Source organism: Chenopodium album, chromosome 27 (assembly GCF_948465745.1).
Source record: "Chenopodium album chromosome 27, dcCheAlbu1.1, whole genome shotgun sequence".
Classification (NCBI taxonomy): Eukaryota; Viridiplantae; Streptophyta; class Magnoliopsida; order Caryophyllales; family Amaranthaceae; genus Chenopodium; species Chenopodium album.
This window is the reverse complement of record NC_137860.1, coordinates 2,703,220-2,754,226: the sequence shown is the minus strand read 5'-3', so window position 1 is coordinate 2,754,226 and position 51,007 is coordinate 2,703,220. Positions and strand designations below refer to the sequence as shown.

The 51,007-nt window shown below is 35.0% G+C and overlaps 3 protein-coding genes across 3 annotated transcripts; 2 read left to right on the top strand and 1 right to left on the bottom strand.

Annotated features, from left to right (window-relative positions):
• Positions 1-15,293: 15,293 nt before the first annotated feature.
• On the bottom strand, positions 15,294-16,304 carry LOC145619006 (histone-lysine N-methyltransferase, H3 lysine-9 specific SUVH5-like). The gene has a single exon (XM_081673609.1). It carries the CDS (start codon positions 16,302-16,304, stop codon positions 15,294-15,296), a length of 1,011 nt encoding a protein of 336 aa, XP_081529735.1.
• A 5,347-nt stretch (positions 16,305-21,651) lies between these two features.
• LOC145619005 (uncharacterized) lies at positions 21,652-22,464 on the top strand. The gene has a single exon (XM_081673608.1). The coding sequence runs from the start codon at positions 21,652-21,654 to the stop codon at positions 22,462-22,464; it is 813 nt and encodes a 270-aa protein (XP_081529734.1).
• Positions 22,465-46,066: 23,602 nt separating this feature from the next.
• LOC145619003 (uncharacterized) lies at positions 46,067-50,380 on the top strand. Its single transcript, XM_081673607.1, has 6 exons — positions 46,067-46,248; positions 46,349-47,442; positions 47,578-47,690; positions 48,291-49,203; positions 49,523-50,252; positions 50,377-50,380. The coding sequence occupies exons 1-6, from the start codon at positions 46,067-46,069 to the stop codon at positions 50,378-50,380; spliced, it is 3,036 nt and encodes a 1,011-aa protein (XP_081529733.1).
• Positions 50,381-51,007: the final 627 nt, after the last annotated feature.

Genomic DNA, 51,007 nt, shown 5'->3' with positions numbered 1-51,007 from the left:
ATGACTAATCATGAGTGATTTCACGCTTTGCAATGCATTACTTTGGTTATTACTTTCTCCGTTTTGTTTTAGATGCAACACACACTTTTTCACGGTATTTAAGAAATGTGGGGATCGCATGATATAATACACTTTAAAATGGGATGAGTGGTTGTTAGGAGTGTAATTTAGTGGGTCATGTGCTTTTAATAAGGGAAATAGTATAGTTTTTCCCTAAAGTAACTTTCCTTTTATAGTGTGTTGCAAGTATTGTGACATTTCCTTTTTAGGGAAGTGTTGCAAGTAAAAGAAAACGGAGGAAGTATTATATTTATTTGTACTTTTGTAAAAATTATATGAAAAGTTGATATTCAAAATGTGGATTTCGAGATGAATCTAACTAGATTCCACATGAGATATGATTATGTTTTTCATTTGGGATAAATCATAAAAGATGGTCAAAGAAGATTATGTGAATAGTGTAAAAATCGAAATGGCGCAATAAGTGAAAAATGGAGGAATTAGGACATGTTTTCTTCAGCTTATTTTCAGTTCAGTTCAGTTCAACTCCAATAAGTTCAGTAAAGTTAAGTTCAGTTCAGTTCTTATCTTAAGTATCTTTTCTCATAAAATATTCATTTTAGTTCAGCTCTAATAATTTCAGTTCAGTTCAGTTCAGTTTAGTTTAGTTTAGTTCAGTTCAGCTCAGTTTTCCTTAATTAGTTGAAAAAAATGAATAGGCACTCTTCTTTTGCATGTAACAAACTAGCTAGTGGGACCTAATCCATTAATCTGTTATGCTTGTTTTATATTGACCATTCAATATCTTGTTGTGCGATTTCACAAGTTTCTTCATCTTCTTGTTGGGATTAAGCTTGATGCATAAGATTAATTTAATTCATGAAAGTTTTGCAATTGTTTTGCATGTGACAAGCTAACTAGTGGGACCTATTCTATCAGTATGTTACGCCAACTGCTTACGTAAGTTTACATTGACCATTTAATAAGTTTCCTCATTTTTCTTGTTGAGATTAAGCTTGATGCATTAGATCAATTTCATATAATGCTATATATAACGCTTAAGGATTCAAATAAGCATTAAATATTCTTTCTTATTTGATTTTAGTTTAGTATTTTATGATAAAATTATGCGTTAATTAGTGTAATAAATGAATATATTTCATTAATACTTTTCTATCTAAACTTCTTATACTGTTATACATAGTCGTTAACATTTTTCTTAAGGAAACATTGATTCTAATAATCCCACCTTTTGTCGGTTGACTATTCAAAATTCCACCTTTGGATTATTATTTAATAATCCCACCTTTGTAGGGGATCTTCTTCTATTGATCCCTTGTTACCAGTAACCTGTACATTAGGTAATTTTTTTTATTTAAAAAAAAAAATCAGTAACACGGGTCATAAAATAATTGGTGAAAAAGAAAAACATTTTTTTAAAAAAATTTGATCCAAATGATTACAAAAAAAAAGAATGTCCAACCAAACCCCAACGACTACCTTAACCACCAAACTCCGGCAGCCCATCCTCCTCATCCCCATCGCTGGAACCCCCACCCCCACCGCTGAAACCCGCATCCCCACCGCCGAAACCCCTATTCCCACCCCCACACAGCAAACCCAACCCTTAATTACAATGGATTAAGAAAATTTTGAAAAAGTAAAAATCTTCAAGATCGAGCAGAAGGGATGGCTTACAGACTTAGGTAGGAGTTCCGGCGGTTAGTCTCGGAGGTTTTTGGCGGTATGAGAGGACGTTTTCGCCGGCTTTTGGCATTTTTCAAGGTGGTGGTTATAGTGGTTTCGGGGGTTGGGATTTAATTTGAATTGGGGTGATTTCAAAGGTGCCTTATAGCCGACTGGGTGGTTATGGTATTGAAGGGTTTTGGCCGTTCGCTTTCTGGGGATTAGGGTGGCGACCGGCTGGTTTTTGGTGGAGCTAGGGTGAGAGTTGGGGTTTCACGGTGGGTGGGGTGGCTGGTGGGTATTTTTCTTTTCTTTTTTTAGTTTTAAATTTTTCTTTTTTAATTTTCAACCAATTACAAAATGACACGTGGCATATCACTTCTCAAATCTAGTTACCAACAGGTTAGGGACCAATAGAAGACGATCCTCTATAAAGGTGGGGTAATTAAATAATAATCCAAAGGTGGGATTATTAATAGTCAACCGGCAAAAGATGAGATTATTAGAATCAATTTTTCCTTTTCTTAATTTCAATTCATGAGTATATCCCTTCTCTTGCATGTGAGAGACTAACTAGTGGGACCTATTCAATAAGTAAGTTACACATGTTTAGATTGACCATTCAATATGATGTTCGATTTCATAAGTCGTTTCTTCAATTTTCTTGATGAGATTTTGCTCAATGCATAACATTAATTTCAGTTAATAAAAGTTTTGCACTTCATTTTACATGTGATATAGTAACTAGATGGACCTAGTCTATCAGTATGTCATCCACGCTTTTTGAAATTTTTTTGATGTTACGGGGTCCGGTGGCAAAAATTTTTGAGACCTTAGGGGATACATCTTAGGGTCATATAATGACGTTTGGAGCCATATATGACCATAACATGTTGTAAAAAATGGTTGTGGTAGGCTTCAGTTTACGAAATCGGTGCAAGTTTGGAATGGGTAAATTGACCGTTTTAAGGCATATTGAATGGTTCCACCCATTTAATTGGACTCCCGGAGGGTATTAGGTATTATGGTAAACATCTCGGCAATTTTTATTTCCGGGCGAAAAAATGTCAAAAAATTCCAAAATGGAAGGCTATTATCCACGCTTTTTGAGGAATTTTTGATGTTACAGGGTCTAGTGGCGAAGAGTTTTGAGACCTTAGGGGATATCTTAGGGTCATATAATGACGTTTGGAGCCATATCTGACCATTACAAGTTGTAAAAAATGGTCGTGGTAGGCTTCAGTTTACGAAATCGGTGCAAGTTTGGAACTGGTAAATTGAACATTTTAAGGCATATTGGATGGTTTCACGCATTGAATTGCACTCCCGGAGCGTATTAGGTACTATGGTAAACATCTCGACAATTTTTATTTACGGGCGAAAAAATGTTAAAAAATTCCAAAATTGAAGGCTATTATCAATGCTTTTTGAGGAATTTTTGATGTTACTGGGTACGGTGGCGAAAAGTCTTGAGACCTTAGGGGATACATCTTAGGGTCATATAATGATGTTTAGAGCCATATATGACCATTACATGTTGTAAAAAATGGTCGTGGTAGGCTTAAGTTTACGTAATCGTGCAAGTTTGGAACGGATAAATAAATTGACCGTTTTAAGGCATATTGGATTGTTCCACCCATTGAATTGGACTCCCGGAGGGTATTAGGTACAATGGTAAACATCTCGGCAATTTTTATTTCCGGGCGAAATAATGAAAAAAATTCCAAAATTGAAGTCTATTATCCACGCTTTTTGAGGAATTTTGATGTTACGGGGTCCGGTGGCGAAAAGTCTTGAGACCTTAGGAGATACATATTAGGGTTATATAATGAAGTTTGGAACCATATATGACCATTACATGCTGTAAAAAATGGTCGTGGTAGGCTTTAGTTTACGAATTCGGTGCAAGTTTGTAACGGGTAAATTGACCGTTTTAAGGCATATTAGATGGTTCTACCCATTGAATTGGACTCCGGGAGGGTATTAGGTACTATGGTAAACATCTCGGCAATTTAAATTTCCGAGCGAAAAAATGTCAAAAAATTCCATAATTGAAGACTATTATCCACGTTTTTTGAGGAATTTTTGATGTTACGGGGTCCGGTGGCGAAAAGACTTGAGACCTTAGGTGATACACCTTAGGTTCATATTATGACATTTGGAGCCATATATGACCATTACATGTTGTTAAAATTGGTCGTGGTAGGCTTCAGTTTACGAATTCAGTGCAAGTTTGGAACGGGTAAATTGACCGTTTTAAGGCGTACTGGATGGTTCCACGCATTGAATTGGACTCCCGGAGGATATTAGGTACTATGGTAAACATCTCGGCAATTTTGATTTACGAGCGAAATAATGATAAAAAATTCCAAAATTGAAGGCTATTATCCACTCTTTTTGAGGAATTTTTGATGTTACGGGGTCCGGTGCCGAGAAGTCTTGAGACCTTAGGGGATACATATTAGGGTCATATAATGACGTTTGGAGCCATATATGACCATTGCATGTTGTATAATATGGTCGTGGTAGGCTTCAGTTTACGAAATCGATGCCAGTTAGGAACGGGTAAATCGACCGTTTTAAGGCATATTGGATTGTTCCACCCATTGAATTAGACTCCCGGAGGGTATTAGGTACTATGGTAAACATCTCGGCAATTTTTATTTCCGGGCGAAAAAATGTCAAAAATTTCCAAAATTGAAGGCTATCCACGCTTTTTGAGGAATTTTTGATGTTACAGGGTCCGGTGGCGAAAAGTCTTGAGACCTTAGGGGATACATTTTAGGGTCATATAATGATGTTTAGAGGCATATATGACCATTACATGTTGTAAAAAATGGTCGTGGTAGGCTTTAGTTTACGAAATCGGTGCAAGTTTGGAACGGGCAAATTGTCCGTTTTAAGGCATATTGGATTGTTCCACCCATTGAATTGAACTCGTGGAGGGTATTAGGTATTATGGTAAACATCTCGGCAATTTTTATTTCAGGGCGAAAAAATGTCAAAAAATTCGAAAATGAAAGCTATTGTCCAAGTTTTTTGAGGAATTTTTGATGTTACGGGGCCCGGTGGCGAAAAATCTTGAGATCTTAGGGGATACATCTTAGGGTTATATAATGACGTTTGCAGCCATATACGAACATTACATGTTGTAAAAAATGGTCGTGGTAGGCTTCAGTTTACGAAATCGATGCCAGTTTGGAACGGGTAAATTGACCATTTTAAGGCATATTGGATTGTTCCACCCATTGAATTAGACTCCCCGAGGGTATTAGATACTATAATAAACATCTCGACAATTTTATTTCCGGATGAAAAAATGTCAAAAAATTCCAAAATTGAAGGTTATTATCCACGCTTTTTTAGGAATTTTTGATGTTACGGGGTCCGGTGGCGAAAAGTCTTAAGACCTTAGGGGATACATATTAGGGTCATATAATGACGTTTGGAGCCATATATGACCATTACATATTGTTAAAAAATGTCGTGGTAGGCTTCAGTTTACGAAATCAGTGCAAGTTTGGAACGGGCAAATTGTCCGTTTTAAGGCATATTGGATGGTTCCACCCATTGAATTGGACTCCCGGAGGTTATTAGGTACTATGATAAACATCTCGGCAATTTTTATTACCGGGCAAAAAATTGTTAAAAAAAGTCAAAAAATTGAAGGCTATTATCCACGCTTTTGGAAGAATTTTTGATGTTACGGGGTCCGGTGGCGAAAAGTCTTGAGACCTTAGGGGATAAATCTTAGGGTCATATAATGAAGTTTAGAACCATATATGACCATTACATGTTGTAAAAATTGGTCGTGGTAGGTGTTTAGGGTAATTTTACCCCGCCAACTAGAGGGTGACACGTGTCAGCCCAAGGATGGTCCAAATTGGACCTACCCCTGCTTGACAACGTGTCATCCCAGATATTTGGGGGAAATGACGGCCTTCAGGCCCAAACCCCGAGAAAGCCTCAATGCGGCGCAGCCCACCACTGATTAGGGTTCTGTGACCTAATCAGGGACACAATTCCCAAGGACCCTATAAATAGGGAGATTCCCCTCTTTTGGAGGACACGTTTTTCCATTTATTACAAACTGTCCCTTTGATAGAGACAACTGAGCTAGAAATCCTAGCAGATCCCCACCTAAATTTCCGCACCTTTTTCTCTCCTTTCAAGTTACTAACTTGATCGTCGGAGGCGGAGCACCTACCAACTGGTATCTCCGTTTGTCTTGCAAGTACAGGCCGCACCGGACCAGTCTTCGAGCTGTAACTCTCCCGAGGGACAAAAATACCCAAAACAGTAGGCTTCAGTTTACGAAATCGATGCAAGTTTGGAACGGGTAAATTGACCGTTTTAAGGCATATTTGATTGTTCCACCCATTGAATTGGAGAGAGTATGCATAGTTAAGATGTCGGGATGACCTTATGATTCCACATTAAAATTTCTTTTTCGGGTTCCTTCGAGGAATCACGAGGAGCTAACTAAGGGATGATTTGAAGCTAGTGGAGTGAACGTGGACCGTCTTGGATGGGGCTAGGGCGGAGAGTGAAATTATTAGTTCTCTATACTTAGCTTAGGTTTGTCTTTTTTAACCATTAGCATCTCATAACGTGTTTTCCCTCATAGAATTGAGAAAGGTAAGCATTCTTTGGTGCATGTCTCATCGTTTGATTCCAAATGGAGCATTTTCTAGCTTAGTTGGTTTTCTAAGGCCTTGTCATGTTATGTTTGTCGTGGTTGTTTTTGTGTTTATTGTGTTTGTTTTTCCTTTACGTTTTGCCTAGGTTATAATGTAGAGTTGTGGGTTAAACTCTTAGGACACCCTCACGAGAGCACACTCGTCCTCTAGGGCGATCTAGGGATTTAAAGGGCTTGTCAATAGTTGCTAAAATTGTCCGTAATTCCTACGAAAGTGAGTTAGTGTATATTCCTTTCTTGTTTTTCTCCTTGCTTGAGGACAAGCAAGAGGCAAGTGTGGGGGGTTTTGATGAGTGGCATTTATGCCACTCTTTTATCCTTTTTCTCTAAGGATTTTCCCCTCATTTAGCACTTGTTTGAACCTTTTCCTAAGCATTTTGTCCTAGTTTTTGCTATGTTGGTTCCTTCTTGTGTTTCCCTCTCTTTTCTTTTCTTTTCGCCTTTCTCTATCGCTTTCCTTCTCTATTTCGCTTATGTTTGTGTATGAGTTCTTTGTTTAGGTTGAATGGAGATGCTTGCGTGATATCGCTCGAGGCTTAGTTCGCCCTTTGGAGCGCATTGGAATAGGCGATGAGAGGAGCATTGGACTTTGAAGAAATCCGGAGTACACAAGGGGAGCGCGCGGCCGCTCACCCCCTAGGAGCGGCCGCACCATTTCTCTTCCTGCAGCCCTGTTTCATAGGTTAATGGAGCGCCCGCTCTGTACCCTAGAGCGGGCGCTCCCCACCCGCTCCTACCTAGGGAGTGCCCGCTCCACTTAGGTCGGTGTCTTTTGTTAATACCCTCTAGAGCGCCCGCTCCCCCCCCCCCCCCGATGGAGCGGCCGCTCTCGTGGGTATTTCCGTGCACTCTTAAGCCTTCATTTAGGGTAATGTGAGGGGCATATAAATACCCCTAGGTTTGTAATGAGATTATGATGTACAATTTAACCCTAATCTTATAGAGAGAAAGTGTAATATTACTCAAGTTATCTCCATTGTATGCAACTTTGTTCAAGTTTCTCTTCCATCAATCAAGCAACTTTCCAAGTTTTCATCTTCCATTTATTTCCTCTTTAGTAATCTGTAATCCTTTCTCTTAGTTTTATTTATTTGCCTTCTAGTTGCTTATTTTCATTTATCTTGTGAATTAATCAGCCATGTTAATTTTATTAATCGCGTTATAAGTGATTAAAATAAAGAAATAATTATTTAAAGTGATATGCGAATTTGAAGTAGTCAAGATTAATTAATTAATATAGCAAGATGCTTGTAGAATGATCCCTAAAAAGTATTACGAATGAGAAGAGTATAAGGAAACATTTTGCGTGAGACTGGACTTACCATGAGTCTAATATATTTGACAATAATATTCTAATTTGTGAGATTAATTTAATTTTCTGATATATGACATTAACAATCTAGTATCTAAGGGCCTGTTCTCTTACGTTGAAATCCAGTGCAGTTCAGCTCAGTTCTATTCAGTTCAGTTCTGTTCAGCTTCTAATTTTCTTCTCTTTATAAAATATTAAGTTCAGTTCAGTTCAGTTCAGTTCAGCTCCTAATTTTCTTCTTTTATAAAATATTCATTTCAGTTCAGTTCAGTTCAGTTCAGCTCAGTTCAGTCAATGAGAACAGGCCCTAACATGTGAAAAATTTAATAACTGACAGTTGTAATCTAGTTATAACTCAGTAATCTAATATCTAATAATAGTAATCTAATATATGATGATGATAATAATAATAATAATAATAATAATAATAATAATAATAATAATAATAATAATATATCAAACAATAGTAATCTATTATATATATATATATATATATATATATATATATATATATATATATATATATATATATATATATGACATAAATAAGCTAATATCTGATATAAATAATCTAATATCTAATCTCAATAATCTAATATCTGCATTATTTCGTCTTCTTCTTCTGGTGTTCTTTGTTGCACTTACAAAAAACCCATTTTTTGTGTCATATTTAAATCCCTCACAAGTCATAATTTAGTAAATCTATTCTAACATAAATTAAATCACATTCATAATTAATCACAAGAAGAAGAAAATGAAATAATAATAAAAAAAAACAAAGAAAATTATACATGCTTGCTCAGCTCTTTTAGATTCTAAATCAAGACCTTTGAGTCGATGTCGTCCATGTTGTTGAAGAACATCCACAACAATAAAAACCACACTAATGATAAAGCTTATTTTCCTTCTCCACCGTAGAAGCGTCGCCGGAGGCTTTGAATCACTTGAATTTGTAGTTGGATTGGAGAGAAATGACGGCGTGACTGGGGAGTATTGTGTGAAATTGCAGGAAGTGTATTTGTGACGGCGGACTCACGATGAGTCTGTTCTACACAATTTTTTTCCAGAATATAATGTTTTAATGCTTAGTCTAGTCTCCTTATTGTAGTCTGATTTTTAGTGGAATTTCCAAGATTTTTGGTATTTAGTTGTGAGATTCGAAAATTATTTTTGGCTTTTTGATGATTTATTTTTGAATTATTACTGATTTTAAATAAAAAAAAAAAGAGAAAATCTGAATTAGAAGTTCAAAAATATTTTTTGAATTATTTCTAATTTTTAATAAAGAAAAAAGAGAAAATTTAAATTAGAAGTTCTAAACTATTCGGATATTTCAAAGAAAAAAATTATGATTTTTCGAATTTATATATTAATATTCGAATATTAAATTATTTATTTAATTGTGAATTTCGAATCTTTTTTTCTTTAATTATGTGGTTAAATTGCTGAAATTGAGTAGGTTATTAGAAAGAATTGTTTGACTCATGTGTAGATATTCATCCATAACATAAAGATTCAGACTATACACTAAGATTCTTATTGTAATGATGTATTTCTGTAATGTTGATAAGCCAAGCCTTCCAGATGCATTCCTACGTTACTGGTTGTTCATAATACGACGGTATAAAGGTCCGTGCAATCGAAATTTCCGATGGAATTGTTTATCCTTAAAACCACTAAATTGCATTAACCACGAAGTGATTATTTATTTTAAAATTTTGCATGCCCTTTCTCACTGTCTTTAACACCCTTAGGCTTCAGAACACAATCGATTTCATTTTAATGTGTGGCTTGTGGTAAAGTTGGTTAGGGAAGCATTATATTTAGTATGTGGTTTGTGACACAATCATCAATTAGGTTGTGAATTTCCTAACATTGATCAAAATTATAAGATCTTGAAGTTGAGCTTGATGAGATTTTGGAATTAAAAAAATATTTCATATGATTGATACTTACTCCCTCTGTCCCAGTTTACTTGCAACATTTTGATGGACACACTTGTCGATGCTTATGTTTGACCGTCGATATCTTTTATTATATATTTATAAAAGCTATAAAAAGTTTAAATTAAGAAACTATTTATTATAATAGAGCCAACAATATCTTACATGATTACATTGGCTTATATATAATAGCTAAAAAAGATGGTCAAAGTGAGATGTGTGAATAGTGCAAAAAGTCAAAATGTTGCAAGTAATTTGGGACGGAGGGAGTATATGGTTATTAAATTAAGTTTGGAATTAAAGATTTAAATTCCCTCCATTTAAATTTCAGTCCCTCGTTTTGACTTTTACACTATTCACGTCTATGTTGGTACAGTGTTACCTGTTAGAATCGTCTCAATGATCCAAATTGGCTATTATGTTGGCAAAGTTTCGGCAATTTTACAAATATAGAGGGTGTACGTATATCCATGAAATCCAACCCTATGTTTACTTAATAATAATATTGTGAAATGACCACTCGATGATACTCAAACAAACAACTGAAAAGAGACATGACTATTTACAAAGATATGACATTTCAATTCATAATAAAACAAACGACTCGACTCTTCAATGCATAGTAAAACATATGACTTGACTTTTCAATGCATAATAAATATGTGACTTGACTTTTCAATGCATCACAAAACAAACTACTTGACTTTTCAATGCATAATAAAACAAACGACTTGACTTTTTAATACTTAATAAACAAACGACTTGACTTTTCAATGCATAAATAAACAAACGACGTGGCTCTTTAATTCATAATAAAACAAATGATCTGAGTTCACTTTTTCAATGCATAAAAAACAAACTACTTGACTCCTTAATGCATAATAAAACAAAAATAAATAGTTGATTAAAGTGATATGCATGTGAAAATTCAATGACATACATTTCAGTGGACATAAGTGACTAGTAACTGTAATTTAGTAGGATAATATAATTGTGGAAGCAAATTGACAATATGAAACAATTACACTTATGATAATTCATTGCAATTTAAATAACAACTCAATTTAATGTAAACTAAATATAACAAAAGTTAATAACACACACTAATGCTTTGTTCTTTCCACCTTAATTTTGCTAATGAAACTAATTTTTGCTGAACTTAATTATTTTTACAAAACTGCAATTAAATTTTCAAATCATTTAAACTTATTTTTGTTGATTTCCTATAATATTTGTTCATTTACATTACTGATTTTTACTAATTACAAATTATTTATACTAAGATGAAATTTATTAAATAGAACTTATTTTAATTAAATTGAAATCATTTTTACAAAAAATTATTTTTTTAAGGTGAAGAGAACACAGCCTAATTTAATTGTAAATAAAAACATTGCATAAAGCATAAACAGAAATGTAAACATGAACTTAACTTATAATCACATTACTTAAATGAATAATAAACTAAAGTGAAGTTTAAACTTCAACTAGAATTACAATACATATATAATAATTAAACAACATACTAATTTCCACCTCAGACTTCTTGAATAAGCTTTCCTTATAGCCTTTCGCTAGCTACGAATGATCTGGGGCGTAGTTTTCTCCAAAACAATTTAGAACATGTCAAACTTCAACCCCGTCTCCTGTAAGTGCATCAGTTTACTTTAAATCTTTAATATTATTTTCTACTCAAGTTCCCACTTTTGTAGTCGTAGATTTGCTTGATAACTTCTACCTTTGACGACGTTAACCTTCAATCGTTCATCTATTTACCATTAATTGAAATCGCATTATCGAAAGCCACTACTTTGCCTTTTCACTTTGCCTCTGTCAAGGAAGACCTCCAAATGAAAACCCACCACTGGGACATTACCTTCACCTTCAAATTTGGACTTTTCCATTTCCACTGTTATCTTCGAGGTCCTCAACACTATACACTTGAAAAGCCTTCCTATCTTCTTTTGACAATGCGTGTTTTAAGTTTTACCCTCTAATTTGGGTTTTTAATAACCACTTACCAACCACAAGGACAAGAAAAATTGTATTTGGGATTGGAGGTGATACAAAGTAATTTGTGGGCATTTTGAATTTGGTCAACTTGGTTATACCCAATTTCAGTTGCTTATCCACTTCCTCATAGCCACTTTCATGTGATTGCTCAACTTGAGTTACGTCATATGCATTGTCAAACGTCTATACCATTCTGGTTTATACCATGTATCCCATTTTCACTAAATTTCAAATGAAGCTTAATTAAAGATTCATCATATGCGACTGACCAAAGGATTTAGCCAGTTCAACAACAGGTTAATTGGGATTAACAATTACCGAATGCATCATGATAGGAGATGGTGAAGGAAATTAATGTATTTCTAGAACAATTTTATCTTCTCTCGTCGTAATGAGAAGTACTTCCTTAGATACAAGAGGAAATTGCTCAAAAATTTCATCACTTTGAATTTTTGGAGGTGTTTGTCAATGTGGAGGATTTTGCAAAGATGTGTTGTTCATCCTTTGAAAGAATAATTAAAAATCTGGATGATTGATAAAACTATTACCTAACTAACACCCCAGCCAGGTCAACATGGGTATAAAACCCTAGGTCAGCATGAGCCCACTATTAGATATTGTTTAGCCCAGAAGGATTTTCTTTGGTTCAAGACAAGAAGTCCTACCCAAAAGGACTCTACTAGGTTGAGGTATCAATCTCCATGTAAGAAAGGCTTTGTTCTTCTCAACTTTCGATGTGGGTGTGCCATTGTCCTTTCTCCAAGGCCTCTACTAAGTTGAGGTATCAACCCCCATATAAGGATAGCTCTGTCCTCCAAAACTTTCAATGTGGGAGCGCCATAGGTAAGGTGCCTATGGTGCTCCTACATCAAAAGTTGAGGAGAACGAATCTATCCTTATATGGTGTTGATACCTCAACCTAGTAGAGGCCTTTTGGGTAGGTTTTATAGTCCTACACTAAAGTAAATCCTTGCAGGCTAGGCCTAGAGAGACAATATCTACTAGTTGGCTCAAGTTGACCTAGGGTACTACATATGGTATGTATTAGAGTCGGTGCCCATTTCGATGCCTTGTTGCGGCTTTGGGACGTAGGCTCCTTGAAGGAAGGGGAGAAGGTGCCTATATATGGCATTCCCACATTGGAAGTTAAGCAGAACAAAGCAATCCTTATATGGTGGTTGATATATACCTCAACCTAGTAGAGGCTTTTAGGTAGGACTTTTTATCATATACCAAAGAAAATCCTTGTAAGTTAGGCTTATAGAGGATAATATCTACTAGTGGGCTCATGTACACCTAGGGTGTTACAAATATGGTGCTCCCACATCGAAAGTTGGGGAGAACAAAGCCTTTCTTATATGGGGATTGATACCTCAACCTAGTGGAGGCCTTTTGAGTAGGAATTCCTATCTTGCACCAAAGCAAATTCTTGTGGGCTAGGCTTAGAGAGGACAATATTGACTTGGGGTGTTATAGATGATCAGAGCCAAAGCCCATTTTGGTGTCTTGTCATGCCTTTGGGATGCAAGTTCCTAAAAGGAGGGGAGAAGGTGTCTATATATGGCGCTCCCACATCGGAAATTGAGGAGAACAAAGTCTTCCTTATACGGGGGTTGATACCTCAACCTCGTACCTACAGCGCTCCCACATCAGAAGTTGAGGAGAACAAATCCTTCCTTATATGGCAGGGCTTTTTGTCCCGTACTAAAGAAAATCTTTGCGGGCTACGGCCTAAAAAAGACAATATATACTAGTGGGCTCATGTTGACTTGGGGTGTTAAACTGAATCATTGAAATTTTGATAAACTTGAAAAATTGGAGTTATTGGAAGTTGGGATCCTTTTCCATTCTTATAATTATGTTTAATATTAAATAACTAACAGTAATTATTATTACTATAATTAAACCGTAATTACAAAATTATTTGAAACATAAATAATTTAAAATAGACATTAAAAAAAATCTAAATTAGTTAAGTAAATAATAATAACTAAAACACTAACTATATATATATATATATATATATATATATATATATATATATGAGTAACCACCATGGGGTAACTTAGGGGTTGTTTGGTTGACAAATAAAAACACGGGAAGTTGGAAATCTTAGGAATTGAAATTCTTTGAAGTTGTTTGGTTGACAAATTCATGGGAATTAGAAATTCCCATGAATTTCCACTTCCCACAAAATGGGGAAAGTTAATTACCTAGGGGGACCTAGGTAAGTGGAACTTCCCATGGGAATTTCCATTTCCCTTAGTTAACCAAACACTTTTTAGAATTTCCTAGGAAGTTCAATTTCATGGGAAATCAATTTTCCAAGGAATTTGCAATTCCTACATTCAACCAAATGAGCCCTTAGTTAATGTTATAAGAAACACCAACGTTAGGGTAATAGGGCTTACTTAGTTAGTAATATAAGGGTTCTATTAGTGTTATAGGGGTTACTTAACTGATGGTTCAATAAGTATAATAAGGAGGTAATCTACTAGTATAATATGGGTTACATTGTCAATGTTATAAGAATTACTCCATTTTTTTTCTTTGCAAAGGGGCCACACTATGTGGCCAACTGCACAGAAATTGTGTTGTAACTAAAATAGAATAAAGTAGAATTTAAAAATTTAGAATTAACTAGATAATAACACAACCTATTTGAAGTAAGCAAAACATAATATAATTGTGATAATACTCCCTCCGTCCCTGAAAGAACGACCCATTTGGCATAATTTTAGTCCCAAAAAGAATGACCCATTTGCATTAAAACGCCCACCAATTTGCAATAATATTTGTGCAAAATTAGCTTTCCTTTGTAAAATTTTGATTTTCCATGTAATTTTATTACTTTTTCTCTCTATTTTTTTACAAACCCCATGTAAATTTATCTTCCAACATACTTTTACTTCTTTTTATTTAACTTTCTTAATACCCGTGTAATCAACCCAAATGGGTCGTTCTTTCGGGGACGGAGGGAGTAGTTATTATGATTATGAAGTAGAAATGGGAGAAATGCAAATTAAATTAATAAATAGTGATTTTAAAATGTGATACCCGAATATTTTATGATTTCATATAATATATTTTATAGAAAAAAAAATATAGTTTATTTTTATTTATTAAATAACTTCCCTAATCTCATATCTTTATCTAGAGTTCGGAATGTTTTAAAACTCTATAATGTTTAAATAGGACTCTTTTATTAACACCTATTTTTGTCAAAAAACAAAAAAAAACAAAAAAAAAAAAATTTACACCTATTAATATTCTTAATCTTAACCATTATAAATATTTTGTTGCTTTTTTTTTAAGGGAAACCATAGAAATAACATAAATTAAACAAGCCAAACGGCACAATTACATACTAAATACTATATTCACATTGCGAGCAACAATTACATACATTATATTAGTGGAGTACATACCAAAAAATTCACTCATAGAATTTACCATACGTGCTAATTACTACATTAATACCCTAAACATTTAATCAACCTAGCTAATTAGTGACTAGCGCTAATCATTTACCCTAACAGCCTTTCATTACAACATGATTACTGTAATTCTGATTCACAAAAATTGTCTTTTTTCCTCTACAAAAAAACTTTACTGAAGCATTTTCATGTAATCACACAAACTACTTGAACTTCTCCCATGAAATGGTTTTCTGACCAGAGCACCTCTTCAATGTAAACTTGTACTGCATCTTTCCATTCGGACCCAATTCCTTAGCATAATCAACCACATTATACAACCCATCATACACAAATGTAGTGGCAGATTTCAGATCATATCTCTTAGACTTAATCCCTCGAATAACCCTTACAAAATTTCCATAAATCGCGCTATTCTTCATTGCCAAATTACCCGTAGTAAGCTCTTGATCTTTAGCTCCTTTTTTACTAGTACCATCAAATGTACCTCCGCCTTCTCCAGTGTAAACCAACTCATCCGGCTTCATCAAGTCATCACCGTATCCCTCAGTCGCAACAACGGAAGTTGCTAATACCCGAGTAACCCGACCATTTGAGGTTTCTGTGTAGTCAATGCCGCGATAGTGGTTATAGTGAATGCCCATGATTACAAGCTCAAATCGGTAGTCAAAACATTCTCCGACTTCGACACCAGGAATTGGTCCAAAGGTTTTGTGTGTGATGAATAACTCACCACTGTCTTTCAGCTCATCATAGGCCATACAGTCAATTCTCTTGCTAGTACTCCCACTTCGATTTCTGTAATACTGACATGATTTCCTAAATGATTTAAGCAACTTCCTCCTCTCATATACAACATCAATCCTAGAATTTGATTCAAAACCCATTTTAGTAATAGTACCCTTCACTGCACTAGTGTAATTAGTGACAATTTTAGCAGGAATTATGCTACATTCCTCTGTTTCTTCTCTTTGAGACATTTCATCGAACACTTGGTGGGCTTTCTTGATTCCACTTCTAGACCCAAGAAAACTTTTACCAGTTGCAGACCCATCTTTAGATTTCAACTTCCTGAGTTTCCCATCAATTTGATCATCTTTAACCTCTGAATTGCTGGTTTTTAAAGCTGTAGGAGTAGTTCTTACAGCAGATTTTCTAACTCTACCACAGTAAAGTTGATAATCTTGAGAAGTTCTTTCAGCAGATTTGTCCATTGATGGTAGACAAGCTGTTGAAGAAGAAACAGAGAAAATATTAAGAGAGAGAAAAAGAAGGAGATGGAGGAAGATGGTGAAGATAATTATACATGATTAACGCAGAAAACAGGGGATTACTAACAGTCTATACACTAATCTGACATGAAAGCTTTAATTTGTTGCAGAAACAGTGAAGTTTTACACCACAGAACCAAAACAACATGCAAAAAGTAGGGTATACTAACAGTCTATACACTGTACATTATATATAATATATAATAAATGTTGCACTAGGCAGTACCCAGTAGCTATTTGTATGTAGTAGAGTGGTCATTGGTCAAATTACACAAGTTTAGGAAAAAAAAAATTTTGACTAAACCTATTGCCCTTGTGTAGTGGTCGAAATAGAGTTTAGTGATAGAGGTAGCTTTTATAAAAAAATTAAATGATATGTATGGAACTTTCATCAACCAATTGTATGTCAGGGAGGGGTCACTTGTCATTACATTAGTTTAAGGAAAAAAACAATTAATGTGGAGCAGGTATAGGTTGAAGTAATATTTAGTGGTGGAGTTAGCTTCTTTTTTTTTTTTTTTTTTTTTTTTTTTTTTTTTGTTTTTTTCAAAACTTAAAATATTAGGTAGTACCTAGTAGCTATTTGTATGAAATAGAGTGGTCCCTAGTCAAATTACACTAGTTTAGGAAAAATATTAAATGTATTGTATGAGCGTGTGACAATGTAGTGGTTGGAATAGTGTAAGATAGAAGTATATTTTATTAATAAATAACTATACTAGCTTTTGAAAATAAGATGTAGGTGTTAATTTTCTACTTACATTTTTAACTCACTTTATTAAAAGTTTATATTAATTTATTAAAGAAACTAGTTTATGTCCCGTGCAATGTTCGGGTTATTTATTAAATTTTAAGATTAACTTTTAATCTGTAAGTCAAATTTCAAAATATATCACAGATACAAAATTAATTAGCAGTTGATGTGCTTTTGTGAAATTTAAACTATGTAGTAAGCATGTAAACAACTAATAATAATATTGGTGAAAATGTTTAATTAAATACATAAAAAAAAATAACAAAGTAATCATGATATATTAAAAATTTCTAAAAATTTGCAAAAACTAAATTAAGTAAAAAATTATACTAAGCCCGTTGTGTTGACCATAACCCAAAACTTTAGGTTAGGGTTGAACATCTCTTGACCGATAGCCTGAAGTGACCACCCGATTGACTAGTCTTGATACAGTAGTAAAATCATACGAAGTGTTATACTGTGAAGTACATTATTTTAACAACTAGAGTATATTAAAAATGGATGTTGTACGTTCTGAATTACTTCTTTCACCGCAAATAATATTATGATATAAAAAATATATACATATAAAAATTATTGAGAGTTATAATCTAATTTTAATTGAATAAAATTATAATTCAATTTGTACATATGAAATATTGGTATTAATCGAAAATAACTCTAAAGTAACAATATACAAATTTGATTGAAAATAGAATTGTAAGCTTTTTTTTTTTTTTTTTTTTTTTTTTTTTTTTTTTTTTTATCATACAAGTCTATCTAAATATATATAACGTGGCACGACACTTGGCGAAAAATTGGAATGCCAAGTGTTGCTATCTCATGTTTAGCTTTATATTTTAGCTATATGATCATTAATTAGATCAAATCATATCTTTTCATTTACGTGTATTTATCACTGAATATTTTTAATTTCGTAATTTACAAAATTATAAAAATTTTAAATTTGGAAAGTGCATATTAATACAAAATTGATGACATCTTATTTGATAATGTTTTATCTTACAAAGTTGTGCAAATTAGGTCAAGTTTAATCAAATGAGAAAATCATATTAGATCATATTAAATTAGACATATTCGGATCATATCATATCAAATTAAATTAAAATTATACAGATTCGTATCATATCACATCATGTAAAATATAATATTCATTCTAAGGTTTATTTTGTTCACTTGATTTTCACTATTATATTAAAACATATTTTAATTGTATGAACATTGGTAACCGTTACTTACCAAAACTTATTACTCCCTCCGTTTCAGTTTGTTAGTCCCATATACTATTTTAGGCGTTTCAAAAAAATCTACCCATATTGAATGTATTCCACTTTTAACTTAGTTTTTATTTTCTATTTTATACATATTAAATTCTGATTGGTTAAATTAATTTATTGTGCATTGATGACGTGACTCTAAGTATAGAAATTATTCCCTTGAATTATGCAATTATGGTTGACAGTTTCCTAAAAAAATCAAAAAAATTTAAATAAGGCAAAACTATTTATGAATTGTTTTTTACTTTAATGTTAAATTCCAAATATTTTTCTTTTCTTATTTTATATGATTGATTCCATATGGGACTATCATATAGAAACGGAGGGAGTATTTCCAAATTATACTTATCTAAGCTTAATAGAATTTATTTTAGCTTATTAAACTAGAAAAAATGCAAGATAAGGTGAACTAAAAATGCCTAACTAAAACACATTAAAAAAAAAAATCAAAATCATCTATCATGTCAATGCATCTAATAATAATGTACTCCCTCCATTCGTTTTTGTTCAACTCGCATTTTGTGCAGTCTCTAACATGCATGTTTCACAAACTATATCTTTAATTACATATTTAAGTAAATTCGATATTTTAAAAATTAAAATTGAAACAATTCTAACATGATTACAAGTGAAAATTTAGATTTGTATATTTCTAGCAATGGATGGTAAAAGTTTATTTTTAAAATTTGACCTAATGAATAGTAAGTGAGTAACGTACTAACCTTGTCGTATGTTGAGTTTTACCATACTAAATGAGTTGGCCAATTTGAGTCTTTCAGATAGTAGGATCGCCTAATTTATTTTGCTTTGCAAACAAAAAAAGAATGAAGTTAGTATATTTGAACATCCGATCGAACCGTCTTTAATGAAGAGCGAAAGCAATGTGTAAATGAATAGATTGGTTGAAGTAATATTTAGTGGTGGAGTTAGCGTTTTTTTTATTAAAAGCTGAATATATTAGGTAGTAACTAGTAGCTACTTGTCTGAAATAGCGTGGTCTCTTGTCAAATTACACTAGTTTAGTCAAGAATTAAATGTATTGTATGAGCGTCTGACAATGTACGGGTTGGAATAGTTTAAGATAGATTTATCTTTTATAAAAAGCTAACTATACTAGCTTTTAAAAAATAAGACGTAGGTGTTAATTTTCTACCTACATTTTAGCCCAATTTATTAAAGTTTAATCAACCTATTAAAAATAATTAGATCAAATCTCATTTTTTTTTTAAATAAGATGTGGGTGTTTATTTTCTACCTACATTTTTAGCTCAATTTATTAAAGTTTATATCAACTTATTTTAGAAATAATTAGGTCAAATCTTATTTTTTAGAAATAATAATATGTAGATGTTAATTTTCTACCTACAATTTAAGCTCAATATATTTAAGTTTATATCAACTTATTTTAGAAATAATTAGGTCAAATCTTAATTATTAGAAATAGTAAGATGTAGGTGTTAATTCTACCTACATGTTTAGCTCAATTAATTTAATGTTTATATCAACTTATTTTATAAATAATTAGGTCAAATCTTATCATTTTATTAACGTTTATTTATCACTAGTTTTGTGCTTGGTGCGATGCCCGAGTTGTTTATTGATTTTTTAAGATTAATTTGTTAATCTATATGTTATATTTTAAAATATACCATTGTTGATTCAAAATTATTTAGGAATTGATGTGCTTTTGTGACAATTTAGACATGTAATGACTAATAATAATATCGGTGAAAATGTTCAAATAAATACACAAAAATAGCAAAATAATTGTTCTAAGCACATTGGGTGGACCTAATGTGGAATGACTCGTAATCCGAACCGATTGGCAAGTCTACATACAGTAATAAAATCATATTAGGTTGTGAAGTATATTATTTGAATCGATTAGAATATTTTATATATAAATGGATGTGGTACATTATGAACTACTTCGGTCACTCAAAAAAAATTATAATTTAAAAAATAAATTTAGATGATTATTATTGACAGTTATAATCTAATTTTTTTATAATAAAATTAAATTCAATTTGTACATATATATTGGGTATTTTGTCAAAAATGAAACTCAAAATAAACAATTTTATCCAAAAATCCTATCTAAAATTGATTGAAAATAGAATTTTAAACTAACTTTTTTATCCTACGAAATCTATCTAAATCTATCCAAGGTGGCGCGACACTTAGCGAATAGTTGAAAGCCAATTGTCGCTGTCTTGTGGCCTAATTAAAAGTTTAGCTTTATATATTAGTTATATGATTGTATATTTTTAATTTCATAATTAAAAAATTATTAAAATTTAAATTTGGAAAGTGCATATTTATATGAATCTAATGACATCTCATTCGATAATTTTATATCTTACAAAGTTGTGCAAATCAGGTCAAATGGGAAAATCATATCAGAAAAAATTAAATTAGTCAGATTCTTATCATATCACATAATGAAAAATACATCATTCATTCTAGGGTGTATTCTATTCACTTGATTTTCACTTATCTATTAACACTTATTTTACTTATATGAACTTTGGTAATCCTTATCCAAACTTATTTTTCCTGAACTAAACTTATCGAAACTTAATTGAATTTATTTTAACTTATTAAACCTAAAAATAAGTAAGATATGGTGAACAGAAAATGCCAAACTATAACACATTCAAAAATGCCAGACCATCTATGATGTATGTTAATGGATCTTATAATAAATAATTAATTACCTCTATTTTTTTTGTTCAACTCGCATTTTGAGCCTTCTCTAAAATTCATATTTGACCAACTATATCTTTAATTACATAAAAGTAAATTATGTATTCAAAAAATAAAAATTGAAACAATAACAAGATTACAGGTGATAATTTACATTTGTACCTTAATTTGTAGCAATGGATAGTACAAGTTTTTATTTTTTTTTCTTTTTTTTTTTCCTTTTTCCTTTGACCCAATGAATAATAAGTGAGTACTATTCTCGTTGTATGTTGAGTTTTACCATACTAACTAATTTGGCCTATTTGAGCCTTTCCGATGAACCGTAAGGATCGCCAAATTAATTTGCTTAGCAAACAAAAAAGAATGAAGCAAGTTAGTATATTTGAAGATCAGATCGTTTCTAATAAAGAGCGTGAAAGCAATGTGTTAATAAATAGATAGGTTGAAGTAATGCTTAGTGATGGAGTTAGAGTTTCTTTAAAGCTCCCTGCACTGGGTTAGCAGGGAGACTATTCACCTTCCAAAGGGGATGGGAGGCCTAGGCATTAGGGCCATGGCCCATCTAAATGATGCCTTGATCTTCAAACAAGTTCAAAGGATGCACTGTAATCCTCAACTTCTGGTTTCGAGGGTTTACTCCGGGGGTAGAGAGGGATTTGCTGGGGGTTCCAAACCAAGTATTTTGTTAAAGGCGTCTCCCTCCTGGGGAAGGCGTGGTCTTCACAACTCCTCTTCTAAATTCCAGGATGGTTTTGCTTGGAAGGTTGGTTCTGGGGAAGCTGTCAAACTAGCTAGTATGAACTGGGTCAATGGGAAAGTCCCGATCCTTTGCTCTGATCATTCTATCCGAGGTGTCAGGTCTGAGTTGGTGCGAGAGATTTTACTCCATAAACCTACAAGATGGAATGTGTCTCTTGTGAGGGAGAAATTTGAAAGAAGCAGTGCTGAGGAAATTCTGGAACTTGAGCTCCCTGAATCTAGGAGGGAGGATTACACTTACTGGGCCTTTCACAAGTCGGGGAACTACACGACAAAGACAGGATATGATTTCTTGCAAGGGAAGAATCTCCCTTCTTTACGGCATGATATAGACCCACTGATGTTTAGGATCTTATGGAGGCTCCATATTCCGCCGAAGTGGAGCCTATTCATGTGTAAACTAGTCCTAAATGGTCTGGCTGTTAAGGCCAATCTTCACTGTCGAGGGATACCAGTTGACATGAGATGTGGGTTTTGTGGAGAAGAAGATGAGGATGTCCAGCATCTTTTTCGAGACTGTGCGACCGCTCAAGTGGCCTGGGATAATTGCTCCCTAGGCAATCAACTTCAATTTGCTGAATCTACTCCGTTGCGACAATGGATTTAGAGATATATCCTGCTTTTTTATAGCGAGGATGAGATTCATAGTAGCCGAATCTGATAATGACTCTATGGACTATTTGGGTTACAAGAAATGCCAGCGTCTTTAGAGGGGAGGCTACTGACTCTGCTGCTTTACAAAGGCATGCGGACTCATCGGCAGAGCACCTGAGGATTTTTCAGGATAGACCCTTACCCAGTGAGGGTGTAAGTCATCCCTCAAGGGGGGGTGGGGGGGTTCTTCCTCCTGGCTTCCTCCACACTTCTATAGGACAGAGAGCGCCTGCCATTGGTAATACATTGGGAGACTTCCAAGGAGTGCGGGTCTTCTTTGATGGTTCCTGGCAGAAGAGGACAAAGAATGGGGGCATGGAATGGGCCTTCTCTCTACATGGGGAGGAGCCCCAAGATGGAGGAGGAGGCTACGGTAAGGCGGCTACAGCTCTACATGCAGAGGCTATGGCTTGTTTGATGGCTCTCGAGTGGGCTATTGGTAAAGGTATCACTCGCTTGATCCTCTTCTCTGACTCAGAAGCCTGGTTACAATGCTGAATGATTTCACTCCGACTGATGTAAGTATCTTTTGGGCCCTTTCTGAAATACGTAAGTGGGCATCCACTCTAGAGGTCTGCCTGGTTTGGAAGGTAAGCAGGGCTGCCTGGTTTGGAAGGTAAGCAGGGATCAAGTTGCTCGGGCTCATGACTTGGCTAATAAATGTCGGGTTAACGGTTGTAACTTTTCTATTTTGTTTCTTTGTGGTTTGTTGTTGTCAAAATATATATATATATATATATATATATATATATATATATATATATATATATATATATATATATATATATATATATATATATATATATATATATATATATATATATATATATATATATATATATATATATATATATATATATATATATATATATATATATATATATATATATATATTAGGTATTACCTAGGGACTACTTGTATGGAATATAGTAGGGTGGTCCCTTGTCAAATTACACTAGTTTAGGAAAAAATTTAATATATTTTATATGAGCGTCTGACAATGTAATGGTTGGAATAGTTTAAGACTTTAAAATAGAGGTATCTTTTATTAAAAGCTAACAATACTAGCTTTTAAAAATAAGATGTAAGTGTTGATTTTCTACCTATATTTTTAGCCTGATTGATGAAAATTTATATCAACATATTTTAGAAACAAATAGATCTAATCTTATTATTTTTTATTTACGTTTATTTATCATTGAATATTTCCATTTTCATTATTCAAAAAATTATCCAAATTTCAAATTTGGAAAAGCCCATATTAATACGAATCTAATCAGTTCATTTGATAATTTTTTATTTTATAAAGTATTGTGAGAATAAGGTTAAAGTTTGGTCAAATGGGAAAATCATATCAAATCAAATTAAATCTTACAGATTCGGATAATATCACATCATGTAAATTATAACCTTCAATCAAGGGTGTATTCTATTCACTTGATTTTCACATAAAACTTAGTTTGATTGTACAAACTTTGGTAACCCTTATTAAAACTTATTTTTCAATTCTTTAAAGTAAACTTATCTAAGCTTAATAGAATTTATTTTAGCTTATTAAACTAGAAAATATGTAAAATAAGGTGAACAGAAAATGCCTAACTAAAACACATTCAAAAAAATCAAAATCATCTATCATGTCAATGCATCTTATAATAATGTATTCCCTCCATTCGTTTTGGTTCAACTCGCATTGTGTGCAGTCTATAACATGCATTTTTAACTAACTATATCTTTAATTACGTATCTAAGTAAATTATGAAAATTCGATATTTAATTTAAAAAATTAAAATTGAAACAATTCTAACATGATTACAAGTGATAATTTAGATTTGTATATTTCTAGCAATGGAAGGTACAAGTTGACCCAATGAATAGTAATTGAGTAACGTACTAACCTTGTCGTATGTTAAGTTTTACTATACTAAATGAGTTGGCCTATTTAATTCTTTCAGACATTAAGGATCGCCTAATTTATTTTGCTTCGCAAACAAAAAAGAATGAAGTTAGTATATTTGAACATCTGATCGAACCGTCTTTCGTTTTTAATAAAGAGCGAAAGCAATGTGTAAATGAATAGATTGGTTGAAGTAATGTTTAGTGGTGGAGTTAGCGTTTTTAAATTAAAAGCTAAATATATTAGGTAGTAACTAGTAGCTACTTGTCTGAAAGAAGATAAACTAATTAATGGGTGAATTAGTCATTTCAATTTTTCGAATACTCATGATGATGGAAATAGGGAAAAATGGAGTCACAATTAGAACATTTGACGCTTTCTGTGAAAAAGTATTAAAGTAGTAGTGTTCAAAGATATTTTCTAACAAATGTATTTGTTTTGAAAAAAATTAAAAATTTCATACGTGGCTGGCCACATCGTGCGATTGAGATTACTTTTCAGAAGTTATTTGATCGATTAGGGGTTACTCGGTCAGGGGTTACAGATCGGTTATGGCTTACTCGGTCATATACAAGGGTTACTTGGTTAGTAATTATTTGTTCGTATCAGGGTCAGGGGTTACTCAATCGCTCATGGGTTACTCGATCACTCATGGGTTGCTTAGTATTTTGGTGTATGTCAATTGGCCACATAGTGTGACCATCCATGCAGAAGACGAGATAAAAAGATAATTATTTACAAAATAAAAAGTAGTGGTCAAAAATTTTTTTCACAAATTAGAATATCATTTGTAGGGAATATTTCAAGCATTACGATAACCCCAAACTTGAACCCCACTGTAATCATACACTAAAGTATGGTGGCGTTCCAAAGGGAAAGACAAAGAGCAAAAAGAGTCGCCAACAAGTTTTAGGAACTTGTAAACCCAAAAGACAATCCAAAGGACCGTCAACTACTCCATAAGGTCTTGAACCAAATAGGGTCCGGGGATGAAGGTACAAATCCAATCTACAAAAGAAAGGACCCGCCCTATAAAATAGGCCTCTACTTTGTTCTGCTCGTATTCATGTGCGCTTTTCGAATAACATACAAACATTATATTAAACCTACCCTGTTTATCTATGTTGGTTGAATATTAATGCACAAATAAAACTATTATTGGCGATCACTTGAGTTAAAATCACATTAGCCTAAACCAAATTAATAATTATCTTATTAAGCGTGATTTCAAGTACAAATTCCCTTTAAACCTGCATAAAAGGCGTGATCAAGCAATAACAATAAAATATCAAGCAACGTAATAAAGGATAAACAATAATGATAATAGCATGATAAGGCATAATAAAGCTCAATAATAATAGCAAGATCCTAGGCATGATACTAACAAGATTAATAACATCTCCTAGCATGTCACTAAACAATAAAGATCAAAGCTTTAAACCCAACATGGTACTAACATGATATTAGAAAGAGTAAAGGCATCCTAAACATGATACTAGAAAGCAATAATAACATCCTAACATGATACTAGGAATTAATCAGTAATAAACATGCAATCTACATTGTGAAAGAAATAGAGAGTAAGCTAATCTACTTACTTTGAAGCCTCGTACCTCTTTCTAATAACAAAATACACAAGTTAGTAAACTTCAATGAAAATAATAAAGAATAATTAAAGAATTAAAGAATTAAATAAAGTTTAGACTAGTTTTGGACCAAACCCTCAGAAAATATCAACCTTGCACGTCTAGGGCGAAGGCAACTTCGAACTTGGCTAAGAGACTCTAAGTCTTGTGAATGCGGAATATTGTATTTGAAAAAAAGGTTGTTTAGAAAGAGAGAGAAAGAAAAGAATTAAGCAATTCTTGAGAGGGAATAGAGAGAATTGATGAAAGAGTTGATGATTGTCAATGATCTTGAAAACAGGGATTCGGACCCTATTTATAAGGAAAATAGTCCGAAAAAACATAGAATTTGATAAGGAATAAAACTCCACGCTGTCGCCAGGAATTGACTCTGTCGCGACGCGACAATGTCTGTCGCGAGGCGACAGGGTCTGTCGCGAGGCGACAGGGTCTGTCGCGAGGCGACAGGGTCTGTCGCGAGGCGACAGGGTCTGTCGCGAGGCGACAGGGTCTGTCGCGAGGCGACAGGGTCTGTCGCGAGGCGACAGGGTCTGTCGCGCGGCGACAGGGTCTGTCGCGCGGCGACAGGGTCTGTCGCGCGACGACAGGGTCTGTCGCGTGGCGACAGACTTGTCGTTTGGCGACAGCCTGTATTAGCGCGTTTTTCTTCACGCGGAATCCGATCTTTAATCAACTTGATCTACGGAATCCGTACAGAAGATAAAATATGTATTTCAAGATAACAAAACAATATTTAATTCCAAATAAAAATCTTTTAAAGATAATTAATTATTAAATCTAACAACATTAGAATTAAAAGGAACTTTCTAGAAGCTTCTAGAAAACTATAATTAATCCTAATAATTTTAGGAATAATAATTAATATTGGGCCCTCCCCTAGATCATTGGGCCGTATTAAAATAAATAACCGGGCCCAGTTTAGTATTTTGGCCATAACTTCCTCAATATTCATCGGAATCGGGCTTATAATATATCGTTGGAAAGGTCTCTTCGAGCCCCATCCATCTACACCATTACTGGACCCTTATTATGGACCGAAATAAACTGGAATGGACGTTTTCAAATAAATAAAGTCATTTTCAAAAACAGAGAGAAAAGAATTTAATTAAAACTAAACCGCAACACTTGGCTTTCGAACCACTTTCACCTAATTCGATAATAACACAACGTGCGAGACATTCATCACTGGGTTTGGTTTTGGGGAGACACAAATGGGTGTCTAAAGAATTTTATGCCTTGAATTTGTTTAATTATGCTTGTATATTACTTTGGGAGTATTTTGAGACTTGCTTGACTCAATTTGGTGAAGAAATGAACAATTCACCATTGTAGGACCTCTTAAGGTCGGGAAGAACAATGTGGGCCGTTCTTTGCATTTTGACTGCTTTTACTTGTACAATTTGTCACAATATTCATCATATGTTTGCAAGAAATTATTTATTTGCTCAAAGAACACTTCCATGCTTGTTTGAGATTTTGCTCTGTTTTAGTACTACGTACTCTGTTTTTTTTTTTGAACATAGTATCATGCGTCTTAGGCGAACTTTAGATACTGTAGAGCCTTAAACTTAATTACTTTTACATACTTTAGCATGGCTAGACGACGTGGTTCCGGTTCTCGGTCGAGGGACACACATCGAGAGAACGAGCCCACCAGTGAGGGCGAGGACGTACCTTCTACTTCCGGGCTGGGTCTCATGCCGGATTGGGACGAGCGTACTCTATTTCACGCGCCGGTTCATCATCTGTCGGAGAGAATCCGACGAGGTCTAGCGAGTGGGAGGACCCGTAGCCATGGATCGGGTAATTCCACCATCATCTCCCTGTACGACAACTTCATCTGCCGCGATGAGGGGCTTCGTCGTCTTTGGGAGTCATGTGGGTTGACTCCTCTACTGCAGGCTACTCGGGCCATGTTTTCATACGATGGGGGTAACCTCGTCGTCCGAGCTTTGGTGGAGTTCTTTTGGGACACTACCAACACTTTTCACTTTCCCTGGGGTGAGATGACAGTCACTCCAGCTGACTTTAGTCTCATTACGGGGCTAGAGTTCCAGTCTACTCCTCTACCTTTCGATGCTGGCGTTACTGTTTACTCGCCGGAGGTTTTGGAATTATTGGGGCCGATCGTTATTCGGGCCCAGGCTGAGGCTCAGTCGGGACAACTGAGTTCCCGATGTATCCGTCGCGGCACGTTGGCTGCAGCTTTCGAGGATGATGCGACTACCCGAGAGCAGCGGGTGCGCATCTTTGTGCTGATTCTGCTATCAGGGACATTCTCCCCTGATCGGGGTAGTAGAGTACTTCTATACTACCTGTCCGCCGTTCGCGACCTCCAGTTGGTCGGGACATATGACTGGGCCAGCATGGCCTATGCTGATTTTTTACTAGGCTTGCGGCGTTCTTGTCGTCACAAGGCCTTGTCTGGAGAGATAGCCCTTTCCAGTTTCTGGAGGGTTGTAGAGGTACATCTCCTTTCCTTTTGAGGTTTTAACTCTAAATTTAGAAGCACAATCTTTACTAATTTTCATTTTTGTATAGATTTGGTTCTACGAGTACTTTCCTTCTCTTGCGCCTGCGAGGCCTTCTCCTCGCGTGCTCCCCATTGCTGCTAGCTGGGGAGGCCGCAGAGGTCCGCCGGAAGTGCTACGCCTTCGAGAGATGATCCTCACGGTGGGTTTTTCTTTAATTCTTACTTTCTCTTTTATCACCCTTTAGCGTTAGTATCTTACTTAGTGATGTTTCAGGAGCCTAGCCCGGTGTATCGACCTTGGGCTGCTTTTGCTATCTCTGCGCTGGCGGCGCAGTATACAGTTGAGCGTCGTTACTTTCTGGGGACATATGGCGCGGTGGTATACCTAGGGGAGAGGGTGGCCATCCAGCACTCCTCGGATACTTTCGTTGTTCCCGCTCCTCCACCTCGGCATATGTTCCACGATGACTTGCAGCGGGATCGTGCTGGCGGGCCTTCGCGAGGTACTCCCTGGAGGTCACACGTTCTCCTCGAGCAGAGCTATGAGGAGGACCTGCTACCGTTGCTAGCGCCGGCTCCTGTCCTTTCAGAGGAGGCAGCGGTATGCTTTTATTCGTTTAGTTTATCTTTCTTAGGTAGCCCCCAAGTATCTTTCTAACTTTTACTTTTAGCAGGCTGGTCCTAGGGAGTTCATCCCTCCGAGGATGTCTATACGCTACCAGGGTACGTATGGACCGATCGAGGAGCTTATTCCGCCAGCTCCAGAGGGAGAGCAGTTTGTGGAGCGGTCTATTCCTCGTCACCAGACTCGAGTGAGTAGTTTTTTTTTTTTTATATATACCATCCTTATGTTGGCTTTACAATTGTTATTGACTTTGGCTATTTTGGCAGTTCTCTCGTGAGGTGGTGACGGCTATGGCCAGGTGCATTGACGCCTTTCGCAGCCAGCTTGTGAGGTTGCGGAACCGTGCTACCTGTCGTAGCAACGACGCTGAGGAGGTATTACTTTTGCTTTTACTGCTTTTGGCTTTATTTTCGTTGTATTTGCTAACTTTGATTTACTTTTGCAGGGGCAGCCTATTCCTTCTCCACGCACTCGACCGAGGCCCGAGCCTAGGAGGGAGACTTCTAGGTCCGACTCGAGGCGTCGCCGAACTACTTCTGGTGGTCGAGGTGGTCGTTCTGAGGCCGCTGCTGTAGAGGATTCGGCGTCATCACCTGAGGACATTCCGACCGGGCTGACCGTCCGAGGTGGGATGGGTGGTAGGACATACGAGTTTGGCTCGTCGTCGCAGCAGCCTTTGCAGCCCCAGCCTCTTTCCGTCGGGTTTCAGGGTGGGGTTAGATGGCCTGGTCCTGAGCTGCAGTTTGCGCCGTCCGGTGGTCCAGGGAACGATGATGGACATACTCCGCGGAGCAGGGCATTTTTCGATACATTTGGCATTCCTTGCGGCTTGCGACCTCCAGCGCCATAGTTGTACCTGTGTTTGTTTTATGTTTAACTTTTGTAGGACTTTGCCTATTGTATTTATATGACTTATGTACCAGACACTTGTGTATATATGCATTTTATTATTTTATGAATGCATTGTGTATGTAAGTGTGTGAGAAAGTGTAATTTTTGCGCAAAATTTTTCCGTCATTTTTAATATTAATGAAGGGTACCGACTCTCTCCCCCAAAAAAAAGAAAAAAGAAAATGAAGGCAAGCTTAAAATTAATTAAGTTTTAATAATATAATAATAATAATAATAATAGGAGTAATAATAATAATGATGATAAAAATAATAAAAATCATAATATTGGGGGTATGAGAAGAGGAATAGAACAGTAAGTCAAGTCAAAGTCGAAATCAAATACGTAAAAACACGGTTTCCTACACGCAATAGGTGACGCTGCTAAGGAATAAACTGGCGCCGCGTAAGCCATCCTGTCGCCACGCGACAGGGTCTGTCGCCACGTGACAGGCTCTGTCGCCACGCGACAATTTTGTCGCCTGGCGTCAGACGCGCTTTCCTGTTTCCTACAGGAATTGAAGTCTGTCGTGCAGAAAAAGTTATAAATAGCCCCCGAATCATCCGTTTACTGCATAATTTAACCAGCTTATTAAATAGTTAATTAACTAGTAATCATGCCGTTAGCTAAAAGAACCTTTTGTGGGTACATGGATGAATGGTGTCGTCACTTAACTGCTAAAGATAAAAAAGCATTAGATCTTTCTCATATGGGGGGTATGTTTGGAGTCAAGGGGATGAGTCTTGATATTGATTTTATTTATTCTGCCATAGACTATTGGAATATTGATACTCATTGTTTTAGATTTTTTCATGATGAAATATGTCCTTTACCGGAAGAATTTGGGGCCATCATAGGTTATTATTCCACGGACCTTGCGGTAATGCCTAGAATCAATGAATATTACTATAAAGATTTCGAACACTTTTTTGATTTGAGGGGGACGGCTTTGAAACACATAGTGCATGGTAACATAGTTAATCTGACAGAATTTGCACATTATTTTTATGATAATCCCAATCCCGATTTCCGTGTCTATAAAAGAAGGGCTTTCCTTTATTGCTTATTTAACCAATTGCTCTTAGTGAGTGGTAAAGATAATGAAGGGCAATCGATAATTATATCTGTTATAGAACAAGTTGAATCTGGGAGAAATCCAATGCCATTAATTGTTGGAGAGACTATGCTGTGGTTAGATGCACTAAAAAAGAATTCAAGAGCACCTTTAAGGGAATATTTCAAGCATTACGATAACCCCAAACTTGAACCCCACTGTAATCATACACTAAAGTATGGTGGCGTTCCAAAGGGAAAGACAAAGAGCAAAAAGAGTCGCCAACAAGTTTTAGGAACTTGTAAACCCAAAAGACAATCCAAAGGACCGTCAACTACTCCATAAGGTCTTGAACCAAATAGGGTCCGGGGATGAAGGTACGAATCCAATCTACAAAAGAAAGGACCCGCCCTATAAAATAGGCCTCTACTTTGTTCTGCTCGTATTCATGTGCGCTTTTCGAATAACATACAAACATTATATTAAACCTACCCTGTTTATCTATGTTGGTTGAATATTAATGCACAAATAAAACTATTATTGGCGATCACTTGAGTTAAAATCACATTAGCCTAAACCAAATTAATAATTATCTTATTAAGCGTGATTTCAAGTACAAATTCCCTTTAAACCTGCATAAAAGGCGTGATCAAGCAATAACAATAAAATATCAAGCAACGTAATAAAGGATAAACAATAATGATAATAGCATGATAAGGCATAATAAAGCTCAATAATAATAGCAAGATCCTAGGCATGATACTAACAAGATTAATAACATCTCCTAGCATGTCACTAAACAATAAAGATCAAAGCTTTAAACCCAACATGGTACTAACATGATATTAGAAAGAGTAAAGGCATCCTAAACATGATACTAGAAAGCAATAATAACATCCTAACATGATACTAGGAATTAATCAGTAATAAACATGCAATCTACATTGTGAAAGAAATAGAGAGTAAGCTAATCTACTTACTTTGAAGCCTCGTACCTCTTTCTAATAACAAAATACACAAGTTAGTAAACTTCAATGAAAATAATAAAGAATAATTAAAGAATTAAAGAATTAAATAAAGTTTAGACTAGTTTTGGACCAAACCCTCAGAAAATATCAACCTTGCACGTCTAGGGCGAAGGCAACTTCGAACTTGGCTAAGAGACTCTAAGTCTTGTGAATGCGGAATATTGTATTTGAAAAAAAGGTTGTTTAGAAAGAGAGAGAAAGAAAAGAATTAAGCAATTCTTGAGAGGGAATAGAGAGAATTGATGAAAGAGTTGATGATTGTCAATGATCTTGAAAACAGGGATTCGGACCCTATTTATAAGGAAAATAGTCCGAAAAAACATAGAATTTGATAAGGAATAAAACTCCACGCTGTCGCCAGGAATTGACTCTGTCGCGACGCGACAATGTCTGTCGCGAGGCGACAGGGTCTGTCGCGAGGCGACAGGGTCTGTCGCGTGGCGACAGACTTGTCGTTTGGCGACAGCCTGTATTAGCGCGTTTTTCTTCACGCGGAATCCGATCTTTAATCAACTTGATCTACGGAATCCGTACAGAAGATAAAATATGTATTTCAAGATAACAAAACAATATTTAATTCCAAATAAAAATCTTTTAAAGATAATTAATTATTAAATCTAACAACATTAGAATTAAAAGGAACTTTCTAGAAGCTTCTAGAAAACTATAATTAATCCTAATAATTTTAGGAATAATAATTAATATTGGGCCCTCCCCTAGATCATTGGGCCGTATTAAAATAAATAACCGGGCCCAGTTTAGTATTTTGGCCATAACTTCCTCAATATTCATCGGAATCGGGCTTATAATATATCGTTGGAAAGGTCTCTTCGAGCCCCATCCATCTACACCATTACTGGACCCTTATTATGGACCGAAATAAACTGGAATGGACGTTTTCAAATAAATAAAGTCATTTTCAAAAACAGAGAGAAAAGAATTTAATTAAAACTAAACCGCAACACTTGGCTTTCGAACCACTTTCACCTAATTCGATAATAACACAACGTGCGAGGCATTCATCACTGGGTTTGGTTTTGGGGAGACACAAATGGGTGTCTACATCATTGTTAGAAAAAAAAGTTAAATAAATTGATATAATATATACATACATATATATATATATATATATACATACATACATAATATATATATATATATATATATATATATATATATATATATATATATATATATATATATATATATATATATATATATATATATATATATATATATATAAAGTGAAAGGGTGATAAAATTTTCTTTCCAAAAATACCCCTCTCATTTATCATTTTCTTAAAAAAAGAAAAACAAAATAAACACTCCCTACAATTTTTTTTTTGAAAATAACTACCATCAATAATAATATATATAAAAAAAAAAACTACCATTCTTTAATAAAGTAAAAGCTAACTATTCTTTTTTTTTCATTTGTAGGGAAGTCATATCCATGATTTCATCAATTTATAAAGTCACTAACATATATATTTTTTGATTTGAATTAGGTATATAATATTTCATAAAAAATAAAAAAAAAATTGAGCCATATTGATTTCTTATATTGCACACGTAATTTTACGGGTGTCTCCTACCTTGTATATATAGATATAATTTTAGAATTAGTAAAATTAATTTTAATTTTGTAAAAATAGTTTCAATTTAACAAAAACAAGGTGAAATAAACAAGACCTACTCTAATTGTTACCCAAATCTTTTATCCAAACACTTGGTAATAATAGTGGTTTGATTGAATCCATTTTCAACCCACAAAACGCTCTTACCAAACACACTCTAAATTAAAAAGCTACTTGATCAACATATACATGTAAGAAGGATGTAATAGGGTACATATGCATAGAATGAGCCAAAAATTAAAAAAAAAAATCGAGATGTATTAATTGTACTCCGTAAAAGTTTGTTTGCTTGTTTTACATATGAAAAACATATTCTAATGCTATGATGGAATCAATTATGTAACACTTGTGTATAATCAATTATGAAAAAAGTGCTTGTCAAAAAAAAAAAAAAAAAAAAAAAAAAATGAAAAAAGTGAAAAGAAGCCAAAAAAAAAAAAAAAAGAAAAAAAAAAAAAAAGGGAAACGTACCATGTAAGGCCGTCATGGCACAACGCTAAAAATCAAACCACAAGTCCACTACCCTTTTCGGCCATCTGATATTCCAAGAGGAAAAAAAGAAAATTAGATAGGAACAATGGTAGATTATTCCATGTTGATTGAAAAATATATCAACAAATAAATTCGGAAGTAATTTATCAAAAAAACCTATTTTACTAAAACTTTGTCTGAAAACTAAAAATAAAATTGTCGCTAGGCATGGTAAACACTAAATTAGACACTAAATGTATAGTAAATTAATAATGCGAAGAGTATGAAGTTTTACCTATTGTAAACTGTGAATGAGATATTAAGCAACAATAAAATAATAGAAACGAGTTGTGTCTCCAGTAAAAAAAAATCTTAAGTAAAAATTAAAACTGAAGTGAGGCAAATAATCAGTTACTTAAAGCAGTTTATATAGAGGGTTTAAGAGAGGAATTTTGAAAGAAAGTGGGATGAAAACAACCCTCTAAATCTATATTATAATTGTAGAGTCGTTTTCTCAACTTTTAACCGCAGCACTCCAAACTATCAATCCTCAAATTTTGTTAACTTTACTTTAAAAAAAAATTAAAAAAAAAAAAACTTCATCATAACTTCCTATTTTATAACTTCCACCATGCAAATTCAATAACTTCCACTATTATATTTACATAAATAAATTCATAATATTATAGTAATAAAAAAATAATGAAACATACAATAAAAATATATTCCGTGCTTTAGCACGGGTACGCCCTAGTTCTCCTAAATAATACGGAGTACGAGTATTATTGCAATTATTTTTGACGTGGGAAGATTGAAAGTTTTTTAAAATTCAAATGTTAGTGGCTTAGTGGGGGGTTGGAAATTGGATTTCGGATGTGACTGACTTTACAAATTACAACTGCCAATTAAAGGTGTGATTAAACGGTTATGACGAGTTGGGATAAATGAATGTGACATGATTAGGAAACGGTTACTAATTCCTTCTAAATAATAAAAATACGAAATGACACGATAGGACAAATAGTAAGGTTAACAATTACTTCTTATGAAGGTAGAGTAAATTAGATGTGTTCAAAAAAAAAAAAAAAAGGTAGATTATGTTACGAGTATTAGTTAATTATATATAAAGTGCAGACACTAATGTTGCTACTTGCTAGAATAATTATATATACAAAAGGTAAATTACGTACAACTAGAATTAAGACACAAGCTCCAGTAGCATGACCTCCACCGCTGCCCAAATCGTTTCAGGGGTAGGTATAATTTAAAGGAATAACGTAGAACAAGTGTCGTTGAATCCAGATGTGCGGCACATCATCTCATCCATTATCTCCTTGTTTCTCCTCTTCATTGCAACAATCTGGGAGAAAACTTGGGCCTGGATCTGGGCCGCAACCTGCTCTTGCACTGAGACTCAACCCAGGTCATAATCTCGACCTCCATTTTCAATCTGCATGTTCTGCACCCTCTATTCAAATTGTTCCTACATCTGAGAAACAATGGATGACGACAACGTGTATTGCTGGGAAGAGCTGATTCCTCAAACTTGAGGGGTGCCATAGTAGAACTCTCCACTTCGGCTAAGATCCTTAACAAGGCCCTTCTTGTGCCCCAACGGACTCCCAATACAGATCTTTGGGCTCCTTTGAACCCCTTACTACTTGTTTTACTCAAGTTCCTTTTGGTAGATATCCTGCAATTTGAAATGCAAATGTTTACATAAAATATGAATTCTTTAGGTATAGTAAGTTAGATGGAGGTTAGGGCTGTTTAGGAATGGATATTTTATTTTAATTTTATTGAAACAGTTAACCATGGTTGAGTAGTAAGTTAAATTTAACATAAATTTATCGGAAAAACATCAATAAGGTTACGGTTGTGAAGTTTTAAAAGTATGGTACTACCAAAGATAATCACAAAAAAAATAGGCTACCATTGGAATTAAGCAAAAGTAGAAGCCTACCATTGAGAATTTTCCTTTTTTCTTTGAAAGTCTATGCAGCTAGGTTTTAATCACCTATTCTAAAAGATGTTTGGAAATAGATGATGATTGATCATTAATCTGAACTTTGCCTCATCCGCCGAAAATAATCCCAACTTTCGTTTATTATCTATTGCACCAAACTTTGGGGGTATTAATTTTCGTTGCACCCAACTTACCTGCAACCGGTTAATCCGGTCAACATTTGTGTGTTACATTGTTTTTGGACACGTGTCACTACATGAATGGTCAAATTAAAAAAAAAATTTAAAAAAACAAAATTTTTAAAAAAAAAAAAACAAAATTAAAAAAAAAACAAAATTTAAAAAAAAACAAAATTTTTTTTAAAAAAAACCCAGCCACGCCTTAACGGCAGCCACCGTTAATGGCAGTGGGGGAAAGGGGCGGAAACGACGGGGAAGGGAGGCCGGATTTGGGTCGGAAATGAAGGGTAAGGCGGCAGAAACGACGGGGAGAGAGAAACGGCGAAAACGAAGGGGAAGGGGATTCGGGTCGGAAAACGGCGTGGGGAGAGGGGAGTGACGAAGGAAATAGGGGTGGGGGAGGGGTTTTCGGGGGTGGGGAAAGGGAAAGGGGGGGTTTTGAGGGAAGAGGGAGTGTTGAGCGGCGGTTTCCGGGAGTGAGGGAGGGGTTTTCGGGGGTGGGGGAATGGTTTTCGGGGGTGGAGGAAGGGAAAGGGTGGGTTTCGAGGTAGGGGGAAGGTTGGGCGGCGGTTTCCGGCAGCAGGGGAGGGGTTTTTCGAGGGTGGGGGTGATTTTCCGGCGTGGTGGGGGTGGGGGTGTGGTGGCCGGCTGCTGGGTATGGGGTGGTTTGTGGGGTTTTTATTTTTTTTTGTTTTTTTTTTTTTAAAAAAAAATTTAAGCCAATCTTACGCTGACACGTGGCTAGGTGACCTGCTACATCAGGTTAGATGACCTGTTGGGTGCAACGAAAATTAATACCCCCTAAAGTTGGGTGTAATAGATAATAAACGAAAGTTGGGATTATTTTCGGCGGACGAGGCAAAGTTCAGATTAATGGGAGCAATTTTTCCATTTAAATAATGTTTGATATGCGTGAAATAATTTAAACAACAATATATAAAACAAATTTTTTCAAAAAAAAAAAAAAAAAACATATATAACAAAAATTTAAGAAATAAAGTTGAAAATAGATGAGAAAAATACAATGATATACAATACATAGTTCGATCAATATGATTACATCCAAAGGATAAGAGAGTATTTTTCTATTAGCTTTCGTAGAGGATAACCAAGAGAAATAACAAAAGAGATGCAACGCTCTCCATCTCACAAAATCTCTGAAGTGGAGTTACATATTGGTTTGAATTGATTAGGCTAAACAATATGATTACATCTACATGACCAAGGATAGTATTTTCCTATTAACTTTCATGGAGGATAACCAAGAGAAATAACAAAAGAGATGCACCACTCTCCATCTCACTTAATCTCTCAAGGGGAGTTACATATTGGCTTGAATTGGCTAGGCAAGATTATATGAGCACTTCTAATTAGGGGTGTTCAAATCCGGGTACCCGGATCTTCGGGTAGTTTGATACTCGGCCCATGTCCCGACCCGAGAAGACCGGGTACCCGGGTTTCGGGTACCCGCTTTTCTCGGGTTGGGTCATAGGGTACCCGGATTTGAGAGAACAATAATTTGCTCAAAATGAAAAAAATGATAAATAATCTAAAATATACAACCCAAATTTCACACAATTAGAAAAAGAAGTACAATTAAAAAATACACACAATAAGAAGTTAAGTACAACTAACAATAGATCTTTATTAAAGATTTAATTTAACAAAATAAAAAATCAAAACAAAAATCCAGATTTCGTTAAGCTACTCCCTTGATTTTACATCATGATATGATCATTCATCAATACCAACCATCAAATATCATCATCCACCATCTTCTTCCTTATCCTTATTTCATCCTTCTCTTGCGGTGGGATTCAACTGCAACAGCAAAGGCACCACGATTCTCGCTGGGTTGATGACGATTCTCGCTGGGTTTATGTTTGCGTTTGTGAGTGAAAGAGAAGAGAGAAAAAGAGAAGAGGAGGTGGGTGGCGTACTGCGCGTGAGTTGTGACTGTGAGTGACCAGTGAAGGAGAAAGAGGGGGGGAGAGAGAGAGGGGAGGAGAGGGAGAGAGAAGATTAGAACTGAAACCCTAACTTCCTAAGTGAAACTGAGTAAGTGAAGTGGGCTGGGTGCTTGAGTGCTTGGGAATCCAGGTATTTTTTTTTTGAATTCTGTTTTAATTTATTAGCGGGAATCCGGGTACCCGAAATTAGTAGTGTCCAGTGTCCCGGCCCATGAAATTACTATTTTAACGGGACGGGTACCCGACCCAGAAAAACTGAGAAAAAAACCAATTTTCCATCGGATTTTTTGCGGGTCATTCGGAAATCGGGACGGAACAATCGGGTCGGGTTTTTTTGAACACCCCTACTTCTAATTGTGCACCCAATGGTTTCTTATATAATATAAGAATGCCCTAAAAAACACTAAATTATTCCTCAAGGAAAATCATTAATATAGGAAACAAAACACATTCACTCGATTAGGCCTGTGCTAACGTGCTATGTAAGGTATGCATGTGTCCCCTTCCCAACTTGGACAATGTTTCAAAAATAGATCATAACTTTGTCGTTTCTTATTAGAATTGGATATATGATCTATCGTTGGAAACCTCTTGAAACAAACTATCATCTCTAACTTGAACCACCTCAAGATCACTTCTTGATTCAGAGATATAAGCGTTTGAAGATAGCCCTTCGAGAACTGGCTTAAGCCACCACAAAACTTTTTTGGTTTCTAGTCTTCTAAGCTCACCACTTGATAAGACAATTCCCTACTTAAACCAGTTCTCGAATACCCCAAAGGGTAGTGTAATTTGTTATTATAGAGTTCGTAAACAAACCGACATGTGAATGAAAGTTTTGTCCTACAAGTGTAAGCGATGAGGAGAACAGAACTAATGGGATGTGTATCCTACTTTGATGAAATAAGACAAATTGAACACTCATGGCGGGTAACTAAGACTCGTTTATTGGTTATAACAAGTTAGTGGCCCAGTTGAGACCAATTAAAATGACCACCTTATAATCTGAATTATTAAAATATAATCCAAAATTAGGATTATTTAAGGCACACTAGTTAAATGACGAAATTATTTTCACCAATTTTCAATTACTTTCAGTTAGTGCGCGGATCCAGGGGTACACAAATGTACAGCTGTACCCCCATTGTGCATTTCTCTAATAGGCACCCAAGTAGCCTGCCCTTTTGTGTCAAATTCAAAGAGACCGCCTATGTAAAAAAAATAAAAAAAAACTGGTCTCTCAGCTGATTTTTTTGATATACTCCACACCAGAAGTGCCAAGACTACTTTTACAAATAACAGGTTTCTTAAGTGATATTGTTAATTTTTCGATTGAAGATTAGCACTTTTTATCAAAGAGACCCCTATTACATATATCAGGTCTCTTAGATAATTTTTTAATCCTCACATATTTATTACTTAATTATTAGTCTTATTGTTGGAAGATATGGTGTATGATACACGTAAATATTAATACAATAGTGAAATGATTTATTATCTCAAAATTTAGATATGAAAAATTATTACGTTTCACATATTACTTTGTATTTTGTAATCTGTTTTTTATTAAACTTAATTCGTACCCCCCATTCCTCAAATACTGGATCCACCACTACTTTCAGTGCCTAAATCTACAAAAATTATCAATCTTACTCCCTCCGTTCTCATTTGTTTTTTACGTTTCCATTTAATGTTTCCTTTTTATTCTTTACATTTAGTATCTTTCCCTTTTGGATATATTTTGGATAAAATAACCCTTATTTTACAATTTCAATACTCAAAAGTCCTTACTTTCCCATGTGTAATTATACCTTTTATACTATTTTAATGGTTTTTCAATACTAATTACCTCCGTTTCTTTTTAATTGACACGTATTCCTTTCAAGGAAGTTTCTTTTTAGTTGACACGTATTCCTTTCAAGGAAGTTTCTTTTTAGTTGACATGTTTCCTTTTTGGGTAAATTTTTACCTTGCATTTACAAGCTACCCCACTTGTTTATTTCTCTATCACTCTCTCTCCTCTCCTTAATATATGTGCCTAAATCAAACGCGTCAACTAAATAGAAACGGAGGAACTATTACTTAATCTCTCCTCTCTCCTTTACTTTGTTCACCCCACATGCACAACATTATTTTGTTCAATTATAAAATAAGGGAACTATGTATATCTGGTTTAATATATAAAATTATCAAATGTGAAATTTGGCCAGATAACTAATTTTCAGAATATCAGTCAGAAGAGTCGGAACAAGAATTATGCGAGAAAGTGGTGTGCTTCAGATAACTGACCGTCTGAAGCAGTGAATAGTCATCTATTCGTCTTTTACTTGATTGGCAATATCAATTCTTGTTATTCCTTTGTCCTCTTGCTACCCTAGCTATGACATTACTTTTAAAGATAGAAGCTGCCAAATAAATCTCTTAAGAAAATTAGAAAGCCCAACATTTCAAGTTTTGGAGATCAATGGAACATTATAAACGAACATGATTCAAAAAAAAAAAAAAAAAAAAAAAAAACGAACATGTTTGTAGATACTTCAGTTTAGAAAATAAAAATATTGCCCTTTATAAATACGGAGTAGCTAAAAAGGAAAGATTAAACATATTAATTATTGATTTATGTATATTTTTGTCATAAACTCTAAACTTTATACTACTATTTTAGGAAATCTATCATATACCATTATAAAACAAAAGGTTATGAACATACAAAATATATTTTAAAAGTAAAAAAAAAATCATACATCTAACATAAAATTATTAGTAATAAGTAAATACAAAGTATTCAACCTTTTTATAAAAAATAGAAGAAGCATAATTTTAAACTTTCCAAACAAATCTTTAAAACGGTATTAAAAAAAGCTACTTGGATCCGTCAAAAAAAAAAAAAAAAATAAAAAAGCTACTTGGATTGATAAGGGTGAAAATTTTTTTCGACTAAATAAACTCCGGTAGAAATTCGAGTTAAAAAAACAAAACAAAAATATTCGAGTAAAAAACAAAGGAAGTAACATTTTATTGTCTACTTCATTAACAGACAAAACCTGGATACTACCTCCGTTTCTTATTATGTACAACAAAGAATTATTATTTGTAAGACATAAAATTATTCCTTTGTTATACATAATGTAAAACGGAAGTAATATTTACATGCAATTTAGTATAATACCTATGAGTTGCTTTCCCATTCAATGTGTTTTTGACCGGTGCACCTCAATAACCTAAACTTCAACTGCATCCGACCATGTTGCGCCCTTTCCTTGTATGAACCAACAACATTGTACAAACCATCATAAACATATTTTTTCATGTTTTTCTCACCCTTAATCTTGAATCCACGAATAACCCTCACAAAAGTACCTCTCTTCATGCTTTTCCACAATGCAAAATTACCCTCTACAAGCTTCTGATCTTTAGGAAACTTAACATTGCGCTCGAAAATACTTCCTTCGCCGGTATATATAAGCTCATCGGAGCTTACAAACACATCGTCATAACCTTCCGTGGTCACTATAGATGTTGCTAATGATACGTTACCTTCAATTGTTCTTGTAAAGTCGATACCTTTGGTATATTGAGTATGGAGTCCCATGATCACAAGCTGTATTCTAAGATCAAAACTATCTCCAATCTTAACGCCGGGTATCGGTCCAATACTCTTGCGTATTTTGATTATGTATCCCTCTTCCTTGAGATATTTCATAGCCATTTGATCAATCCTTAAATATGGTATGTTTTCTTTTGTTTTACTACACCAATTGTACCAAAAGTCAAACCTCTTTAACAGTAACCTCTTTTGTTTGACTACTTCATTCACATCTCTAGGAATCATGTTATGTTTGGGTCCGAAAGAATACGAGTCATTCTCAATGGTCTTTCTTTCGGCCCTTCCATTAAACGCATCCTGAGCGTTAACATGTTCCTCGTTCGATTTGACTAAAGGTTTGTCTAGTCCATACTCCATGCCATGTTTATTTGATGTTAGTTTCATCAAATTGGCGTTTCCTAACTTGTATGGACTTGGACAAACTGAGAATTCAATACCCCCATTTTTTAAGTCAACCTTTTGATTATTACTGTCGCGTAGTAGTAAATTATCATTACCAGTACTACGACTTGTTTGCTTAACAATGGTGGGCTTGATCTCTATATTACCAATGGCGGCACAAAGTGGCGCACTAGGTATATTCGTAGAACCTGGAGTTCTAGAATTATTATCCGCGGAATGAAGTATTCCGCGGGGAGTTTTTAGCGGAAGATGGATTTCAATATTCTTGAAATTTGTTCGCCGTACTAGTTTCTGTGGCATTGTAATATTAGGGTGGTAGCCAGCACCACGACTACGTTTAGCCATTGATGACGAATTCACTGCTGTAGAAGAGGAGGATTAGAAGAGTGTTAGATAATTTTGACTGAAAAAGGGCTTAGAAAAGGGGGGTTTAGGAAAAATTCGAAGCTCAAACACCTCCATCAATATGAAGGGTGGAATGTACAAATGATTAAAATCCAACCTTTGGATTAATCCTGAGTTATGGACAAGTCTTGGAACGGGTCAACTTCAATTCTTCCCGATGCCAACTTACTCAGTTGCAAGTCTAAGACGAGTTTCATCCAAATTAAAAACTCGATCACTTGCAAGTCCAAGGGAACTTCTATCCCAAACCATAACTCGCTTGCAAGTACGCAAGAAGCTTCATTCCAAAACCAACTCACTTGTATGCTCAAGAGAAGCAACTCCATAATAATACACTAAATTATGATAGTAGAATCCATACTATACTACAACTCACGTAATCACATTCCATGTAAAAGTGTGCAAGTGCAAAAAACAAAAAAAAAAAAAAATCACAAACACAAAATTTTACACTCCTCGAAAGGTTATTATGCATCCAAAACAATATTTTATAATGTAAGATAAATCAAATTTGTGCACTCACATTAATTCTAAATTAATTTATTATTCAATTCAAAGCCTTTTTTCAAAAAGCACAAAAATACCTTGTAACTATTACAGTATTACACTACATGAATAGGTATAATTTAAAGGAATAACAAAACACATAAAAAAGAAAAAGGATGAAAAAAAAAACCTGAATTAAGAAAACAGATCATCCCAGTCTAAAGTATTTAATAAAATTATTGACATCGTCATCTTTTAAAAATTGAATTTTGAACAGAAAAACAAATCTACAGCAGCCTAAAAAAATTTTATATGAAAAAAAAAAAAAAAAAACGGAGTACTACCAAAATTGAAATTACTTTCTATAGAATACATAAAATAATACGTAGATAATTAACGATGAAATTTACCTACCTACCTACCTACCTAGGTTGTGCAACCAATTCATTCACGTACGCTACAAAGCGCCCATCATTAGTAAAAAAATTTAATCTATTGTATTCAGGATGCATCTCCAGTCTTATTATATATATAGTACTCACAATTCGCAAAGCAAATCTCATAATTTCATGATAATACTTTATCTCGATAAAAATTTATCTTATTTATAAAAGATAAACATAATATTATCACCAACAGCCTATACCAATCTCTATCTTTTTTATTATTTATTTATTTATTTATTTTTTTAATCTTTATAGAGTAAAACTCGACAATCGGTTACTCCTTTAAATTTACTTTTATTTGCCCTACTTTCATTTTTTTATATATTGACTAATGAATTAGATATACCACAAGTTTATCGCCGAGTGACACAAAATAAAGCTTTTTAAAGTAGGACAAACAACAATCGGAGGAAGTATAAATCTACCGGATTAAGTTCTCTCGAAAGAAAAATAAATCTAAATAGGATTTGCAATCCATGAGGAAGTTAATAATCTAAAATGAAGTAATTAGCATAGATCGATCTTAAGACTCCGCATGATTATATTCTCTCGAAAGAAAAAAAAAATTATCTATTTAGAATTTAAAAACCACAAGGAAGTTAATAATCTAAAGTGAAGTGATTACTATGGATGAATTTTAGGTTAATATATACTCCGTCATGTATAACTTTTAATAATATATCAAAACTAAAACACTTAAAAATTGTTAGAAAATACAAAAATAGGAAAAAAGATATGAATAAACTTGCACAAAGTATAGAGAAGAAGAAGATGAATTACCGTGAAATGGTGCGCCAAAGATCAACGATTACAAAAGTTTGACGGCTAGGTATATTGTGCGCTCCAAAGGTTTAAGCACAAATGAAAGAACGATTGAATATAAATAACAAAATACTTCGTTAAAATATGGAATGTGAACCTAAATTTTAAGGCAATAATTATTACTCACGATTTATTTCTAAAGATTAAGTAAAAAGCGCCGTATTTAGGCAAATAAAAAAATTTGAATATTCAAATTCGTAATATATGGGAAAGTAAGTGCAAAAAAAAGTGCAAATGAAATTTGGCAGTTACCAAATTTATTGAATATTCCGATATTCTTAGGACCTTAATTTAATTAAGATCTTTCCGTCCTGCCTAACTATTTTATTTCCGTAATTTTTTTTTTTGAAACATTATTTCCGTGTTTTTAAAATCTCTTTGTAGAAAAAAAAAAAAAAAAAATCTGTGATAATATGAATTTATGGTAAGTAAGAACAAGCGTAGACAGTTTTATATAACTACAAGGAAAATCTTGTTATCATAAAAAAATCACAGTTGAAATTTCATAAATTCTTTATGTACTAGAATTTAAACTCAAATTTCATCCAATACGGTTTTGATATGGCTTACCATACCGTATAACTGCGTGTAAATAAAAAAGCATGGTAACCGCTATAACACTAATAGCGTAAACCTCTATAACATTAACAGAGTAACCTCTTATTATACTTGTTGAACAACCCTTGAATAACAAAGTAATTCCTATATTTTACTAACTAAACCTTATAATAACACTAACCGATCGAGTAACTTATATCCCCTTGTAAAAGTTACTAAATTTCATCAAATAAAACTGTTAGAGGACCAACTCAACCAAAAGCTTAAGCTGATGGTTGAGGCCTGGGAATATATTTTATACTCTATCACACCCCCCTCACACGAGAGCCCACCGGCTTTGATACCATGTTAGTGAACCATTTCACCCAAAAGCTTAAGTGGATGGTTGAGGCCCAGAAATATATTATATACTCTAGAAAAAAACTTTTACATTTGAATTGAAAATCTAAAATTGATTTTTCATATATTAATGATATCGTTAATTGAAGGACTCAATTCAAATTCAAATAAACCAATTTGATGGTGTTAGATTCAAATTATATAACAAACAAATTAAACAGTAAAAGTGTAACATTTAAATTTGAATGATAAGCAAGCAATTTAATAGTGCTAGATTCAAATATAGATATTTAAAAAGCTATTGAAGTTGTAGAAAAATTAACAAATGAAAATTTTACTCATTTTGTATAAAAATTTTCTGCAATTGTATTTTTTTTTATTTTTTTATTTTGGGCTTTTAGAGAGCCATTATTTGGACGTGTATTGAGGATATATTTTGGGAATATCTTAGGATATATTTTGTTACCTATTTTATGGCATGAATATCTTGTGTGTTTATCTTAGGTAGTTTCCTAATTCTATCGAATGAGGGATAACTTGTATTATATATATTTGACGAGGATAATCAATAACATTCAAGCTTTGAGGTTTTATACAATTTAGCATGGTATCAAGAGCAGGTTAATTGTTCCTTGATTTTTTTTAAAAACCCACAATCATGGCTGGTGAAATTACACCGCCACCACCACCTCCAACTCCTACCGAAATCAAACCCAATTCTCCGTTTTACCTTGGGTCACAAGATCGACCTGGGGATTTTATTACTCCTACTCGCCTAAAATCAGATACCTATGATGACTGGGCTGCGGATATGCAGACAGCGTTAGTTGGAGGCCAGACGTAAGTTCGGGTTCTTGGATGGTACAATCACGGCGCCTGTTCCTCCATGTACTCAGTCAGACTAGACGGCTATCAATGCCATGTTGATTTCCTGGATTAGCAACACCATCGATCCAGAGGTAAGGTCATCTATTTCTAAATTTCGTGAAGCTAGGCTATTATGGCAGCATCTCAAGCAGCGTTTTTCACAAACCAATGGCCCTAAAATTCAGCAATTAAAATCGTCTATTGCTAAGTGTGAGCAAACCCGATCTATGTCTGTTTCAATTTATTATGGCAAATTGCATTCTTTGTGGCAAGAATTAGATCATCATGAACCATTAATCAATTGTAATTGTTGTTCAAATTGTGTGGCTGGAAAATTGCATGAAGCGAGACATGAGCAGGCTAAATTACATGATTTCTTAATGGGTCTATATTTTGATTTTTATGCTTCTTTACGCACCAATATTTTGTCTCAAGACCCTCTCCCTACCTTAGATCGAGCATATCAGTTGGTGGTACAGGAAGAGCGTGTGCGTACAGCAAAGTTAGAGCACGAATCCAAGCCTGCTGATGCTCTTGGCTTTGCTGTCCGTACGGGGGTAGGTCGGGGTCGTGAAGGTGTTGATCGTGGTCGTGTTAGTACGGTGTGTGCCAAGTGCAAGAAAGTAGGCCATGAAACTGTGAATTGTTGGGCTGACAAAATCTGTAATTATTGCAAAAAGAGAGGCCACATTGAGAGTAAATGTTATGATCTCCATGGTAGACCCCCATCGAATGATGGAAGTCAGGGGGGGCAGTCTACACCCAGCCGTGGTCAGAGTTCAGTGCGTGCCAATGCAGTTTCCGGGTCGAATGTTTCAACCGAAGGTTCCTCTCATAATAAGGTTTTTTCAAGCGAGCAATGGAAGGCTATCACCGGTTTGTTTGGTAATGCCAATGTACCCGAAAATCGCTTGAATGGTAAGTTTGATCTCACTTCTTGGATAATTGACACCGGGGCTACGCATCATGTCACTGGTGAAAAATCTTGGTTACTTGATACTAAAAGTTTTGTATGTCCTGTTGGCCTTCCAAATGGTGATACTGTTGCGGCTTCTTTGGTTGGCTCTGTTCGTTTGTCGGACAAGCTCACTTTAACCGGAGTTCTTTATGTTCCTCACTTGAGTTGTAATTTGATTTCTGTCTCTCAACTCGCAGATGAGCTTAATTGTATTGTCCAATTTAACCCTTTTATGTGTGCTATACAGGACCAAACAAAGGAGCTGATTGGAACGGGAGCTAGGAGAGACGGATTATATTATTTTAGCAATTCGGATTCGGTGCATCATGTTGGTGTTGGTGAAGCAACCTCAAATTTGGAGTTGTGGCATCGTCGGCTTGGGCATCCTTCCGAGAAAGTAGTTAAGTTGCTTCCTCATGTTAGTAGTAATAAAGATTGTCTAGATAAAGGGTGTGAAGTATGTATGCGTGCTAAACATCCTAGAGACAAATTTCCTCTTAGTGAAAGTAGAGCTTCTAGAATTTTTGAAAAAGTACATTGTGATTTATGGGGTCCGTATCGACATGTTTCGTCGTGCGGAGCTCGTTATTTTTTTACTATAGTTGATGATTATTCAAGAGCTGTTTGGATTTATTTGTTGGTTGATAAAACTGAGGTTTTTAGAATGTTTTTGGCTTTTGTTGCAATGGTTGATAGACAATTTTCCCAGACCATAAAAATTGTGCAAAGTGATAATGGTACTGAGTTTAATTGCTTACATGATTACTTTCAAGCCTCCGGAATCCTTTTTCAAACCTCTTGTGTTGGTACCCCACAACAAAATGGGAGGGTTGAGCGTAAACACAAACACATTCTAAATGTTGGGAGAGCTTTAAGATTTCAAGCCAATTTACCAATTTATTTTTGGGGTGAGTGTGTCCTAGCTGCAACACATCTTATTAACCGCACTCCCACACCCTTACTCCAAAATAAAACTCCTTTTGAAATGCTTTTTAATAAACCTCCGTTGTTTGATGCTATTCGCACTTTCGGTTGCTTATGTTTTGCTCATAATCAGAAAACAAATGGGGATAAATTTGCTAGTCGGAGCAGAAAATGTGTTTTTGTAGGATACCCTTTTGGTAAGAAAGGGTGGAGAGTGTTTGATTTGGAGTCAAGAGTTTTCTTTGTTTCCCGTGATGTGAAATTTGTGGAAGGGGTATTTCCATTTGATACTCCGGATGAGGTTAATATAGAGTTGAATTCCTATGATAATGTGGATATTCATGAGGATTTTATGGAATGTGAGCTGTATGAGGATGTTACTGCTTTTGCTGAAGATTTGGCCTCGGTGCCCCCTGCCACAGCCACGGAAACCGCAGCCACAGCAGAACCCGCGGCCACAGCAGATCCCGCGGCTGGGCAGGAACTCCACCCAGCAGCACCTTCTGCCGCGGGACAACCTGTGGGCGCAGGGTCAGACCTGCTGCAAAGCAGCCCAACCACTGCCACACCCGCTAGTTTTCCAGCGGCAGCTGGGACTGCCGAGCACAGCAGCAGGGTGGTTGCCGAGCATGGCAGCCCCACCACAGATGACGAGCACAGCCCCACCACAGACGCTGAGCACTCTTCTTCCGATCAGCCTTCATCGGAATTAATGGGTAAAGGTTATCGACAGAAATTTACTTCGGTGAAACTCCGTGATTTTGTGACTCACTCCGTTTTTGCTAATAATCCGTCTCCGTCCTCTCCGTCATCCAATACTCCTTCAGGTACTCCTTACCCTTTAGCACATTATATAAATTGTGACATGTTTTCTGTGGATTATCGCAAGTTTCTTGCAGCTGTTGTTTTGGGGAAGGATCCAAAATCCTTTAGGGAAGCCATGAAATCTGAAGGTTGGCGTCGGTTTATGCAAGATGAGATACGAGCATTGGAAGACAATGGGACTTGGACATTGGAGCATCTTCCTCCAGGGAAGAAAGCTCTAGGTAGTCAATGGGTGTACAAGACAAAATATTTTCAAGGCTCTGAAAGGGTATGGTTTTATTCAATCTTACTCTGATTACTCTCTTTTTACATACACTAAGGGCACGGTTCAGATTAATGTCTTAGTCTATGTTGATGATCTCATTGTTTCTGGGAATGATTCCGCTGCGTTGACTGTTTTCAAGGCTTATCTTGGTGATTGTTTTAAGATAAAGGATCTTGGTCCTTTGAAATATTTTTTGGGTATTGAGGTTGCTCGTAGTAAAGCAGGTTTGTTTTTGTGTCAACGAAAATACACCTTGGATATTATTTCTGAAGCAGGTTTATTAGGCGCAAAGCCAAGTGGGTTTCCGATTGAGCAGAACCACAAGCTTAGCCTTGCTAGTGGTGAATTACTTGGGGATCCGGAGTCTTATCGTAGGCTGGTAGGCCGGTTGATTTATCTCTCGGTGACTAGACCAGATTTGGCTTATTCGGTTCACATTCTTTCTCAGTTTATGCACGAACCTCGGACTGAGCATTGGGAAGCAGCTCTAAGGGTGGTTCGTTATTTAAAGGGTACCCCGGGCCAGGGTATTCTGTTGAGTGCAGATAGTGACTTGACATTGCAGGGTTGGTGTGATTCGGATTGGGCGGCGTGTCCTCTTACTCGTCGTTCGCTGACTGGTTGGCTAGTTTTTCTTGGAAAATCTCCTATTTCATGGAAAACTAAGAAGCAACCCACTGTTTCTGGTTCGTCTTCTGAGGCTGAGTATCGTTGTATGGCCTCTACCACACATGAGTTGAAATGGTTGAAGGCTTTACTTTTGAGTTTGGGTGTTCAACATCCTAAGGCGATCAAGTTGTTTTGTGATAATCAATCAGCGTTACATATAGCTCGAAATCCAGTTTTTCATGAACGAACAAAACACATCGAGATTGATTGTCATATTGTTCGTGATGCTATTACAGAGGGCTTAATTGCTCCATCTTATGTTTCCACTAAGGAGCAGCTTGCAGATATCTTTACGAAGGCGCTTGGGAAGTCTCAGTTTGATCATCTTCTTTCCAAGTTGGGCATTTACAATCCCCATGCTCCAACTTGAGGGGGGGTATTGAGGATATATTTTGGGAATATCTTAGGATATATTTTGTTACCTATTTTATGGCATGAATATCTTGTGTGTTTATCTTAGGTAGTTTCCTAATTCTATCGAATGAGGGATAACTTGTATTATATATATTTGACGAGGATAATCAATAACATTCAAGCTTTGAGGTTTTATACAATTTAGCAACGTACGATGAAAATCAATCCAATAATCTTCTATAACCAAGTGAAAAGCTCTAACCACCTAAACTATTCCTCACTCTCAATATTGCAATTGTATTTGGTAGCCTTAGCTTTAGGGATGAATCATTTCGTAACCTCAAGAGACTTTATTATATATCGAAACAAACCTACTTTTCATAACATACAAGCACACAGCGAAAAGTACCTTGCATATTATTCGGTTTCATATATAAAACCAGAACAATATCTCAAGATATTATGCTAATTAATTCATCTCCATAAGTCCACAACGGCAATTAGTTATTAAGTACATACTTTGTTTAAATTACTTTAAGGGAAGTATTCTTTTTATTATAGAAATTGGATATTCACTAACTAATGAGAGTATGAGACGAATCAAAGCAACCAAATTTTTTTTGTTCTACTTGTTGATGAATTTGTAGTGTTATGAATACCAATTTGAATTGATCCTGGTATTCACAACATTAATTCACATAACACTTCGGCAATCTGCTCAACTATTTATGTACACT

Excerpts from the sequence above, each read along its gene's own strand:
- LOC145619005 (XM_081673608.1), top strand. The coding sequence starts at position 21,652 with ATGGCCCATCTAAATGATGCCTTGATCTTCAAACAAGTTCAAAGGATG.
- LOC145619006 (XM_081673609.1), bottom strand. The coding sequence starts at position 16,304 with ATGGACAAATCTGCTGAAAGAACTTCTCAAGATTATCAACTTTACTGT.
- LOC145619003 (XM_081673607.1), top strand. The coding sequence starts at position 46,067 with ATGGCTGGTGAAATTACACCGCCACCACCACCTCCAACTCCTACCGAA. Across the intron at positions 47,443-47,577 it reads ACTCGCAGATGAGCTTAATT|CAACCTCAAATTTGGAGTTG; the intron begins GTATTGTCCAAT and ends GTGTTGGTGAAG. Across the intron at positions 49,204-49,522 it reads TCCAGGGAAGAAAGCTCTAG|GTTTATTAGGCGCAAAGCCA; the intron begins GTAGTCAATGGG and ends TTTCTGAAGCAG.